The 72,089-nt window shown below is 43.0% G+C and overlaps 1 pseudogene; it reads left to right on the top strand.

The window, feature by feature from the left end:
- The first annotated feature begins 37,555 nt into the window (after positions 1-37,555).
- LOC126209873 (5S ribosomal RNA) lies at positions 37,556-37,673 on the top strand (annotated as a pseudogene).
- Positions 37,674-72,089: the final 34,416 nt, after the last annotated feature.

Genomic DNA, 72,089 nt, shown 5'->3' with positions numbered 1-72,089 from the left:
TCGGTCCCACACAGCTGCAACCATCTGAATGCCTACTTTTGTTCCATCAACTACGAATCGTTAATGACACCGTCAAACACGACGACCGAAAGCACACAGTCGTCTTCTACCTCCCGGTTCAGTGACCTGTTGATGACAAAGCGATTAGATCGCTGCCTTGGCTTTATAAGACACTAACAAAATAATGCTCCCTCTCGGCTGTTGCACAGCTATCCTACCGTTAACAATGACACTCTGTCCTCTCGATTTACTATCAAGGAACTTGTTGGTTAAACAAACAGAATCTACGCAGTACAAACGACTATGGGAGAACATCTGTAAACGAGATCAAAGAAAAGAATGGCACAATGTAGTACGAACAATGGACTGAATCAGGTAGTCGGGCAAGGATTTATTCCTTTGTCCCAAGTAAAACACCTTATATCACTTCAGTTTATAATTCATTTCCTCGCTGGGCATGGGTCATACACCACGTATAGCTCAATCGGAAAGTCAAAGGCCTTCGGCAGAATATGGTCGTGACAATCCAACACTGACACATTACATTTGAAGGGCCGGACTAGACGCTGCTTTCTTAGAGTGGCATCTATATTCAACTACTTTCGTTAATATTGCGTAACGTTATATACACTCTAAAACAAAAATGATAGGGATAATAATAATAACGATGCATCGCGAAGTAATTATCAGAATGGGATGCAAATCGATAGACGTAATGAACGTGCACAGAGAAACAAATAACTACAATTTCAGAAAAACTGAGCAAGTCAACAACGAATTGGTCCACCCTTGGTTCTTATGCAAGTAGTTTTTCGGCTTGTCATGGATTGTTGGTAGAGATGATAAAAGTCATTCATCCTTGGAACCTAGTTGACTGGTGATCGCTCTTTTTTGGGAACCGTTCATTTTTACTCATTCACCGTTCATTTGTGAATGGTATATGTTTCTTATGAAAAATTGGAAGTTAGCAGCATAAGTCACTGGAGATTGAAGGCGCCAACAGGGAGCATTTGCCTCGTCCCTGGAGTACACAGTTTTCGTTCATTACAGAATTCTCACACACTTCAAGTAATTTTCGCGATTCTGCAAAAAACCTCTCTTTTAGCCAAGTGTAGCATTATGTGGCTGATCGCAATTAAACAATATAAAGTGGCGCACGAAAAACCGGCCCCGGAGTACAGACTGCTCGCTAATTACGCATGATTTGTTGACTGCTACGAGCAGAATAGATAAACATGTAATAATTAAGCAGTAAAGAAATAACAAATAAGCCAGTGCAAACAACTACTTCGAAACAATAGATGACGACTGGTGGGCGACAGTGAACAGTTTAGTACTCGTGTGCCACCCTGTACCACTGAAATAATAATGTGGAAGTTACATCCAGACACGAGATTAGTTTCCTTCCGACTTCAGTTCAGAGAACATTATTTAGTTTGTGTTGATAGAACTGTGGTCAACGCACTATAGATAGGCTACACTTGCATTCTACAACTGCTGTAACCAGCGATACCGAAGCTGAACAATATATCTTGTTTATCAAGTTTCATAATGCCACAAATGGTGAACGGTACTAGCCTCACTAACGTCTTACCAACCCCCCCCCCCCCCAAATTAAAAACACAAATGCGTCACGATGCGACCCTGAAAAATCAACCCCCTCCTACCACACATTCAGAACAACACACTACAGCAGTGTGAACGACAACGTGCCAGAGACTGCATCAAGTCCTCCGGACCATGCGGATGGGAAAGTAGGGTTAGAGAATGGGCTATTGCCGTCCAATACCAGAACGCCACATTAGCCACACATCGTCAGAAAATCCAGACACAGCGGCTTCAAGTAGGCGCTATGCGTTGGAGGGGCGTGCGTTCAAGTCAAGAGTGACTCTGTGCCTTAAACACTAGAGATACCGTTCAGAGACTCTTTTGTAACTCTGAAAATTGTGATGGTTACAGCAAACGTATAACTGTAACGTGGCCTGGCGCCATTCCAGAGCACATGCATGAACGCGCACACAGCGTTACAAGGTAGTGGTACCCACACTAACGACTATCCTCTCTGCCCTCAACACACTTATTTAAAACATTGTTTAAAAAGCCTTCTACTGTTAGATTTTATCTCTCTAATATTCATTCCTTTTACTGTTGGATTTTATCTCTCTAATATTCATTGTGTTTTTAAATTTTCATTTTCTTTTTTTTTTTCACCCAATACTGATGTTACCACAAACACCTTATTTTACTACTACTTGACTGCATCATAAATGCTTTATTGTTATAATCAGTACCAAGTGGCTTGGTGGCCCTGTGGGTAAGTTCTGGACTACGGATCCAAGGGTCTAGCGTTGGGGCACGGTCACTTATCACTTTTTTTGTTAATGCGAAACATGCAGAGTTGCACCGCACTTCAGAATTCACGTTCAACTGTAGGCCCGTCTACTACAGCCTGCCTAAGTCAGTTCAAAAATCCAACGGCAACGGCAACGGCATCCCATCTCCAAAAGGACCACGCCTAATAAGGCACATAGACAGTAGGTTAAAGACAGCAATAAATATATTTAAAATGTACAGTTATCGAAATCCAAAACCAGTTGGTTCGTTCCGCATTTGGAACCTGCTTTCAATAATTTGAGATGTACGGCACAGTATAAGTTTAACAAGAACTCAAGTTACCAAGCGGAGTGTCCCAAAGAAACGTGGTAAGACCGTAGACGATGCTGTTTTAAACAAAAAGTAACGCTGCAGTTTGACAAAGCGAATGCAGGTGACACGAGCATTATTGTTTCCCTTTTTGTACTTAGTAGCCGCACTCTTTAAATACCGACAAATTAAATATATCGCGCAAAAAAGGCTATACTATGAGATTACAATACTGGCAATACACTTCTAGAAATCTTCACATCTTTCGAAGTGGAAAACTACGAGGCAACTCAGTATCATTAGTAAGGCAGGCAGGTGGAAGACTCATATTTGTTGGCAGGATTGGAGTAAAGTGCAGTGCACTTTTTTTTTAAGAAAACCGCACACAAAGTATTAGGCTGATTATTGTTGAATACAGCTGTACTGTTTGGGGACCTTGTCAAGTAGGCTCAACAGCGGACATCAAACGCGAATTCTGACATTTTACTACAGTCACAATGTAGTTTACGTTACGAGAATCCGTATGCGGTTGGCGGATGTCGTTTTAGCTACCAGTTGCCGGTGGAGGGCGCTGCGGTCGCATACGATCACGACGCGGTACACGTACCCTGTGAAGACGCCGGATCGCTTCTGAGAGTTCAGTAACATGACGGAGAGCAGACTAGGTCAGAGCGTTGCATGTTCCATCCCACGTCTCCTATGAAGCCAACTTAACGCATGGAAACGTCTTGCGGACACATCTGTCCAGTAGTGGGTGTAGAGAATGAATGACGCTGTGAATTAGTGGGTTGCTGCCGCCATTACTGTAACCGCAGAATTCTGACGTATCCATCACGGAGAACAAACACTGGACGGCGGCAGTAGGTCTGTGAAGCCGTCGCCACACTAGCCGTGGAATTGAACAAGTGATGCGCTGACATCTCCACCGTGCTGTAGAACGCTCCGGCTTGTGCGTACGGTACCTGTGCCTCAACGCCCTACACGCGACCGCAGCGCGCTCCAGCGGCAGTTCGCAGCTACAGGCGGTACGCGCGCGAACTGCTCAGAACACACGACTTCTTGGAATGGACAAGCGTAAATTACTTGCGGCACCTTTAAGCCGTCCTCACACGGGACAAGGCAGCCGACGTCAACGTGGATGCGCATGCTAAAACCAACACGAAACACAGCGACCGCGTCACACTGGACGTGCTGGTCAACGTGATTTGTCCATGTACCTTGGAGATTTGCAACTGCAGCACTCTCCAGCGTATTTATCGGCTGTATCTCGCTCGCAATTCACTCAGTTTCTCTTTCAATCCCTATCGGTTCATTATGGCCAGGGGACATGGGCTGGTACGTACTTTTCAACTCAATAAACTTTATCAACAGCCGTAAACTTAAGCATATTTAATTTTATTTAGAAAGCAACCAATTTCGGCAATTCATTCTGCCATCTTCAGGCCCCTGCATAATAAGAAAGTATACATGTAGTAATATAAGGGTGTACAAATCTAGTTTACAAGTGTATGGTAATCATAATGTCGCTTAAACTTAAAAATGATGAAAGTATTGGCGTTAAATTAAATCAGTGTGTACATCCAGCACAATAGAATAAAACATGTGTGTTTATATTTGTTAGTAGCATTAAACCAAACCTCTATGTATATTCAGCACAACAGACTAAAACATGTGTACACATTTGTTGTCATGAAACTATTTAACATCACAGGTTTACTAGGGAATATCTAAATAGATTAGGAAGATCAGCACTAGACAGCGTACAGTCAAGAGCTCCGTAGAAACCAAGCTTGTCATTTTTTAAACAATAAAATGCTACAAAATTATTGTAGATGAGGTACCGGTTAGTGTATATGAGTACCAATCTTCATTTACAGTAAAATATCACAGTAAGCTATGAATTACAATAATATGGTAAGGTAAGTAGTTGTCACAGCGCCAAAAATAACTTTATGCAAAACCCAACGACAGTCAACGTTATAAGAGAAAATAGCATGCGTAGCGAACACAGAATATTCACAACTATGTTGTGGCCTAGGTTGTACAGTAAATCGGAATAAAAGGTACGATTGGTTTCCTTTATATTACTTAACAGGTCGGCGTTACCACAGTGAAACAAATCAACAAGAAAGTCAAGTTCTACTTAAGCAAAGCGAACCGCCTAAGTTCACAGCCGACAACTTCACACAATTTCACTGGGAGAATAAGGCAATACCTAACACGACCTACCTATAGATACCAAACCATTTAAATACTAAGACATAACAAGTTGTGTCGCGACAGGGAACGTGCGTACGAAAAACAAATAAAGGTAAAGGGAAAAACAATTAAAAGTAAAGGAGTGCGCGAACACCAATATATTGTCGAAGTTGAAGCCCATAAAGCGAGTACCATCATGTATCTCCATGAATACGAAAACTCATCTCTAGTAAGAACATCATAACATACTCCCTAAACCGTAACCGAGCGAGGTGGCGCAGTGGTCAGCACACTGGACTCGCATTCGGGAGGACGACGGTTCAATCCCGCGTCCGGCCATTCTGATTTAGGTTATCCATGATTTCCCTAAATCGCTACAGGCATATGCCTGGATGGTTCCCTTGCAAGGGCACGGCCGACTTCCTTCCCCGTCCTTCCCTAATCCGATGAGACCGATGACCTCGCTGTCTGGTCTCTTCCCCCCAAACAATCCAATCCAATCCTAAACTGTATGGAAATGTAATGACAACACTGACACGCTGATAAACTAACCGGGTCCTAATCATACCCATCAGGTGTAGTCAAGACACACCGATTTCTCACAAGTGAATTGGGGAATATGTCAATGTGGGTCTAGAAAGCAACTGGCATTATAAGGAAGCATAACTTAAGTTTAAGCGGTATTATGATTATCTGTCGCTTGTAAACTTTATTTGTACACCCTTATATTAATACATGTATCTTCTTTCATTATGCAGGGGCCTGAAGATGGCAAAATGAATTGTCGAAACTGGTTGCGTTCGAAATAAAATAAAATATCTTTCAGTGTACGGCTATTAGTGAACTTTATTGAATTGAAAAGCTTGCCTTTGATGTTGTTCTGTTAGAAGTATATGTAAACAGAAACTTCAATATCCATCACCAAGTTATAAAGCAAAAAGGGAAGTTCCATGTCTAGTAAGTAAGGATTACACATTGTGTGAAACAAGTTTAAATTAGTCTTACACGTGAGATAAAAATTATTTCATCATTCTCACTTTTTAGTGAAACTCTAGCGTCGTTCTTACTTGAGCATTATTCTTAGATGTTCAGTCACAGATCTTCGAGGTTGCTTCCGTCTGTAATGAGACTGTGGACAGGCCAGGATGCGTTCCATGTCTTTCACAGCAGCACAGTCGCACTTAACCTCACCCACGTCATCCAAACTCCACCTGATCATGTTTATTTTCACTGGGACCACGCCTGTCCTTATGCGGTTTAGGGTCCTCCACATTTTATACTTTGTTTTGGAGCCGCCAGGTACTAGCTGTTCTGGTGGATAGCAAGATGGTGGTCCAGGCTCGCACAAAGGGCCAAAGAGAGGATGTCGATCATCGATGGTTTCCCTGAGCCTCTATGTGAATTCTTGAGATGTTCTTCTCGAGCTTGGACTCACAAGACTCGACTTCTGTACGAGAAGTTTTGTTGGAGGGGGGGGATCATAACCATGCTGTCAACATGTTGCATTACAGCTTTTGTCGACTTTTTTTCACCTGTGTTGATATGGTCCAAACCGACCAGAGAGGCAGATAGTGCTTACGTGGTGGTTCTCAGGAAAGTAGGTTTTGCTCCTCATTTGCTATTTATGAGTTTCCACAAAATAATATTTCTGGAGGCTATTTTCTCACGGATCATTTTACAGTGGTGACTATATACCAGAGATCTATCCTACTTCACACCGGAAAGATAGGTGTTCCAGTATGGTATTATTCCGGGAAACACAGAGCTTTCACTTTGCTTGTCGAGATCGAAGGTGGAAAGCACTTACTTCAGTCTTCGAAGCATTCGGTTTAAGGGAATTATTTTTATAATATTCCAACGAGTCTCCAACTGCTTTCTGCAGCTTCTGCTCTACATCCTCAAAAGTCCTGTCCTGAGCTGTGATTGTCAGTCATCTGTCTGTAAGAAATGCTTAGTATGATTAGGTGCTATCTGGTCGTTAGTATATAGGTTAAAAGGAGGGGGAAGGAGGGCAGAACGCATTCCCTGAGCCAGTCCATTTTTATGGCTTCTCCAATGGCTCTTGTCCCCATCGAGAAGACTTTCTGAACAGATCTCCACGTCTTGTATGTTACAATCGCCTGGAGGCTTTAATCGCCCATATGTTACTAAGTGGCATTTAGTAATAGCATATCGAACCAAGAACAAAGCATTTTTCATGAATCTTCAATGTGCCTGCTTGAAAAGGGGTACATTCATAACATTCGACTCGTAATACGAAAATTTTTTAACCATCATGACTTTTCCGGTCTTTTATTACAACGAATCCTAACAATAATGGCGCGTATTCGAGAGATCCAGAATGTGCTGGAGGTTTGGAAAGGGAATACAATCACAGGATGTACGTTATAATACAAAAACCACCAAACGTGGGGTCTAATTGGAATTGAATATGTCGTTGCCCAACTCTCTACTAAAAGAGAGATGGTCTTCAAGCGAGCTGCTGATCGCACACGTTTACATGGCACCTCTGTGATAGGTGGAAGTCGGCTGCTCCGGAATGTTCAGACCCTTTGCCAACCAACCTTAGCCACAAAAGAGTATTGCGCGCGTAACATTAAGCAGCGGCTATGAATATAGTGTCGATCCTTATGTGTTGTGACTGTCCATATCATTTACAAAAATGAGCGAAGAGGCTGTAACTGTTTCTTCTTGCGACTCACCATAAACTTTCGTGCCACTTCTACGAGGGTGAAACAAATGAAAACCTTAAATTTGTAATAACAAATCGAAATTTCGCGCCTTATCCTGTAAGTTGGTAAGCGTGCTACAAACAACGTGCATAATGGTCTGTAGGTGGCAGCATAGTGCAGATGCACACATACTGTCGCAGTATCAGTATAAAGATGGCCGCCCCACTTGCGACTTGCACCAGGGAAGAACAGCGTTCTGTTATTTGGTTTTTGTGTAGTGAAGGTGTGAGAACTAGCGAAATTCATCGACGAATGAAGGTCCAGTAAGGTGATGCATGTTTGTCACAGCAGCAAGTCTACGAATGGAGTACGAAGTTCGCAAAGGGTGTGACTTCAGTAGAAGATGCTGCTCGTCCAGGTCAGGCACAACGAGTTGTGACTTCACAGAACACTGCAGCAGTTGAAGCCATAGTGAAGTACAACCGCCGAGTGACACTGAATGACATTGCAGCATGTTTACAGATTAGTTATGGGTCAGCACATCACATTGTGCATGATGTGCTCCAGTTTCACAAAGTGTCTGCAAGACGGGTGTTACGGCAGCTGACTCCTGAAATAAGAGAACGACGTGTTGATGCTTGTGAAGAACTACTTCGGCGCTTTGAACGAGAAGGTGAAGGCTTCCTTGCAAAGAATCGTTACTGGGGACGAAACCTGGGATCACTTCTACCAACCGGAAACAAAGAGTCTTCCCCATCCACGATACTCACCAGACCTTGCCCCAAGTGATTTCCATATGTTTGGACCACTGAAAGACGCACTGGGAGGAAAGAAGTTCCGTTCTGATGAAGAGTCACGCTACGCGGTGCATGAGTGTTTCCATATGTTTGGACCACTGAAAGACGCACTGGGAGGAAAGAAGTTCCGTTCTGATGAAGAGTCACGCTACGCGGTGCATGAGTGGTTGCGCGGACTACCAAAAGAATTTTTTTCTAAAGGAATTTATGCATTTCGTAAGCGCTGGAGGACTTGCATTGAGCGTGGGTGGATTATGTTGAAAAGTGATACAGCATTGTCCCACTTCTGCACAATAAATAATATTTAAAAAATATTTAAGGTTTTCGTTTGACTCACCCTCGTACGATGCCTTAATCCATTACAAGTTCGTCGCTTTTAAACGCCATATTTAAACGCCATAAGCTTTGCTGTATATTGAGCAAGCAGTAAAGGAAACAAAAGAAAAATTCGGAGTAGGTATTAAAATCCACGGAGAAGAAATAAAAACGTTGAGGTTCGGCGATGACATTGTAATTCTGTCAGAGACAGCAAAGGACTTGGAAGAGCAGTTGAACGGAATGGACAGTGTCTTGAAAGGAGGGTATAAGATGAACATCAACAAAAGCAACACGAGGATAATGGAATGTAGTCGAATTAAGTCGGGTGATGCCGAGGGAATTAGATTAGGAAATGAGACACTTGAAGTAGTAGAGGAGTTTTGCTATTTGGGGAGCAAAATAACTGATGGTCGAAGTAGAGAGGATATAAAATGTAGACTAGCAATGACAAGGAAAGCGTTTCTGAAGCAGAGAAATTTGTTAACATCGAGTATAAATTTACGTGTCAGGAAGTCGTTTCTGAAAGTATGTGTATGGAGTGTGGCCATGTATGGAAGTGAAACGTGGACGATAAATAGTTTAGACAAGAAGAGAATAGAAGCTTTCGAAATGTGGTGCTACAGAAGAATGCTGAAGATTAGATGGGTAGATCACATAACTAATGAGGAGGTATTGAATAAAATTAGGAAGGAGTTCGTGGCACAACATGACTAGAAGAAGGGATCAGTTGGTAGGACATGTTCTGAGGCATCAAGTGATCACCAATTTAGTACTGGAGGGCAACGTGGAGGGTAAAAATCGTAGAAGGAGACCAAGAGATGAAAACGCTAAGCAGATTCAGAAGGATGTAGGCTGCACTAGGTACTAGGAGATGAAGATGCTTGCACAGGATAGAGTAGCATGGAGGGCTGCATCAAACCAGTCTCAGGACTGAAGACCACAAGAACAACAACAACAACAACAACGTACGTTATAATACAAACACTACCAAATGTAGGGTATAATTGAAATTGAATATGGCGTTTCTCAACTCTCTACTAAAAGAGAGATTGTCTTCAAGCGAGCTGCTGATCGCACTCTTTTACATGGCACCTCGGTGGTAGGTAGAAGTCGGCTGCTCCGTAATGTTAGGCCCTTTGCCAACCGACCTTAGCTACAAAAGAGTTCAGATGGTTCAAATGGCTCTAAGCATTTGGGACTTACCATCTGAGGTCATCAGTCCCCTAGAACTTACAGCTACTTAAACCTAATTAACCTAAGGACATCACACAGATTAATGCCCGAGGCAGTATTCGAACCTGCGAGCGTAACGGTCGCGCGGTTAAAGACTGAAGCGCCTAGAACCGCTCGGTCACTGCGGCCGGCTACAAAAGGGTATTGCGCACGTAACATTAAGCAGAGGTTATGAATATAGTGTCGATCCGTATGTGTTGTGATTGTCCATATCATTTACAAAAATGAGCGAAGAGGCTGTAACTGTTCCTTCTTGCGACTCACCATAAACTTCCGTGTAACTTCTAAGATGCCTTAATCCTTACACGTTCATCGCTTTTAAACGCGATAAGCTTGCTGCTCTGGGAAAAGGAGACTGCCCTTGTCTCAGCAGCCAATGTGATACGAGCCGATTGCAGGCGTGCATTTCCAGCACCCTCCGCTGGGGAGCCAAGTAAACGTATGTGATCAGTATGTGGTGTTCCTCCATCTATACGGTCTAAGTTCAAAAGCGTGTTCAGAATATCTGACAAGCCTGATATTGCAGTGCAAGTTCGGAAACACTCCGAATGACGTCAGAAACTGCATGCTCAACGCTGACGTTCGAATGCACGGTCTGTGTGACGACGACTTAAGGATTAGTACGGAGCAGTCGCACGAGCGGACTAGTGGACAGACGGGGTCTCGCGACGCGGCTCGGGCTGCCGAAGCGACCAGAAAAACAGGTAGTGGCTCGCATTCCAGTGGCCCTGGAACCAGTCGGCGGCCGGCCGCCGCCATGCAGGGGCCGTGCGGCGACACGCGACACGCCGGCGCGCCGGCTTCTGCCCGCGATCGCGCTTCAGGCTGGCGCAGGCGCTTCACTTTCTCCACACTGTCGGGGAACCGGTCGCCGGTGAAACCGTCGTTTACCGCCACCTTAAGCGCGTATCACTTGTCAGCTGCCCGGAGAACTTCGGCAGCAGGAACCGGTATTTCACCAACACCCCAGTAGCCCGTGGGGCGACTATGGAGATATAATAACATAACTGCCGGTTCAAGTCAGCCAGGTGTGACCTTTATTATACGAGGGTTGGAACTGTAATAGTGGCAACTATTTATTTACAGCTGGTACAAAATAGATGCGTGTTTCAAAGTTTTACTGACCTTCAAAGTAGTCATCAGTGCATAAACCGTTGCCAGCGATGTGGAAGACATAGGATATTCTTAGCAGCGCCAGCTGTGTTGACAGTTCGAGCGGCGCGGTCTATTGCCCGACGAATTTGTAGCAGTTCTGAAGCGAATGCCGTGAAGTGTTTCCTTCAGTTTAGAAATCGAGTTGAACTTACGAGGGCTTAACTCAGGGGAGTGCAGTAGGTGGTATAGCACTTAGCAGCCCCATCAGTCAAACAAATCAGTAACAGAATGAGACTTTCACTCTGCAGCGGAGTGTGCGACCGAGACTCGAACTCGGGACCTTTGCCTTTCGCAGGCAGGTGCTCTACTAACTGAGCTACCCAAGCACGACTCACGCCCCGTCCTCACAGCCTTACTTCTGTCCCCGTCGGGGCGTGAGTCGTGCTTGGGTAGCTCAGTTGGTAGAGCACCTGCCCGCAAAAGGCAAAGGTCCCGAGTTCGAGACTCGGTCCGGCACACAGTTTTAATCTGGCAGGAAGTTTCAAATCAGTAACAGCTTGCACTGTACGTGCTTGAGCACTGTCCAGCAAAATGACGCTCTAGTCCTGCAGAAAGTGTCATCACTTCTGTCTCTATGCTGTTCATTTTTGGAACACAACCTACCGTCAGCTTAGAGACAGAAGTGATGAGACTTTCTGCAGGACCTGACCATCATTTTGCAGGGCAATGCTCTAGCACGTACAGTGCAAGCTGTTATTGATTTGTTTCACTGGGGCTGCTAAGATCTATACCACATATTGCACTCCCCTGACTAACGCCCTCGTGAGTTCAACTCGATTTATAAACTGAAGGAAACATTTCACGGCATTCGCTTCAAAACTGCTACAAATTCGTCGGGAAATAAGAGACCACGCCGCTCGAACTGTCAACACAACTGGCACTGCTAAGATTATCCTACCACTTCCACATCGCTTTCAACGGGTTATACACAATGCTGGTGACTACTTTGAAGGTCAGTAAAACTTTGAAACACGGATCTATTTTGTACGAGCTGTAAATAAATAGTTGGCACTATTAAAGTTTCAACCCTCGTACACTAAATATATAGAAACAATAGTACAAAAACAAGGAATCATAATAAAATTTAGGAAGTTCTTACAATTTGTTTTGAAGCACAGTTGCTCCTCCCACCCTTTCGAAAAGTGTACGATTCAGTATCACAGCGGTGCCTTCTAAAGGAAATACGGTCCTGTGTCTATATGTATAATCCGGAATCTACCTTATGGTGTGGGCAAAGGCTTCTCTTGTGCGTCTCCGTCATACGTTTCTCCTTTGCTGTTGAAGTAGCGAACAGTTCACAGGGAAAACGACTGCTGGTAAGCCCTTGTTAGAGCTCGAATCTCTCTAACGTTACCTTCATGATCTGGGAAGAAGCAATGTGTACAGTGACTTCTCAAGAACGTACGCTCTAGGATTATTAACAGTAAAGCGCGCCATGATACAAAACGCCTCTCTTGTTGCGTCCGCTATTTGAGTTGGCCACGTCTCTTCACGCCGCAGTCCGCGTTTTATTCTTTGTATCTACTTTATTTCTTCCCACAATAATGTCGATTACTGACCTCGAACTAACTAATGATATTAAAACATTACTCCAGCGAGCGTCCTGTAAGCGATCTCCTTTGTAGGTGGAACTCACTTCTTCAGGATTCTTCCAATGAGTATCAATCTGGCATTTGCCTTACGGAGATTAACTTCTTGTAGCATTTCCGCTTTAAGCCGTCCCGTACGCATACTCCTAAATATTTAATCGATGTGACTGCTTTCTAGTTAGTGTTCTACAATTGAGTAATCATACAGTAGCGGGTATTGCGGCCTATGTATATACAAACGTTACCGTTGTTAATGTTGAGGCTCGACTGCCAGACCCTGCAATACAAGTCGATCCGCTGTAGGTCTTCCTCCATTTAGTTACAATTTTCCAGTGTTGCGACTTCCGTGTATATAATAGCAGCATCCGCGAAAAGCCTCATAGAATTTCCGACGTTATCCTCTGATTTACTTATATATACCGTGAAAAGAAATGTTCATATATCACTCCCCTGGGGATACAAATCACTTTTGCGTGTGAAGGTTTCTTTCCGTTAGAACGGCATGAAGTGTTCTGTTTGAACAAACACGCACACCCGTGCCCAAGGGAGGACTCGAACCTCCGCCGGGACCAGCCGAGGACCTCTTCAATCCAACCACGTACGCTCGTGTTTTGTAAATTAGGCGGCAATGCGGAACTGTGCCGAACGTCTTCCGAAAATCAAGCAACACTGCATAAACGTGAACGCTAGTAACCTATTTCTTTCTGTGTCTCGTGGACGAAACCACTGTTTGCGAAATCCATGTCACCAGAAACGTCATAATATGTGAGCATAAAACATGTTCCAAAATTCTACAACATACCGACGTCAGAGATAGTAGTCAATAGTTTTGTGCGTCCGTTCGAGGACCCTTCTAGAGAACGGCAAAGACAATCGCTCGATACGCTTCGCTCCTCCAGCGACCTACGGTACACTGCTTCTAGAAGAGGGGGAATTTCTTTCGCATACTCTGGCTAGTACTGAATTAGTATCACGTCATATACAGTGGCATTCCCTCTGTTAAGTGATTTCTGTGTATTTTCTATTCTGTGGCCATTTATTCTGATATGTCTCATTTTGAGGCACATGCATCTATTTAGCGAAAGAATCACAGTACGACCTTACTCAGTAAAACAGATTTCGTTAAAACTGACAAAATGCGATATAAAAAGATAAAAAGCAACCAGAGATGAACTCGCATTCACCTCTCCCCCCCCCCCCCCCACCAAAAAAAAAAAAATCTCATCCGCACGCACAGTCACACTAGCTTACATCATGGCAGACAGCGTCGTAATTGTTTGGATGTTTCAAAACTTAGGAAAATGTAAGTATGAAAGACGAAAATTAAAATCCATTCACAAGAATGTGTGCCTAGCCGAACATTTACAAAAAACACCCACGAATGAGCCAACCTCACCGGTATTACAATAAAAACGTCACCGTAAAATTTTGGGAAACATGTCAGACAATTCGCAAAACGTTGGAAGTCGTACAATTCACATAAAATCTCTCCGCGGTATACAAGGCCATTCTTTTAGCGTCCGTTCTCTGGAATTTGTTGAGCATTTGCATAACGATTACTAAATGTTTCCGTGGCGAAACGTGCCGCTCTTTGTTTGATCTCTTCTATCGTATTAATCCAATCTTATAAGATTTCCAGATATGTTTTGTCTTGTGTTGTGTGACAGGAATGATTATTTGACACAAAAAAACTGTATGTGGATGGAAGGCCCTATTCAAAATGGCTTCCGAAATAGAGCACATGGGAGCCAGCGCACTTCCCTAGGGAAGGCCATTCCTCTGCATTCAACATTCTTTTTCGTCTTTTCGAGCGACAAAAAATCGTCTGCTCTGCATCAGACACCGAATAAGCTGCGTCAGTCGTTAGTCTTTACACTCTAGATCAGGAATTCGGCGTCTCTGAAAGTGTCGACGGCATTCTTCGATAGCAGCAGGAGCACTACCATCGCAGAAGTCGTAAACATACACAATATATGCATGTTCTTCATTAGTTTAATGCGCGTTCGATGGGATAGTTTAAAAGCATGAGGAAGACACCCAGAGCAAAGAGGTAGAGAGTAACGAGGTAGGTTGAGCTAGAATACGACGTCAAAGAGGTCCGCCGGGTATGACATGCGTGCACGCTACTAGCTCAAAAACCAACGTACATTAAATGAGTTCTATTTCGGAAACATTCGGTATAGGGCAAAGTCTATATGAAGTTTTTTTTGCATCCATTGGGCGTTCCTATCACATCCCAGAATACTGACCATTGCTCTTGGGATACCCTGTACAGAAATCTCGCAATGTCAAATTAGTGTATCATAATGCGAGAAGACCTGCAGAATACAGATCATGCAAGACTCCCTGATGATACTTCGCACAAACAAACGTCACCTATTGCCCATAAATAGATAGGAAGATCAGTCACTGTTCTATTATACCTTTAGCAAACAGTCAATGAAAACAAATCTAGTAGCATGTGCTCGCAGCGACCCAACGCGGAAAGACCACTTAAAAGTACTTGTAGAAATGGCAGGTGCCGAAATGAGATCTATTCAAAGAATAATAAAATGGAGTTCAACTATGATGGAAACACCTTACAAAACCGTCGTCGGACAGGTGCCTGAATATTGATCCTCAATGTGGGACCTTTTCGAAATATGTTTAAGAGAGCAGATCCAAAGAAGAAAGGCACGTCTCGTCTAAGTTCATTTGATGAGCATGAGTCAGTCGGTGGCAAATGTTACATGACAGCCGTTCTGCGTCAAGGGGACATTTCCTGTTGTAAGACCATCAGTGAAAGTTCCAACAATAGGAAACCTACATATTGCTTTCGCTCAGATACATTTTCCGAAGTGACAAAGACGAAAAAATTAGAAAAATTACGGCTCATTTGGAGTCTTACCGACAGTCGTTCATCCCTTGTTCAGAAAGGGGTCTTTAATGACCTTGGTATCGATGGGGCGTTGAGACACCCTTTCTTCCGGCCCCAAGTGCAAATCTGGAAATTGGACCTTGGTGTGGCGCGCTGGGGCTTGCCGGTGCTCATTCCATCCTGGGCAGTTTCCTTTCCCACTCCCGCTCAGATTCCCATGCGACTTGCATTTGCTAGCACTCACTTTTGTTGCGCCACTCTCCGTTCGTTCCAAATCAAAGAACGCTACCTAAAAATGCAAGGTCTCTTCGTCCACGTGAAGGTCGCCAAAAACCCGCTCCCTTTCTTACTCCTGGTCTGACGCAGCGCTCCACAGTGCCAATCTCTTTATGACAGAGTGGCGCTATCATCCAAGGTCCTCAATTATTTGTTATATATATTCCAACCACTGTCTTCCCCACAATTTTTGCTTTCTAAACCCGGCTTCTCAAGCCGAGGTCGCTAAACGTAAGCCTGACCTGCAGCACCCCTCTCGGAGGTAGTCGGTTCGAATCTTGGCGGTGGATAAATTTTCACCACCGATATCTGTCCCACATGACGTAATGTTGCAAGGCGATATGAAAAGGAACGAGCGCGTAAGGAAGGTAGTAGGGATGGCGATTGGTCGACTTCGGTTTATTGGGATAAGTTTACGTAGACCACGTATAGAACACTAGCGTATCCAGTTTTTGAAAACTGCTGGAGTGTTTATGATCACAACCGGGTCGGGTTAAAGGAAGACATCGAAGCAGTTTAAATGCGTGCACTATATTTTTGCCATCGGTAGGTACGATCAACAAATGACTATTACGGAAATACTGGGGGATCCCTGGAGGAATGACGAAGTCTTTTTTGCGAAACACTATTGAGAAAATTTAGAGAACCGGTAGACTGCTGAAAGATTGTGCTGCTGCCAACGTACACTCTTTGACATAAAACTTGACCGGCGGCCGGCCGCTTCAGAGGCTAAGTCCGCGCCGATCGCGACATGGGACAAAAAAACTGGCCAACTCGCTAATTCTCTAAGTCCCGGTTATCTGCACAATCTGGCAACACTGTAGACTGCGGCACTTCTTGGAGGAAAACTTGTCCCATGATAGAGAAACTCTAGGCTGATTACGCCTGTGGTCTAGCGGTAGCGTGCGTTGTTTCTGTTCATAATGTCAGTGGATCGAGAGCAGCTGGCATAAAATATTTTTACAGCCTCTTCTGTCTGAATGCTGAAGACGTGAATGTAATGGTAGCGCAGATTCAATCTATTTCGCTTTGTGACACACCGATATCAAAATTTTATCCAGTAACGATTTTGCGGCAGATTTCCTGCAGACTGTCCTCGTCTGGACGCCGTATGCGGCAAAGCTCCGGGATCCATTTGCTGGCTACTGGCAGCGGCCGTGGCGACAGCAGCGGCGCTGCACTCCCCCGTTCTTTATCGAAAGCGCCTGCTACCGCTCATCGCTTTTGATGATTTAAAACGCTTTATTATTAAATGTTGCTCCACAGAAAATTTCTACAATTTCCATTCACGCTCAAAAGCAACGGAGACAGACGCCCTGATTAGTAGGCGGGTATTATATTACATTAATCGGCAAGAGCTGAGTATGGCCCGAAATTAATTTTATAGACTGGGACGAAATTAAACCACCTCACTACATTCGATGAATTTATAAATGCTTCATACCTCGTTTCTTTTCCTTTCAAACTCAATTATTTGTGCAACTTTTGGTCAATGTTTGGATGTTTTCGTCAAGCCAGAGTGAGCGTCTGTGGTGTAAAGTGTATTACAGTTCTTGTTTCATTCCTTATGGTAAGTCTATGCGATAAACTGTGTGAATACCTTGCAATGCATGCTCTGTAGCAGTGCAGGAACACTGCACATTTGGAGTTCCATGTATGGGTTCATGAAGTATTTATTGTTGATCGGAAGTGATAGTTAAGGTCATCAGATTTAAACCAGAAAAATTTGTCGTTTTGAAGGTTTCAGAGAACGGAAAGGAATTGCTAACGCCGGTGTTAGAAAACGTCTACAGTTAAATGCTATTGCAAAAATTTAGAAGAAGGGAACTACATTAATGAACATGTGCACTTCATAAACAACCTTCTGACATGTTAGACCTATATGACGAACAAAGCTCAAATTTATATCGTTGACAGTCGGTTTGAATCTTTTCAGGGTCTATTTTACAGTGAAGCACCTTGGAATTTGCAAAGCAGAAATCCATGATATTAACTTAAGTCGAAATCGGACGAAGATTAATGTTTAAAGGCATTCTTCAGATTTCGCATAAGAAATTTTTACTAGCAGTTTGCAACTCCATTAATTAAAATGGAAAATAAAAGGTTGTAGTCAGCGGCTTCTACCGTGATTCGAACTGCTATGTCTTATAGTACAAGCACTGCAACGCACAAGGGAACCTCTGAGCTAACGACACACTGGCGGTTAGAGGCGGAATATAGTCACTGCGATGTTGCCTGAGCCTCAAAACGCAACCTTAAACACACGAACAGAGGAGGTGGAGATTACTGTTTTAACGTCCCGTCGACAACGATGTCATTAGAGACGGAGCACAAGCTCGGATGAGGGAAGGATGGGGAAGGAAATCGGCCGTGCCCTTCCTAAGGAACCATCCCGGCATTTGCCTGAAGCGATTTAGGGAAATCATTGAAAACCTAAATCAGGATGGCCGGGCGCGGGATTGCACCGTCGTCCTCCCGAATGCACACACAAACAGGTGTTACTTATGTGAAGAACGCCGTTCTTGGAGTCCAGGAATTAAATATACTTTCTAATTGTGTCATCTTGCAGTGGATTATATCGTACGAGTCTTCGATGTGGAATACGAATGTCAAGTGAATTTAGCGAGGTAACGCCGACCTACACCCGGAAGTAAATGCACTATCAGAGTGTTGACAAATACTTGCTACGACGCTGCCATTTCTAGGCTCTCTGACGAGGCAGCTCTTCAGCGAAATGCTTGCCGTGATTCTCCGATACGGTTCTTCAGAGTGCAGACACGCGCGCACGTTTGGTTTTTATGCGGCGTTCTCCCCTGATGGTTTCTGACATCGCCTTGTGGGCTATGTATACATATGAGACATTCAATTATCATTAATCCAGAATGATACAAGTTTCAGCTTCCGGCGTGGAAAAAGGCTGTTGACGCCGACATTATATCATTTCAACGTAGGGAAAGCAAAACGGATAATTCAATGTTTCTCATTCAACATAAAGCATGTGAGATAATTTTCCGTAACGTTCATAATCATCTAAAAATACAAACGAAGTAAAAATACACCGGAAGCTTATTCGAATTGAATATAACGCTTTGCACCTCGATGTCGAATTTGTCCACTTGCAATCTTTTGCAGCATACACATAGAATGTCATGATTACCACGAGAATGAAGAAATATGTTGGTAAGGATGGAAGCAAGAATAGACGCAGTCAACAAATATTCTATTCCTCATGGCATTCATTTCATTTGACACGTAAGAAGAGGTAAAGCGGGAATTTACTTTCGTTAACACGAAAGATATGCCGCACATATTGATAACGAGGAAGTCTGCGTCTTCATACGTTTCCTCCTTGAAATCTGTATGCTCTATTATATACTAAGTAGCCCGATCACTGTTTCAGTAATGTTACCCTCTTGTTTGACTCCGTAACGATGAACAGATTCCAAATGCATGTCTCCCTTCCTAGGTTGTTTTTTGTGTTTTATTGCTTGGAATTCCTGAAGCAGACCACTGTGCCTTCCCCCCTCGTGGGTTAGGTCTCAAAACTAAACCGCTTTGTATCCAATGGCATAATTTATTCAGACAGCATCAGCATAAGACTATCAAACAAAGCCTTCAATTTACAGTTCCAGCACTCTAACCAGCACTGACCAAAGTGTAATCCACGGTCATGGTCCTAAATTATCAGCTGTCTGCTACTGTGGCAAAGTCCGTACTACACTTTCGATTCCGCAGCACCATTTTATCTGGTAACACTGTGTAGTTGCACAGTTGTGCTACCAGGTCTGTCCTCACACTGTCACCTTTATGTATCTCACTTCTCCTGTAGCGTAGATCACGAGGAGCCGAAGTAAATGAGTGTATTCCGCATGACGTAACATTCAGTATTCCCTTCTTTCATAGCCACTCTTCATGTGCATCGATACCAAATAGGAATGCGAAAACTCTTGCGAGTGAGAGAATGACAATAACAATCGTAACAAGAGCAAGCAATTAATGAATGATGTTTATTCCAACGCAGAACGAGAATGGCTTTAAATATAGAAATCTGTATCTATATCTATATCCATATCTATTGATCTTTGAGTTGGCACAATGCAAATATATTCTTAGGATTTAGTTACTGAATTTAGTTCTGGATGTTTGCAGAGAAAAGGAAAAGTCGGTACTTCTCGCTAGTGTAATATAATGTGAACCAGCAACTACCCTTTCCTTAGAACACGACTCAAGCAGGTCCTCAAGTAGGTAGCAAGGCACTGCTGCATTCTGTTAACTGACATTGCTCTGATGACGGTTAATGCAGATAGTTCCTATTATGAAATACAAAACGTATTGCAGGTTAGTTCCTAGGATAGTAACATTAAATTTGCGTTGTAGACGGCACATGAACGTGACGACTATCCATATTACTCATCAATATAAAAAGACAATATTTTGGGAATTTAGCAGGATTACTCAAAATGAATTCTGAAATTGGGTGACTGACTGCACAGGTGCTAAACGTCGTCAAGAGTATACGATGTCCTAATCGCATTAGGAATATGAAGATCGTCTTCGACAGCTCGCAACTTTCACATTGCTATCTCCACCCTACTCCAGACAGCCCTCGGTGGAGTTGCACTACGTTGCCGATGTTAAGGAAGGCCTTCAAACCGACAACAGACCACATATTGAAAAATACAAGCGAATTCTCTTGCAGCGTAAGGTTATTGTAACTAATCTAAAAATTATTGGAGAGGAACATTGTCCTATTCAAAAAAAGTAAAATGTTACACACTGTTGACGTCAAACGGACATTATCTATGTCCTGTCTTGTGTCCTACTCATCTATAATATCAAGTGTACTATGAAAATGATTATATATAATGGATGATAGGGTAATGCATTGATACCAGATGGTGGGGGCCGGCCGGTGTGGCCGTACGGTTCTAGGCGCTTCAGTGTGGAACCGCGTGACCGCTACGGTCGCAGGTTCGAATCCTGCCTCGGGCATGGATGTGAGTGATGTCCTTAGGTTAGTTAAGTTTAAGTAGTTCTAAGTTCTAGGGGACTGATGACCTTAGAAGTTAAGTCCCATAGTGCTCAGAGCCATTTGAACCATTTGAACTATTTAACACAAAATGACATTAAAAATTAAAGTTATTCACGAGCAGCTAGTTGAGAATATGTATGAACATTAAATGACACGACGAACTGAAATAATATGACGAAGGGTTCAGCGCTCACTGGGAATAGAGCCCCACACATATCGTTGTTGACTACACACAAATAGACGTCAGCTACCGAATTTTTCTCCACCAGCTGCTCAGAATAGCATCTTGAACTTACAGTCATCTCGCAAATAGTTCTGTGTCTCACTGGGAGTTAAAAACGTCAGATATCGTTAGTGTTGACAACGAATGAAAATACATTAAAAATCAAAATTATTACCCACCAGCAGATAGGTGTTCTCATGATAGAGCTTGATAATACATAATTAAATCTTTAGTGCCGGGCCAGGATTCGATCCCATTCACGCGTAATATGTGAAGGTGTTGAGGAATCTGCAGTTTTGAACAAACAACAAATTGTAGCCGAGCTGTATTGCCACGAAGGGATCAAATTCCGCGTTAAGGGCGGTCTGAGTTGCATTCCCAGTTTAGAACCAATTTTATCGACATACAGAAGCTCAAATAAAAGATGGAATAAGTGTCCTGTGACCATACATAGCGTTTGTGTCGTCACTTGAAATAAATAACTAGTATAAGAAAGGTTACTGGTGATAGAGTTTCTACATGTCGCCACTCCAGACTTTATTGTGGTTCACCCTACCGTCTACTTGGTAAAGAAGGAATATCATCTTTAATGTGAATTTTCAGACCACGCAGCCATTATATCTCCTTCACTTGGTGTAGCCAGGAGAGAATGGAATCTGTCTCTCCCTATCTAAAATCATTGACGGAAGTGGGAATCGAACCCAGACCATAGGTATAACAACCTACCATCCGTCCAACAGACCACGAAATCCTCTTCTCTGCGAGTCATTTTTCTATCGTAACGCAGTTGCGCCACACTGGATGAGAATTCTGACACACAGGCTCCCTGTAGTAATTTGCAGCATGTTCAGTAAATTCATTTACTTGGTTGACCGAATCACCATGAACTAGCTGCCTCGGCTACCCAGTGCATACATTCGACTATTTTGTAATCACAGAAATAAAATCACGTAACTGCTACCTACACACAACTGCCAACAGTGTAGGATGCAGAAGTTTAAATAGGAAGTGTTCCTTTCCACTTGAGCTATTCTATTGCGCTATCTGTTACTAGAAAACGTCGTTCAGTCCAAAAGAAAAGCTGTAACTGTTTGTCTCTCAGAAGTCAAGACCTGGCCATATGCATAATCTCACAGTGCTGTGGAATCCAAAAGTTCTGGAGGAATAGTTGCCGAGCTCTGGAGCTGCTGTAGCTACGTGTCAGCTTGTAGCATAGATAAGATGTCGCGAGTTCGAATACATTCAGTGCTACATTTTTTAAAACGCAATTCTGCTCTCTGCTGAAGGTATCAATCTAATGGAACTTTGAACATATTTCCCTTCACTTCTCAACCCAAAGTAGTCGCATGTGGAAAAAGGGCTAACTACTGTGACATTTTGTTCTATTCAGGTTTAATAGACAGCAGGCAGCAGATGCATCTCGAAGATGTGCAGGGAGAGCGCATCGTGCCATAATATGTCAGAAAAGTATTTTCTACATTAGCCGTCGTGTGGTAGTGATATTTTATTCTTCTTCAAACTTTGTTTGACAGCTTTAACTCAGAAAAAGTTTTCTACATGCATGTAATCAATAAACTGCATGTGCATTGTCAGACTGTCATAGGTAACATCAGAGAATTCGCATATATCGTTGATGATTAATTTCTCTCTCATGTTTACTATTGTTTTAACAACACTAAAGGAAACCTTACGAAAATTGTGCACTGTATTATAAGAAATGAAAGAAAACTAACCATGATAACCTTACGACGAAAGTATCTGTACACAAGCATGCCTCTATCGACACGAATTAGTAAAATACTACTCACTTAGATTTTGATTGGGTCTGTGTTTAATTGGTATGCTGTGTCATACTCAAGAGGTATGCAAATGTGGCATTTCATAAATATAGTTACGTATTCCTAGAAACCCAAAATTCGCTTGTCAGCAGCGGAAAGAGGCCTTACCTGTTGTGCAGCATTGTAAGTTTTTCAACATTGCACTATGAGCTGAAAGCATTTTCTTGCGATTTCCTTATTGATGTTTGATCTGACTGCTTGTAGCTCTTTCACAGAAGGGATAAAAACGTTACAGTCAGTGAGACTGGAACTGCGAACCGTAACAGACGCTTTTTCACAGGTCATCACGTTACCACAGAGCTGGCGAGGAGGTATGGGTCTTAGCTTCCTATTACGAGGGCAATAGTAACTAGAACTCGTAAACCGCTATTTGAAGGTCGAGATTAGTTGCGGTTTCCACCTGCAACGACTTTCCTGGGCTGAAAACCGTAAATTTTCAATCTTTTGTTACCCTTCAAGCGATAATAACTCAGATTATTCAATGGAAATGACAGGTAAAATCAAGTGAACTTTGAGGCTTAATTCCGTGCACACCAGGAAGTAACTCGTCGATCACAGAGTTGCCAAACATACGTTGCCTTGTTGCCAAATCTCAGTTACAGTACCAGCAGGAAGAAGACAAACCGATGTGATCCTACAGCGGTCTGGGAAGTGACCATAGCTGGTGTCTCCAAGTCGCGGCTGCTACGGCCTGGAATACGTAATGCGTCTGATTCGCTTTCTGTAACTAGGTTTAGGGACTGGAGCGTAGTTACTAATAATACTCAGAACTGACTGCAAACTGAGCATCATAAATCAGTAACTCTCATTGTTGTTTTTATATTTCTTTCGTAAGTGTACTCAAAACTAAGAAAGTCATTCACAGGCGTTTTCGTGCCTCGCCGATAGTCGAGCACAACATACAAATAAAAATAAAAAAGAATGTGTGTGTGTGTGTGTGTGTGTGTGTGTGTGTGTGTGTGTGAGAGAGAGAGAGAGAGAGAGAGAGAGAGAGAGAGAGAGAGATAAATAAAAAGCAATGAGAGAGAGTGTAAAAAATTGTTGTAAAGAAATTGAATCATGGTATTTAAAGAAATCTTTCATTAAAATGACACGTTCCACATCATTACGAAATGTCGTATTCATGATCTATGGAACAAGAGTTAATCTAATGTAATCTAATCTAATCTAATCACATCATATTGATGATTAGCCATGAAGAGTCATGAATTACCGAAATTTTGGCCAATACCAGTAACCAAATCTAAACTTGAAAATAAAAGACGACAATTTTTGTAATAAACCGTGACTCCTATCAAGACCCTTTCGTCCCTGTTATCTAACCACGAAAGATGTCTGATATACCTCCATTCTGAAGTAACAAAGTGTGCATGCATTTAAAGATGAAGTGCATGATGTGAAGTTCTGTGACGGAGATACGAACCCAACACGTAATCCGATTGTTAACTAAGAAAAATCAAATGTTACGTATCGGTTTTTCTTACGAGCCGCTAGGTGTCTGAATCTAAAATAAGGATACAAACTTTTGTGCCTAAGCGACAATCGAACTGCACACCTACCGTGCATCCACGAATATAGCTTAAGTATCAGTTGCTTACTCATGAACAGTAAGATGTGTGCGTGTTTGACCAGAAATAACGACACCTGTTGCGATTGTTGGAAACACATGAACAGACATTGAAATTGCGCGTTAATTTTCACTAGCAGGTGGGTGTGCACTTGATACAGCTAGAAATGAAATTATGAATATTTTTGTACTGGATCAGGTTTCAGACCCACATACTTACCTTTGGAGGAGACCTAGAGAAGATTGCAGTCTTGGGAAAAGGAACGAAATGACTGAACTATACTGTTCCGAGAGATTCAGATCCTCGAAGGAGGAGATACGAATTCGAATCACAGTCCAGCACAAAATTTTTAAACGTCTCTAGTTCAATCAAGTACAAGTAAAATAAGAGCCCTGTCCCTTTAAATGGCTATCGGTTCATCAAATAAAATAAAATTTTCTAATGTAAGTAAGCTTACTGGCGACTGTATTTCTGTTTACCATGACTTCCGCTGTGTCATTTCCCAACGTAAACCGGCTCTGCCCAGTTGGTAATGAAGGAACGCGGTGTTTAATGCGGATTCTGGATTATAACGTCTTTCTCTTGAGGTTACCAGAGGTAAAATAAATCTGTTTGTGCCTCTTAAAAGTAAATGCCTGAACCCACGCATTGCACCTGTGATAGCTCGTTCCACCATACCATTGTGGCCACATTACCCAGCCCCAAGAGTGTGCTGTAACGGATGATGTGCTTAGCTTACAAAATTAGTCACGGTGGAAAAAATGCGAGTCTATTAAATGGTCAAGTAGAAGCAAGCTTCTGACGCAGAGATTATGCTATTCTCATGTCAGCAGGATGTAAAGACTCTTCTAGGCATCACAGGCTGGATGTGAAGCCATTTTGATTTTTCACAAATTCAGCAAATTTCTTAGTTCGAGAAAATCCACTGTGAAGTGTGAAGTTGCCGGATAATTCGATTATTACTGTTATTATTAATATCATTTTATTCATACCGCTGCTGTAACACAAGTGCTTGAACATCATTTAATGCCTTTTGGTCACTATAGATGTAGTTTCCCATTAACAGGTTCTTTCCCTGTCTACGGAATCCTTTTCATGTTAATATCAAACTCGTAGATTACTTTAAAACTAAAGTAAATGACGAAGACGTTACTTGGTAACAAAAACGCACTGCCTTTCTTCATTTACATTCGCCTAGAATTGGCTATCGAGTACTGACAAACCAAAAGGCAAGAGATCTTACTGCCTTCCGATATACGTTGCTGTTAGTTCTTCCACATGATTTGGTCGACATGACCTGTTTCAAGTTGTGCATGACAGACAGTGTTTTAGAAAATCTATTGTTTCCCTTTGAAATAAACAGAAGTATTTTCATTCTAAGCTGTCCAAGTACAAAATTTTCGCAATATTAGTTCAAATTTAATATTCGCTTCTATAATGTAGGAAAGTATTTCACAGTCGCAACACTCGCATCCGAAACGTTGACCTTACACTTAGTCGCTGACCATAAATTCTAGCTCAGAGTGACACCAGTTTAAATAACCAAATGTAGCGAAGACTTTTTGCCAGTGCTCTTTCTCACCGGAAAATACGCAATTCACTCATTTGGCTCCATAAGTACACTGTAACAGTAATTTCTGTGTGAAATTTGTCAGTAAGCTTTTGCCTTCCAACCGGCAAAATATGGCAGAGTACGGCCGGTAAACAATTCACAAACCACGATTTAGTCTGAGTTCATCCACAAACTGAGGCGTATTTATAATATTGGAGCTAGACTGTGTATCCTTGTCTTTCTTGAGTGGTCATTGGAAGGCGTTTACACACACGTATACAATACTATGAATACTTCGAACGCTATGGTTAACGTTGCTCTCATAAACTACTTTTTTTTTAAATTCTTCTGGGTCTTCAGCGTGCAATATGTGTTGTAGATACAGTCACAGACCAAAAAATTGACCGCCGAGTCGTTCACGTAAGGTGGACAATACAGTCGTGCTCCTCTCAGAATTCTATGTCTGGCAATATGCTCGATCTAGCAACATGTAGACTGCGGCACTTCCCAGAGGAAGTCTTGACTCCAGTCTTAGTACATTACTCTTGACTACGACCGTAGTCTTGAGGTAAAACGCGAGACCAGCTAATATGATATTGTAGATTCGCTTGAATTACACTCATAGCTTCAGCACCGAGAGGAAAGGGGCGATAAAAATTTTGTCGATATGTGCTTTCGGTCGCCAGACGTCATATTAGCTGGCTTCGCGTTTTACCTGAAGACTACGGTCGTGTTCCAGCAGCGGTATGAATAAAATGATAGTAATAATAACAGTAATAATCGAATTATCCGGCAACTTCACACTTCACAGTGGATTTTCTCGAACTAAGAAATTTGCTGAATTTGTGAAAAATCAAAATGGCTTCACATCCAGCCTGTGATGCCTAGAAGAGTCTTTACATCCTGCTGACATGAGAATAGCATAATCTCTGCGTCAGAAGCTTGCTTCTACTTGACCATTTAATAGACTCGCATTTTTTCCACCGTGACTAATTTTGTAAGCTAAGCACATCATCCGTTACAGCACACTCTTGGGGCTGGGTAATGTGGCCACAATGGTATGGTGGAACGAGCTATCACAGGTGCAATGCGTGGGTTCAGGCATTTACTTTTAAGAGGCACAAACAGATTTATTTTACCTCTGGTAACCTCAAGAGAAAGACGTTATAATCCAGAATCCGCATTAAACATCACGTTCCTTCATTACCAACTGAGCAGAGCCGGTTTACGTTGGGAAATGACACAGCGGAAGTCATGGTAAACAGAAATACAGTCGCCAGTAAGCTTACTTACATTAGAAAATTTTATTTTATTTGATGAACCGATAGCCATTTAAAGGGACAGGGCTCTTATTTTACTTGTACTTGATTGAACTAGAGACGTTTAAAAATTTTGTGCTGGACTGTGATTCGAATTCGTATCTCCTCTTTCGAGGATCTGAATCTCTCGGAACAGTATAGTTCAGTCATTTCGTTCCTTTTCCCAAGACTGCAATCTTCTCTAGGTCTCCTCCAAAGGTAAGTATGTGGGTCTGAAACCTGATCCAGTACAAAAATATTCATAATTTCATTTCTAGCTGTATCAAGTGCACACCCACCTGCTAGTGAAAATTAACGCGCAATTTCAATGTCTGTTCATGTGTTTCCAACAATCGCAACAGGTGTCGTTATTTCTGGTCAAACACGCACACATCTTACTGTTCATGAGTAAGCAACTGATACTTAAGCTATATTCGTGGATGCACGGTAGGTGTGCAGTTCGATTGTCGCTTAGGCACAAGAAAAACCGATACGTAACATTTGATTTTTCTTAGTTAACAATCGGATTACGTGTTGGGTTCGTATCTCCGTCACAGAACTTCACATCATGCACTTCATCTTTAAATGCATGCACACTTTGTTACTTCAGAATGGAGGTATATCAGACATCTTTCGTGGTTAGATAACAGGGACGAAAGGGTCTTGATAGGAGTCACGGTTTATTACAAAAATTGTCGTCTTTTATTTTCAAGTTTAGATTTGGTTACTGGTATTGGCCAAAATTTCGGTAATTCATGACTCTTCATGGCTAATCATCAATATGATGTGATTAGATTAGATTAGATTACATTAGATTAACTCTTGTTCCATAGATCATGAATACGACATTTCGTAATGATGTGGAACGTGTCATTTTAATGAAAGATTTCTTTAAATACCATGATTCAATTTCTTTACAACAATTTTTTACACTCTCTCTCATTGCTTTTTATTTATCTCTCTCTCTCTCTCTCTCACACACACACACACACACACACACACACACACATTCTTTTTTATTTTTATTTGTATGTTGTGCTCGACTATCGGCGAGGCACGAAAACGCCTGTGAATGACTTTCTTAGTTTTGAGTACACTTACGAAAGAAATATAAAAACAACAATGAGAGTTACTGATTTATGATGCTCAGTTTGCAGTCAGTTCTGAGTATTATTAGTAACTACGCTCCAGTCCCTAAACCTAGTTACAGAAAGCGAATCAGACGCATTACGTATTCCAGGCCGTAGCAGCCGCGACTTGGAGACACCAGCTATGGTCACTTCCCAGACCGCTGTAGGATCACATCGGTTTGTCTTCTTCCTGCTGGTACTGTAACTGAGATTTGGCAACAAGGCAACGTATGTTTGGCAACTCTGTGATCGACGAGTTACTTCCTGGTGTGCACGGAATTAAGCCTCAAAGTTCACTTGATTTTACCTGTCATTTCCATTGAATAATCTGAGTTATTATCGCTTGAAGGGTAACAAAAGATTGAAAATTTACGGTTTTCAGCCCAGGAAAGTCGTTGCAGGTGGAAACCGCAACTAATCTCGACCTTCAAATAGCGGTTTACGAGTTCTAGTTACTATTGCCCTCGTAATAGGAAGCTAAGACCCATACCTCCTCGCCAGCTCTGTGGTAACGTGATGACCTGTGAAAAAGCGTCTGTTACGGTTCGCAGTTCCAGTCTCACTGACTGTAACGTTTTTATCCCTTCTGTGAAAGAGCTACAAGCAGTCAGATCAAACATCAATAAGGAAATCGCAAGAAAATGCTTTCAGCTCATAGTGCAATGTTGAAAAACTTACAATGCTGCACAACAGGTAAGGCCTCTTTCCGCTGCTGACAAGCGAATTTTGGGTTTCTAGGAATACGTAACTATATTTATGAAATGCCACATTTGCATACCTCTTGAGTATGACACAGCATACCAATTAAACACAGACCCAATCAAAATCTAAGTGAGTAGTATTTTACTAATTCGTGTCGATAGAGGCATGCTTGTGTACAGATACTTTCGTCGTAAGGTTATCATGGTTAGTTTTCTTTCATTTCTTATAATACAGTGCACAATTTTCGTAAGGTTTCCTTTAGTGTTGTTAAAACAATAGTAAACATGAGAGAGAAATTAATCATCAACGATATATGCGAATTCTCTGATGTTACCTATGACAGTCTGACAATGCACATGCAGTTTATTGATTACATGCATGTAGAAAACTTTTTCTGAGTTAAAGCTGTCAAACAAAGTTTGAAGAAGAATAAAATATCACTACCACACGACGGCTAATGTAGAAAATACTTTTCTGACATATTATGGCACGATGCGCTCTCCCTGCACATCTTCGAGATGCATCTGCTGCCTGCTGTCTATTAAACCTGAATAGAACAAAATGTCACAGTAGTTAGCCCTTTTTCCACATGCGACTACTTTGGGTTGAGAAGTGAAGGGAAATATGTTCAAAGTTCCATTAGATTGATACCTTCAGCAGAGAGCAGAATTGCGTTTTAAAAAATGTAGCACTGAATGTATTCGAACTCGCGACATCTTATCTATGCTACAAGCTGACACGTAGCTACAGCAGCTCCAGAGCTCGGCAACTATTCCTCCAGAACTTTTGGATTCCACAGCACTGTGAGATTATGCATATGGCCAGGTCTTGACTTCTGAGAGACAAACAGTTACAGCTTTTCTTTTGGACTGAACGACGTTTTCTAGTAACAGATAGCGCAATAGAATAGCTCAAGTGGAAAGGAACACTTCCTATTTAAACTTCTGCATCCTACACTGTTGGCAGTTGTGTGTAGGTGGCAGTTACGTGATTTTATTTCTGTGATTACAAAATAGTCGAATGTATGCACTGGGTAGCCGAGGCAGCTAGTTCATGGTGATTCGGTCAACCAAGTAAATGAATTTACTGAACATGCTGCAAATTACTACAGGGAGCCTGTGTGTCAGAATTCTCATCCAGTGTGGCGCAACTGCGTTACGATAGAAAAATGACTCGCAGAGAAGAGGATTTCGTGGTCTGTTGGACGGATGGTAGGTTGTTATACCTATGGTCTGGGTTCGATTCCCACTTCCGTCAATGATTTTAGATAGGGAGAGACAGATTCCATTCTCTCCTGGCTACACCAAGTGAAGGAGATATAATGGCTGCGTGGTCTGAAAATTCACATTAAAGATGATATTCCTTCTTTACCAAGTAGACGGTAGGTTGAACCACAATAAAGTCTGGAGTGGCGACATGTAGAAACTCTATCACCAGTAACCTTTCTTATACTAGTTATTTATTTCAAGTGACGACACAAACGCTATGTATGGTCACAGGACACTTATTCCATCTTTTATTTGAGCTTCTGTATGTCGATAAAATTGGTTCTAAACTGGGAATGCAACTCAGACCGCCCTTAACGCGGAATTTGATCCCTTCGTGGCAATACAGCTCGGCTACAATTTGTTGTTTGTTCAAAACTGCAGATTCCTCAACACCTTCACATATTACGCGTGAATGGGATCGAATCCTGGCCCGGCACTAAAGATTTAATTATGTATTATCAAGCTCTATCATGAGAACACCTATCTGCTGGTGGGTAATAATTTTGATTTTTAATGTATTTTCATTCGTTGTCAACACTAACGATATCTGACGTTTTTAACTCCCAGTGAGACACAGAACTATTTGCGAGATGACTGTAAGTTCAAGATGCTATTCTGAGCAGCTGGTGGAGAAAAATTCGGTAGCTGACGTCTATTTGTGTGTAGTCAACAACGATATGTGTGGGGCTCTATTCCCAGTGAGCGCTGAACCCTTCGTCATATTATTTCAGTTCGTCGTGTCATTTAATGTTCATACATATTCTCAACTAGCTGCTCGTGAATAACTTTAATTTTTAATGTCATTTTGTGTTAAATAGTTCAAATGGTTCAAATGGCTCAGAGCACTATGGGACTTAACTTCTAAGGTCATCAGTCCCCTAGAACTTAGAACTACTTAAACCTAACTAACCTAAGGACATCACTCACATCCATGCCCGGGACACAAGACAGGACATAGATAATGTCCGTTTGACGTCAACAGTGTGTAACATTTTACTTTTTTTGAATAGGACAATGTTCCTCTCCAATAATTTTTAGATTAGTTACAATAAGCTTACGCTGCAAGAGATTTCGCTTGTATTTTTCAATATGTGGTCTGTTGTCGGTTTGAAGGCCTTCCATAACATCGGCAACGTAGTGCAACTCCACCGAGGGCTGTCTGGAGTAGGGTGGAGATAGCAATGTGAAAGTTGCGAGCTGTCGAAGACGATCTTCATATTCCTAATGCGATTAGGACATCGTATATTCTTGACGACGTTTAGCACCTGTGCAGTCAGTCACCCAATTTCAGAATTCATTTTGAGTAATCCTGCTAAATTCCCAAAATATTGTCTTTTTATATTGATGAGTAATATGGATAGTCGTCACGTTCATGTGCCGTCTACAACGCAAATTTAATGTTACTATCCTAGGAACTAACCTGCAATACGTTTTGTATTTCATAATCGGAACTATCTGCATCAACCGTCATCAGAGCAATGTCAGGGAACAGAATGCAGCAGTGCCTTGCTACCTACTTGAGGACCTGCTTGAGTCGTGTTCTAAGGAAAGGGTAGTTGCTGGTTCACATTATATTACACTAGCGAGAAGTACCGACTTTTCCTTTTCTCTGCAAACATCCAGAACTAAATTCAGTAACTAAATCCTAAGAATATATTTGCATTGTGCCAACTCAAAGATCAATAGATATGGATATAGATATAGATACAGATTTCTATATTTAAAGCCATTCTCGTTCTGCGTTGGAATAAACATCATTCATTATTTGCTTGTTCTTGTTACGATTGTTATTGTCATTCTCTCACTCGCAAGAGTTTTCGCATTCCTATTTGGTATCGATGCACATGAAGAGTGGCTATGAAAGAAGGGAATACTGAATGTTACGTCATGCAGAATACACTCTTTTACTTCGGCTCCTCGTGATCTACGCTACAGGAGAAGTGAGATACATAAAGTTGACAGTGTGAGGACAGACCTGGTAGCCCAAATGTGCAACTACACAGTGTTACCAGATAAAATGGTGCTGCGGAATCGACAGTGTAGTACGGACTTTGCCACAGTAGCAGACAGCTGGTAATTTAGGACCATGACCGTGGATTACACTTTGGTCAGTGCTGGTTAGAGTGCTGGAACTGTAAATTGAAGGCTTTGTTTGATAGTCTTATGCTGATGCTGTCTGAATAAATTATGCCATTGGATACAAAGCGGTTTAGTTTTGAGACCTAACCCACGAGGGGGGAAGGCACAGTGGTCTGCTTCAGGAATTCCAAGCAATAAAACACAAAAAACAACCCAGGAAGGGAGACATGCATTTGGAATCTGTTCATCGTTACGGGGTCAAACAAGAGGGTAACATTACTGAAACAATGATCGGGCTACTTAGTATATAATAGAGCATACAGATTTCAAGGAGGAAACGTATGAAGACGCAGACTTCCTCGTTATCAATATGTGCGGCATATCTTTCGTGTTAACGAAAGTAAATTCCCGCTTTACCTCTTCTTACGTGTCAAATGAAATGAATGCCATGAGGAATAGAATATTTGTTGACTGCGTCTCTTCTTGCTTCCATCCTTACCAACATATTTCTTCATTCTCGTGGTAATCATGACATTCTATGTGTATGCTGCAAAAGATTGCAAGTGGACAAATTCGACATCGAGGTGCAAAGCGTTATATTCAATTCGAATAAGCTTCCGGTGTATTTTTACTTCGTTTGTATTTTTAGATGATTATGAACGTTACGGAAAATTATCTCACATGCTTTATGTTGAATGAGAAACATTGAATTATCCGTTTTGCTTTCCCTACGTTGAAATGATATAATGTCGGCGTCAACAGCCTTTTTCCACGCCGGAAGCTGAAACCTGTATCATTCTGGATTAATGATAATTGAATGTCTCATATGTATACATAGCCCACAAGGCGACGTCAGAAACCATCAGGGGAGAACGCCGCATAAAAACCAAACGTGCGCGCGTGTCTGCACTCTGAAGAACCGTATCGGAGAATCACGGCAAGCATTTCGCTGAAGAGCTGCCTCGTCAGAGAGCCTAGAAATGGCAGCGTCGTAGCAAGTATTTGTCAACACTCTGATAGTGCATTTACTTCCGGGTGTAGGTCGGCGTTACCTCGCTAAATTCACTTGACATTCGTATTCCACATCGAAGACTCGTACGATATAATCCACTGCAAGATGACACAATTAGAAAGTATATTTAATTTCTGGACTCCAAGAACGGCGTTCTTCACATAAGTAACACCTGTTTGTGTGTGCATTCGGGAGGACGACGGTGCAATCCCGCGCCCGGCCATCCTGATTTAGGTTTTCAATGTTTTCCCTAAATCGCTTCAGGCAAATGGTTCAAATGGCTCTGAGCACTATGGGACTCAACTGCTGTGGTCATAAGTCCCCTAGAACTTAGAACTACTTAAACCTAACTAACCTAAGGACAGCACACAACACCCAGCCATCAGAGGCAGAGAAAATCCCTGACCCCGCCGGGAATCGAACCCGGGAACCCGGGCGTGGGAAGCGAGAACGCTACCGCACGACCACGAGATGCGGGTTCAGGCAAATGCCGGGATGGTTCCTTAGGAAGGGCACGGCCGATTTCCTTCCCCATCCTTCCCTAATCCGAGCTTGTGCTCCGTCTCTAATGACATCGTTGTCGACGGGACGTTAAAACAGTAATCTCCACCTCCTCTGTTCGTGTGTTTAAGGTTGCGTTTTGAGGTTCAGGCAACATCGCAGTGACTATATTCCGCCTCTGGCCGCCAGTGTGTCGTTAGCTCAGAGGTTCCCTTGTGCGTTGCAGTGCTTGTACTATAAGACATAGCAGTTCGAATCACGGTAGAAGCCGCTGACTACAGCCTTTTATTTTCCATTTTAATTAATGGAGTTGCAAACTGTTAGTAAAAATTTCTTATGCGAAATCTGAAGAATGCCTTTAAACATTAATCTTCGTCCGATTTCGACTTAAGTTAATATCATGGATTTCTGCTTTGCAAATTCCAAGGTGCTTCACTGTAAAATAGACCCTGAAAAGATTCAAACCGACTGTCAACGATATAAATTTGAGCTTTGTTCGTCATATAGGTCTAACATGTCAGAAGGTTGTTTATGAAGTGCACATGTTCATTAATGTAGTTCCCTTCTTCTAAATTTTTGCAATAGCATTTAACTGTAGACGTTTTCTAACACCGGCGTTAGCAATTCCTTTCCGTTCTCTGAAACCTTCAAAACGACAAATTTTTCTGGTTTAAATCTGATGACCTTAACTATCACTTCCGATCAACAATAAATACTTCATGAACCCATACATGGAACTCCAAATGTGCAGTGTTCCTGCACTGCTACAGAGCATGCATTGCAAGGTATTCACACAGTTTATCGCATAGACTTACCATAAGGAATGAAACAAGAACTGTAATACACTTTACACCACAGACGCTCACTCTGGCTTGACGAAAACATCCAAACATTGACCAAAAGTTGCACAAATAATTGAGTTTGAAAGGAAAAGAAACGAGGTATGAAGCATTTATAAATTCATCGAATGTAGTGAGGTGGTTTAATTTCGTCCCAGTCTATAAAATTAATTTCGGGCCATACTCAGCTCTTGCCGATTAATGTAATATAATACCCGCCTACTAATCAGGGCGTCTGTCTCCGTTGCTTTTGAGCGTGAATGGAAATTGTAGAAATTTTCTGTGGAGCAACATTTAATAATAAAGCGTTTTAAATCATCAAAAGCGATGAGCGGTAGCAGGCGCTTTCGATAAAGAACGGGGGAGTGCAGCGCCGCTGCTGTCGCCACGGCCGCTGCCAGTAGCCAGCAAATGGATCCCGGAGCTTTGCCGCATACGGCGTCCAGACGAGGACAGTCTGCAGGAAATCTGCCGCAAAATCGTTACTGGATAAAATTTTGATATCGGTGTGTCACAAAGCGAAATAGATTGAATCTGCGCTACCATTACATTCACGTCTTCAGCATTCAGACAGAAGAGGCTGTAAAAATATTTTATGCCAGCTGCTCTCGATCCACTGACATTATGAACAGAAAAAACGCACGCTACCGCTAGACCACAGGCGTAATCAGCCTAGAGTTTCTCTATCATGGGACAAGTTTTCCTCCAGGAAGTGCCGCAGTCTACAGTGTTGCCAGATTGTGCAGATAACCGGATTTAGAGAATTAGCGAGTTGGCCAGTTTTTTTGTCCCATGTCGCGATCGGCGCGGACTTAGCCTCTGAAGCGGCCGGCCGCCGGTCAAGTTTTATGTCAAAGAGTGTACATTTCGCGTAAGGATCACGAAGATAAGATACGAGAAATTAGAGTTCGTACTTAAGCACACAAATAGTCGCTTCCCCGTCCTATTTGCAAGTGGAACACGAAAGGAAATGACTAGCAGTGGTACAAGGTATTCCCCGCCATGCACCATACGGTGGCTTGCGGGCAGTTAATGAAAACGAGGCTGATGGAGAAAAGTAAGTAAACTGTTTATTATTTCCGAAGTGAACCCCACAACTGTTGACACACTTACCTCACTGTGAGACTATACACACAGTCAATGCCTTCAAGGAAATATGTTTACCGTTGCCTGCAGAACCATGATGTATCCAGGTGCGCATCTATACGTATGGAGGAAATCGGCGTCCACGATTGTCGTTCTTCAGGGCTCCAAAAATATGTAAAACGCTTGGGGAGTCATCGGGATTGTATGGAAGATGTGTATGGGCTTCCCTGTGAAACTTCTAGAAGCTAGGTCGTAGTCGAAACAACATTCGAAGTATGTGGGTGGGGGGTTGGGGATGGGAAGCATTATCCTGCAATACTGTCCATCAACATGGATATCCAACAACACGGACTTGACGGCGCGCTTTCATTTTTTGCAAAGAATTCACGTACTATTGTGCGTTAACTGTGGCCCCGTGTTCCAGAAAGTATATGAACAGTGAGGTCTCGCAGTCAAAGGACAATATCACCATGACTGTCCCGGAGCTAGCGTGTCTGTTGTTTCGACTATCCCGCAGAAGTCCTTACACAACCTCCATACAGTCCCGATGTCTCACCATGAGATTCCCAATTTTTGGAGCCCTAACGAAAAAGACGTTCGAGGCCGCCGATTTGCGTCTGAAGAAAACGTACACGCCTGGGTACAATCGTGGTTCCGTAGACAACTGCAAGTAGTTTTCCATGATGGCACTGACCGTCTGGACTCTCAGTGGGATCTGTCTCGTTTTCATTTATCTGTCCCTTATATGTAGATATTGGAAAGAGCTGGCGGCGTAATGTTCTTGAATACCGGGCTTGGCGGCAGTGCCTTGGATTAAACTCCAAGCCACTCTGAAATGTACAGGGGGTCCCACAAAGGACTTACACTGTTTTAACTTTAATACTCAAACGAAAATAATAAAAACTATGAATTTTCGAGTCGCATAGATAGTCACGACATTACTGATGACGTTTTGCTGTTGTTCTCCATCCGCAGGAATACAGCGTCTACAACGTGCGGAACAGAGCGACACACGTGTTACGGTTGCCATGGGAATGGATTCATAGGCAGTCTCATTCGCCTCTCTCATGTCGTCTAGCGTACGCGGCTTTGTCGCGTGGATGGAGTGTTTTCCATATCCCCTAAGAAAGGGGTCTGACGATGACAGGTCGGGAGATATGATGGGAAGCCAACACTTCGTCGTCGGCCAATCCATCTCCCAACACATGTTTCATCCAGCTATTGCGTACGTCACGATGGTACATACGCGGTGCACCATCTTGTTGGAAAAAAGATCTCCACCTTCTCTTGGTGAACAGCTGGTACAATTCGTTCCTGTAACATCGTAAGGTACTTTACACCTGCCACTGTTCCTTCAAGAAAGAATGGTCCAACAAGTCCTTTGACAGGCATACCACACCAAGCTGATAAACCAGGTAGGTTAAGAGCTCGTTCAAACGTTAACATGAGGATTATCTCTTGCTCAGTATACACAGTTATTGCCATTGATGGCTTAATTCAATTTACATATCGCCTCAACGAAGCAAACAATATCATTGCCTATCCGGATCTAATCATTCATCGCGTGAATCTACCTGAGAATGTAGGTTTTCCATTTTTCTTGCTTTAAAATGCGGCAAACACTTGATTTGCTTACACCTCGCGCAGCATGCCGTAAGGACTTCTTTAGGAACGGCGTAAAAGCTTGTGCCAACGGCCTTGCCGCAGTGGTACCACCGGTTCCCGTCAGATCACCGAAGTTAAGCGCTGTCGGGCTGGGCTAGCACTTGGATGGGTGACCATCCGGTCTGCCGGGCGCTGTTGGCAAGCGGGGTGCACTCAGCCCTTGTGAGGCAAACTGAGGAGCTACTTGATTGAGAAGTAGAGGCTCCGGTCTCGTAAACTGACATACGGCCGCGAGAGCGGTGCAATGCTGACCACATGTCCCTCCTTATCCGCATCAAGTGACGGCTGTGGGGTGCGGATGACGCGGCGGCCGATCGGTACCGTTGGGCCCGCATGGCCTGTTCGGGAGGAGTGTAGTTTTAGTTTGTGAAAGCTTGTACCACTGCGTCCACCCCTCTTTTGCCCGTTACTGGTTTCTTCCTGCGACACCGCCCCTTCTTCGGATAGCGCACATTTCCTTGCCTCTCAACTTCGTCGCGTGATTTCGTTATTGTTGCACGTGACGGTAACGCCTACCATCGTCTCTGCACTCCGACTACGTTTTCAAAGTTCCAGTAACTCTTTAAAATCCAAGGACAAGTTTCCAGCCGTTTTGTTTTTTAAATGGCTGCTGAAAATAAACAAAAGAAAAACGAATGTCTATAGACACAAATTACGAGAGCACCATACAGTCACAACTCACAACCGGGTTAGGTTATCTTTATTATCGCCTTAGTTATTTAAATTCGAACAGTGTATGCCCCTTTGTGGGACACCCTTCATATTGCAGTGAGGGCATGTGACACTGTTGACGCTGACCCTTTGGTGCTATTCGAGAGCTGTAGACTATGGACGAGGACCGAGTTTTCCCATGTTCCTTCTCTGATCATCAGGAAAGACAGTAATTACACTTCACTGAACACACATCCAACGAAGTCATCTAACTCATCGGATACACCTAAGACAGACCTCCCATACATCGCGACGAAAGGGAGTCACTGTGCGCGGATGGATGAAGGTAGCAGTCCCTTCCGGCTGAACATCTCGTCGGAGACTCTCAGCCAACAACAACGCCACGCGACTCACCATCTAGCAGCAGAGAGAGAGAGAGAGAGAGAGAGAGAGAGAGAGAGGCTACAAAAGGTTCAGTGCAGACGCATTCCAGCGACGCCGGACGCTCGCGAAGTAGGGGCGCGGGCGCGGCGTGCAGCGGTTACGTAAAGGCAGGGCGTGGGCACGCCGTTCCATCAGGCCGAGGCGTGGCGGCAGGCCAGCAGGCCGGGGGCGTGCAGTGCCATTGTCGTCGCGCTTTCTCTCTCTGCACACATACACACACACGCGCTGGGCGCTGGCCGCAGTCCCTTTGTCTCCCGCGTCGCCCTAGTAGCGCGGCAATGCAATCGCACATCGACAGAACCGGACACTGTTCCATCGGCCGAAGGCTACCAAACCCATATTCCAGTATCCCCCTGTATACGGTACCGTCCTCAGCTTTATTTTAAAAAAAATTCACGGTACGAAAAATCATTTTATTGCAATGTATTTTAATACCCTGCTATCTGCGATTCCTAGCAAGACAGCAATGTACACTTTCTCTCTCTCTCTCATCGAGCAACTGTCTTTCTCTCCGCGAAGGCGCCGACATTATCAAAATATCAATTGAATCTATATGGTTCCGGAGAACTTTTCGCAAGTCCCTGTTATCTGTGACGTACTGTATATACGCATGAAAATTTGTACAAATGCCGCTCACCAGGCAGATAAGCAACTACGCCACCCTGGCACAATTGCACGGACTACCCTAGCATCCCAATCCAAATTCCTGTCCACGCCTCAGCCCACTCAAACAGCACTGCACAGGCCCTCCATCTGTTTAGGGATAGTACCTCAGCATCAAAGGAAACGGGGCATTGTGCCTGAAACCCAACCACAGACGCTTTAATCAAATGAAACTACCTTGTTCCAGAGGCCTTTTCAAGTCTCAAACATCTATGATGTATCAGAGAGAAGTTCTGGATAATCAATCGTAGCAGATTCGCACTTCTTGTAATAAGCTAAGCCGCCATTTTGTGGAAACATAATATGATTAATTACTACTGCGGCTTCTAACGTATTTGGCGCATAAAAATTGCATATATCAGTTCATGTTGGCATTCGCCAATTCATAGTCCTAAAAAGAAAAATAAGGAAGCTTTCTCTCATTCAACTGTCGCTACTAACCCCCTCAAATATCCAAGTTCGCAGATAAAGCTGCCGGACATAACGAGGTTAAGGAGAAAACAAACTGTTCAAAAAAAAAATGTTTCAAATGGCTCTGAGCACTATGTGACTTAACATCTGAGGTCATCAGTCCCCTAGAACTTAGAACCACTTAAACCTAACGAACCTAAGGACATCACACACATCCATGCCCGAGGCAGGTTTCGAACCTGCGATCTTAGCGGTCGCGCGGTTCCAAGGTTGCAGACTGAAACGCCTAGAACCGCTCGACCACTCCGGCTGGCACAAACTGTTCTCATACCTCTTTACTTCAACAGTCACGGTCATACTAATAACGTCAAAGGACTTTAAATTTAAAATAATATTTATTTATTAAATCACTAACGTTTTATCCAAAGAGATACGACATTTGCCCGTGAGAAGATACATGGACTGAAATTTCGTACTTGTGTGAGTGTATTTTCAGTACAGAAAAACACCGTTCCTAACAGAATGGTCCTTGGGCAAGATGTCTAATGTGACTGGAACTTTTCAGGTGGAGATCGCGACACAACGTCCTAGAGGACGTTTGCATCAGTTTTGGGATTTTGGGAGACACCTAATCATTGTTATGCGGGATATGGGAGATTAATAGCAAGAAAACGCACAGACAGTTGGCTGTTGTGCAGAGAGCGCACAATGAGCGGGGATGTGATGGACCCAGGGCAACAGTGTGGCAAGAAGAGGAACTGCACGTCCTTCCAGAAGGACTGTACCACGACAAAATGGTACAACTGTTCGACTGCCTCTGACGAATAGAAGGATGGTAACGGATGAATCCGAGCGGTGGTTACACACACATAGTCACAATTAAACGTCCACGAAACTAGGTCGAAATCTGGAGTAGCCATGCGCCGTTTACTGCTGACAATGACGATTTCCATGAGTTAGCTATGATACTCTGTCGTGTTCAGCAGTCACTCACTCTTCTGCTTGTGACTGTCAGATCAGCTCCACCGTCTTTTTAGGCGACCTGCTTGACTCCAATAATCGTATATGCGGAGCTAATACACACGACAACAGAACTCGTTCGATTACTATTGAAGGAAGGCTGAATGCTCTAGAGAATGTGGCAACCGTTGTACACCCAGTTTACATCAGTACCAGTGAGCGAATACCCAGTAATGTTACTCCTTCGAGGGGAATTTTAAATTTTGACTGTGATCGTGTTCTCATGGAAATAAACCTGGCTGCGCTTCGTTACCTGAAAGATTATATTTTGGAAGCGGGCAGTAGTTATTCTAGCGGGAATCGAACCTACGTTGTTATGATTCAATAGTAAAACTATGTAAATTAAATACGATCGACAGCCTGTTTGAGTTGTGTGGTAGTGACTATAGTTGATACGGGACTGTCTGTAAACGTCTCCTAGTTTATTGCCCTATCAGTACGTCATGCAAGTGGCCTCGTGCGACGAATCATGGCCAGGAGCGTGCGGATTCCACCCACGGACGCGTGTGGTATTTTGTACGGCGCAAAGGCGTCTTCGAGAACGTTAAAAGGAGCATTTTAGCGGGTACGGTACGGTAATGATTCTTACAAAGTATCTTTTCCCATTCAGTAGGGGTAGGTTACAGGGGGGAGTAACTGAATAGAAGCTTAGGTACATTCAACTTCTGCGACATCTATCAGCCTAGTTTTCATAAACAAAATAGCGCCTGAAATATTCCCTAGACAATCACATAGCCACAATGCTGACATTACTACGTTACAGTAAAAACAACTTATACCATCAACTTGAACAAACTGCTGACAAAAATGTCTGTGCTAAAATTTTCGGATGTGCACTGGTGTGGTTTGAAAAGTATCTGAGAAATAGACAAACGCGTCTTGTCCGACGGATTGGAAAGTCGTCCTCGAAGCAGGTTCGCTTAGGTGTGACACAGGGTTCTACACTGCCCTACAGCTGTTCTCCCTGCTGGATAATGATGATCTTTACGCACATGAATCATATAGTGTCCGCGTAAGTGAAGAAGATAAAAGTTTCCAGAATGAGATTTTCACTCGGCAGCGTAGTGTGCGCTGATCTGAAACTTCCTGGCTGATTAAAACTGTGTGCCGAACCGAGACTTGAACTCGGGACCTTTGCCTTTCGCGGGCAAGTGCTCTACCAACTGAGCTACCCAAGCAAGACTCACGCCCCGCCCTCACAGCTTTATTTCCGCCAGTACCTCATCTCCTACTTTCCAAACTTCACAGAAGCTCTCGTGCGAACCTTGCAGAACTAGCACTCCTGGAAGAAACGATATTGCGGAGACATGGTTTAGCCACAGCCTGGGGGATGTTTCCAGAATATTTTCCCTCTGCAGCGGAGTGTGCGCTGATATGAAACTCGTTCTCTGATATGAAACACTTCTATGTTAATAAAACATTAATTAGATGATGATATTTTTATGGTATAACGTCACGTTAAGTTGCGAAGAGTGTAGAATTAAATAAATAATTTAATTCTCAGAATAAATATTAGCTTCACCGAAGACTGCATATTACGCTCTCTCGAATTATAAAAATAAAAAAATGTGACTTGGCGAAGCTGCATGTTTCGTAAGAACGTACCTTTCTGGATGACCACTTCTTTGGTAGGTGGCGGACAGCCACAAAAAAAAGAAAGACATATAATGTAATCTTGAACAGTCAAATCGGATACAAATCAGTGAATGCATTTAGGTATTATCTATCCAATTACACAGAATGATGTTTCACATTGGTCTTTTACCATTCTTCTCGGAATGTAGTGTTTTATACAATCAGTTCCTTTACGTTACTGCCTTTACTCCCGACCTAACCATATAGCGATTCTGATTAGATTCTTGTACAATTAAACACACTGATAGAGAAATAGCAGAATCCTCCCAGTTCACTCAGATGTCAACCAAAGAAGAAGGTCCAAAAATTGAAGGAGGAACGAAAGTATTACAGTGATTACATAAAAATCTTTCACATGTCGTCTATCTCTGAAACTGAGTCTCTGAACAAAGAAAACGTTTAACTAATTTTAGTGCCGATGTTACGAGGACAACCTCTCAGTGCGCAGATGGGCGCAAACTTGTGCCTAAGACTAAATACGTGTCAGTCCAAAGCTATTTTAATGTATTAGTCCTGAAGATATTCCTTCGTGGTAATTTTGCGAGTCGTCTTCAGCTCTGCGGCTCTTTAAATCTTGTAATTACCCTATGACTACAGCGCTGAGCTACTAATCTCTTCACACTGGTGACAACAAAGTGTACTGCTGCTCTGCAGCGTTAAACACAAAAGTGAGCACAAAACAATCGAGGATGGTATGTGAAAACAATGATGATGTAGCCAAACGTGACAAAAACCGAAATGGTAATAATGAAGCACAAGAAAACAGCTCAAGACAAACAATTGGGACTGAAGAGTTGAAAACCCTATGGAAATAGGCAGTAACAGATTGGAAAGTACTTAGCTATTACGCCGCGCGGGAGTAGCCGAGCGGTCTAGGGCGCTGCAGTCATGGACTGTGCGGCTGCTCCCGGCGGAGGTTCGAGTCCTCCCACGGGCATGGGTGTGCTTGTTTGTCCTTAGGATAATTTAGGTTAAGTAGTGTGGATGCTTAGGGACTGGTGACCTTAGCAGTTAAGTCCCATAAGGTTTCACACGCATTTGAACATTTGAACTTAGCTGTTACACCTTTCGAGCCCGTGTTTCGTCAACCACGGAGCACCGAAACCATAGCAAAGGCCGAGGAAAAATTAGCCTCGCTAAGTTGTTAAAATCTGGTTCAAAAGAAGCCGACTATACACACACCATCACTAAGTTCGTTCCCCATCCCTCAAAATACGGATCATCGTGGATTTGTGCCACACAAGCGGCAAGAATCGTAGCCAGTGATAGATGGAACCTTTGAGTGGCGGCGGGACTGTTCTCACAAAAGAAGAAAAGGATGGTGTACGAACTAACAATATTATTAAACCCAATACGAACAGTTACTATCATAATTAGCCCGCTAACATTCAACCAAAGACGCCACTATTGCAAATCAGAATTCCGGAGTACCACCAACACAGTTATAGGTATCGTATGTCTGTGAGCTTCGCAGCTCTAGCAACCGAAAGAAACAGGCATAGAGCGAGCGACGTTCAACATGGACACCTACAGGTAAGCCCGCATCTCGTGGTCGTGCGGTAGCGTTCTCGCTTCCCACGCCCGGGTTCCCGGGTTCGATTCCCGGCGGGGTCAGGGATTTTCTCTGCCTCGTGATGGCTGGGTGTTGTGTGCTGTCCTTAGGTTAGTTAGGTTTAAGTAGTTCTAAGTTCTAGGGGACTTATGACCACAGCAGTTGAGTCCCATAGTGCTCAGAGCCATTTGAACCATTTGAACCTACAGGTAAACAGTATGAACTAAAAATAGTATCAAATATACGCTGCCTGTTTTCGTGGTTTGTGCTCAGATACCAGGGCAGAAATATCACCAACTCGTAAACAAACAAAAAATAACCAATGATGACAACAGCTACCCGAGAAACAATAAGCAGATAACGAAAAAATAATACTACTGCTAACTCTCTAAGGCTATAAAAGGGTACAACAACCCTACCACTACATCAGCCACCTGTTCCAGCAGCATGTCGTATCAAAAGAAGCGAAGGATCATCGGTTCATTGTGGTCAATTAGCTGAACACTTCTATCCGTTCTGCTAGTCGGGTTCGACTAATGGCAGGTGCATTCGGCCCTGTGTACAAAGTTTCTTCAAATGAAGCCTTATTTCATGATAATTCTCTCAGTATAATGGATGGCCTTAAGCGGAACATATAATGAGGGGAAAACATCACAACACAGAAAAATAACTAACGTAGAGTAATGAAATATCGGGAATGTATTTGTCTAGGTAACATATTCAAGTGATTAACATTGCAAGATGACAGGTTAATGCAAGCGCGAGATAAGCCATTTGCAAATGTGAAATGCTGGTACATTAACAATCGGCGCAACAGTTAGAATGTTGAAAGCAAGCCTGCCACACTGATGCATTGTGTTGAACAAGTGCCGGACGTCAGCGTGTGGGATGGAGTTCCAAGCGTTTCACTTGTTCCGTCAATACACAGCCAGTTAATGCTGGTTGTGGTTGTCCGATGATGCCCCATACATGTTCGATTCGAGACAGATCTGGTGATCGAGCAGGCCAAGGGAACATATCGACACTCTGTAGAGCATGTTTGGTTAAAAACCGGTATATAGACGAGTGTTATTCTGTTGGAATACACCCTCTTGAATGCTGTTCATGAATGGCGGCACAACAGTTCGAATCACCAGACTGACGTACAAATTTGTAGTCAGGGTGCGTGGGATAACTGCGAGAGTGCTCTTGCTACCGTACGAAATCGCACCCTAGACCATAACTCCACACATGTAGGTCAAGCGTGTCTTAGCACGCACACATGTTGGTTGCAGGCTCCCAGCTGACCACCTCCTAACCAACGCACGGCCATCACTGGCTCCAAGACAGAACCAGCTTTCATCAGAAAACACACCGGACCCGCACCCTGACCAACCAAAAAAAAAATTTGCGGTGGTTTGCGGTCAGTGAAATGCACGCTACAGGGCGTCTGGCTTGTAGCCGTCCTTGAAGCAACCGATTTCTAACAGTTCGTTGTGTCACTGTGATGTCAACTGCTACTGAAATTGTTGCCGCAGATACAGTACGATGCGCCACAGTTTTACACCGAACACTCCCTCTCGGTAGAGCAATGTAGCCGTCCGGAGCCCGGCCTTCTTACGACCGTACGTTCTGATGACCAATGCTTCCAGCAATCATGTACAGTGGCTACATTACTGCCAAGTCTTTCTGGCATATCGCAGAAGAAACATCCAGCTACTCGCTGCCGTATTATTTGGCCCCGTTCAATCTCGGCGACGTGTTGATAATGGCATCTCTGTCATCTTAAAGCCATTCTTGACTAACATCAACTCACCACGCCCAATCTAAAAGGTAACTAACACTCAAGACCGTTACAGCGTGCATTTAAAGCAAACCTGATTAGCATCCTCATAGAACCACTCCTAAGCGATTGGCGCGATATTTGGACAGACATCATCTTTCAAAAGAAACACGCCTACCAACTTTCGTTTTTGTCGCACGATTCCTTCTTGGTACTGCGATTATTTTTCCGTCAGTGTTTGTGAACCTGGTCAGTAACGAAGCGTGTATCAGTTTTCCTGTTCGTTACAGGAGCAACGACGAACTACCTGATAATAAACTCTAGTGCAACCAGCGGCAAATCCGTAACTACAGGCTACGTTGAAATCTCTATCCGTAATTTGGCACGCCCAAAACTGCCAATGACTTTATTAATGGAAAAATAAAACTTGCTGTCTAAACATAGCGTTAGAAAAGACCACAGTGGCTACAGAACAAAAGCGTTGCAAATATGACTTTGCAGTTATCACAAATTTGCTTGTCGCGTTTTAATGATCAAGCAGTGACTCGACATGTCGTACCATCAAGCGAATATTCTGAGCAGAAGGAATAGTCTCGTCAAGGAGACATACCGTGCATTTGAGATCATAATTAAAACAGAATGATAAAGCGCTTTTATTCACAAAACATCACCGAATAATTACTTCACAGCTAAAGAGATGGTCGTGGAACCAGAGAAGATCAGTGTATACATTTTCTGCCTAGCTTTTTCTGAGCAGGTAACTAAACATTTTACAGACGCTAAGAAAGGTAAATAATCGTCAGCTACGAGAAATAAATATTCATCACTAGCCTTTTTTTTTTCAGGTAATGTAGAGAACACACAGCACATTTTCCTTTGTGTTAGGACAGTACACATGTTGGTAATAGCTGACAGGTAAATTTTTGACCCTTGTAAGGTAAAAGTCCGGAGGAACTCCACAATCACGAATTTTCAGTGGAGAGTGAAGTGATGGGCCCATAGATGCTCACTCATCAGAAACATCTGCAAATCTACTGGATCGATGTACGACTACTGTATTTAACATCACGAAAGCACATGACGAAAGGCCATGGGATAAATACAGCAGCTTATTTTATTCCTTCACTTTTCGATTCCCATTCAGCACCTTTGATTATGGCTCAAACGATGTAAATCCACCTCTAGCAGACTTCGCGGAGCACAATGTGCTTTATGATAGTGCGATATCAACTCCTACAGCTTACTGTACTGTACAGCTAATTTTTTCATCCGCTAGATGCCGAACACTTTAGGTACGGTAACATCGCTCGACAGTTGTCCGTCACACTCGTTCTTGAACGTCTGTTCAGTCACAGCTTCATCCTCTCCTCCATCCGGTCCAGCGACAACTTTTGTATCAAACTTAGGGAATGCGTGCCTTCCACCACACTTCCCCCAACACAGTCATACGCTACGTGCTGCAACTGCTCTTTCTCGTGCCTCGTACCAACAGCCAACGTTGGAGCGTGTTCCACGAGAGATCTCATTCCCTCTTGCTACTGGTTACCTACTACAGCTTATGTGTAAACGGAAATTATAGCTTGTGTTTGTACGAGTAATGCTTGCCAAGTTTTCTTTATAATGTACAGTCTCACGACTCAACTTCTGGAACCAAATGACGACTCATGCACGCATACTCCAACGGCCTACGTTAAGCAGAAAATTATGATATTCCTAAATCCTTCTCTAAGTGAACTTTTGAGGTTAATGTGGCCTTCAATCAGAGGACTATCCACGCTAGTCTACCCTACGCAAACCTCTTCACCTGTGCATTGCTACAGCAACTTGCATCCAGCTGATTCTGCATGGTCTCCCTCTCCAATTTTAACCGCACACTTCCCTCCATTACGAAACTGACGATTTCTTGACGTCGCAAGATGTGTCCCATCAAACGAACGCTTCTTTTAGTCGAGTTGTGCAACAAATACCTTTGGTACATCTCTAGCAACCCCAACAACATCAAGACGTAGAATATCTACTCTTCTTTCCCCTCCGTCTTCGAGAGTAGTTTGTTATACAATTTTAACCAAGAAACAGTGAGTGCTTGATAAAGGGAAAAATGGGATACTGATGAGTATATGTTACAAAAATGCCTTCTCCTAAACCACGGGACCGGTTTTAACAAAACTTGGTACACAAAACACTTACTGACTGGAAATCGTGATTGTGGGGGTAAGAACCACCTGCCTGTTCAAGCGGTTGGGGCTGGGCTTAAAAAGCAATCACGTCCACGACGCGCAAATACCCATACTTCACTCACTCAGTATTTCAGAATGGGAGTACTTAAGAGACTTGCAACAAATCTTACACATAATTTCAAACCTTTACGAAACTTTTTCTCGCTGGCGACCCCCATAAAATGTCGAAATCAAAAAAAAGTTCACCGCTTACTAAATTTTCGCTGTTCATGCATCAGAACTGCCGTATGAAGCATGACGTTTTAATTTATTACTTCTTTACTACTAACTATATTCGCGACATGTTTTGCAGACATTACTGACGTATGCCACTGAATGTGTCAAAAAATTACACCATTTTACGACGTATATTTCAGGATACATGACGTCATGAACAGTGAGATTCGTGGAAACGTGTCACACCACACAAGACCTTGAAATTTATTACTTCGTTGCTATTAACTCTATTCGCAACACTCTTCACCGATAGTATCCAAATATTCCAGTGAATGTACCAGCGAGATTATGTTATAGTACAGGACTTTATTCAGGGGATATGATGTCATAAAACTGAGCTGCGTAAAACGAAACTTCAGGAACAAATTCGCTAGAGATACAGATAAAATATCTGTACAAATACGTGTGAAATATGTTAAATATGTGTGACATGCACGTACTCCGGCAAAGGCATGAGAAAAAAATGCCATCGTAAAACCCTGGAAAGATTTCAATTACATCTGGTACACGTATTAGTTATAATCTGTAACCAATACTGTGGTGGTAAAAACCACCAGCCTCCTGTTGGGGTAAGCGTGATAACGTTGAGAGAGAAGGGAGGAGGTGGAGACGGAGAAACAGTGAGGGGGAAGGAGGAGATGGGCAGAGAGAGGGGGGAAGAAGAAGAAGAGGAGGAGGAGGAGGAGGAGAAGAAGATGGACTGGCAGTGGGGCATGAGGATATGGACACAGAGTGTGGTGTGGTGAAGGTGGTAGACAATGGGGTGAAGGAGGAGATGGACTAATACAAGACTGGAATAAATAGGGACCCAGGCAATGTCAGCTACTAGTAATAATAAAAACTAGAGCTAACATTTAAACTTTGATTTCTTGTAAATATGAATAGATCTCAAATGCTAATACACGAAGGGGGGAAAAACTCCCCAACCTACAGGCTGAAAAAATTGTCTTAATGCCGCTACTGTTTTCGCAGTGTTCTATTCCACAACGGGAACATTTGTTCGATAATGATTTTTGTTCTTTGCAGCTGTTTGCTTTACTAAAGCCTATCACAAATGAACAACAACAACAAAATTTTTTTGGTAAAAAATGTTGTACGTGAGAGTCGGTAGCTCAGGGGTGAAGTGTCAGACTATGGATCCGAACGTCTCGGCCTCGATTCCCAGTCAGTCCTAGAAATTTTATGTTTTGAGATATCGCTTCTTTCACCTCTGGCAATGTTAGTTGAAGTGAAAATGCAGCGTTACACTGTGGTTTGGAGTCCACGTAAAACTATATCTCGCCCTGTAACTGTGTGGGTAAGACAATTCGAAAGTAGAAGGGAAACAAGAACATGCGGCTTTCAACATAACCACGGCTAGTGAAGCACTCTACGGTATTCAAACCAATCTTGAGGCTCATGGCAGCATTGCCTTTTAGCTCCCGGGCCACCAGCCCCAACAAGCGGCTGTGCCGCGCTTAGCCTCTGCTGGCAGCGTGCCCGCACGACCGCGCTGCCCCCTGTCGGCCCGCATTACATGGTAATGGGCTGCGGCCGCGGTCGCGACTTAATTCAAGGTGAAGGAGCACCGCTGGCAACACCTCCAATACCTCTCTGCTACACCGCGTCGTCACCTTACCCAGTGTGCTATCACAGCAGAGGGTCCTCGCATGCCAGCACGTGCTACTAACCTCTCGTCTCAGATCATGATCACTAGGAATTTGTCCAACGAAGAGATTTGCAAAATGCTTTAATTGGAGTGTCGCCACATACACTATCCGTCCAAAAAGTTCCGACATTGATTTTACTCCTGGAGTAGAAGCAATTTCAGCGCAGTAGCTACGGCGGCAGCTTAACTAACAATTGTAAACAACAGACATGCATTTATGTACACTACTGGCCATTCAAACTGCTGCACCACGAAGATGACGTGCTACAGACGCGAAATTTGTCCGACAGGAAGAAGATGCTGTGATATGCAAATGATTAGCTTTTCAGAGCATTCACACAAGGTTGGCGCCGGTGGCGACACCTACAGCGTTCTGACATGAGCAAAGTTTCCAACGGATTTCTCAAACACAAACAGCAGTTGACCGGCGTTGTCTGGTGAAAGGTTGTTGTGATGCCTCGTGTAAGGAGGAGAAATCCGTACCATAACGTTTCCGACTTTCATAAACGTCGGATTGTAGCCTATCGCGATTGCGGTGTATCGTATCGCGACAATGCTGCTCGCGTTGGTCGAGAACCAACGACTGTTAGCAGAATATGGAATCGGTGGGTTCAGGAGGGAAATACGGAACGCCGTGCTGGAACCCAACGGCCTCGTATCACTAGCAGTCGAGATGACAGGCATCTTATCCGCATGGCTGTAACGGATCGTGCAGCCACGTCTCGATCCCTGAGTCAACAGATGGGGACGTTTGCAAGACAACAAACATCTGCACGAACAGTTCGACGACGTTTGCAGCAGCATGGACTATCAGCTCGGAGACTATGGCTGCGGTTACCCTTGACGCTGCACCATAGACAGGAGCGCCTGCGATGGTGTACTCAACGACAAACCTGGGTGCACGAATGCAAAAACGTCATTTTTTCGGATGAATCCAGGTTCTGTTTACAGCATCATCATGGTCGCGTCCGTGTTTCGCCAAACATCGCGGTGAACGCACATTGGAAGAGTGTATTCGTCATCGCCATACTGGCATATCATCCGTCGTGATGGTATGGGGTGCCATGGGTTACACGTCTCTGTCACCTCTTGTTCGCATTGACGGCGCTTTGAACAGTGGACGTTACATTTCATATGTGTTACGACCAATGGCTCTACCCTCTATTCGATCCCTGCGAAACCCTACATTTCAGCAGGATAATGCACGTCCGCATGTTGCAGGTCCTGTACGGGCCTTTCTGGATACAGAAAATGTTCGACTGCTGCCCTGGCCAGCACATTCTCCAGATCTCTCACCAATTGAAAACGTCTGGTCAATAGTGGCCGAGCAACTGGCTCGTCACAATACGCCAGTCACTACTCTTGATGAACTGTGGTATCGTGTTGAAGCCGCATGCCCGCTGTACCTGTACATGCCATCCAAGCTCTGATTGACTCAATGCACAGGCGTATCATGGCCGTTATTACGGCCAGAGGTGGTTGTTCTGGGTACTGATTTCTCGGGATCTATGCGCGCAAATTGCGCGAAAATGTAATCACATGTCAGTTCTAGTATAATATATTTGTCCAATGAATATTCGTCCGTTTATCATCTCCGTTTCTTCTTGGTGTAGCAATTTTAATGGCCAGTAGTGTAACAAATAAACACAACTGGATCACGACCTTTTATTAACAGCCAACCGGCTGCATCTGCGATGAAGATCATCTTCAGGTCTAGGTTGGAAGAAAATGACAGTAACAATAATGATTTTACCGAAGCGTGAAATTACGAACATAGTAGTAATAACAACAAAATATTTCACATTTACATGGCGGCGCAAAGTGCAGTTTGTCAATGTTGTGCGAAACTAACATGAAACCAAGGATGTGATGGGGAAATAATGCTTCGAATAGTCACGTGACATGTGGTTAAGTCGTGAGTACATTAAAAAAGTGTCGAACTATTTTTCCATATACAATTAAATTGAAAAATAATAAAAACTTAGACTTAAGAAACACGTTAATGGAGTTTACTTCAGCACGAATGACGTGGTACACAGTAGCGGATAAAAAGCAAATGTTATAAAAGCACTGACAGGGCGCTGTGCATCATACACGTACGATACTCAGTGTGTTTCGAAGACTTGGTTTTCCCCTTACTGTGTAACGCATCATACACGCTGATATTTACAACATAATTGCCGTTACTGTTATTTCGCAACTAGACTCCTTTTCTTCCGCCTGCTCCCTTTTCTCGTTATAGTATGAGTCGTCAGTGTATTTATATTCTTTCTCATTAAAATGAAGTCTCAGATGTGTTCTGTAATTATGAACTGTTTTCTAAAATTTATAATAGAAGACGAAAATATAGCATGCGCAGTTGTCGTCGGTACGTTTATACCATCATTCATACTGAAATGTACAATGTTAAGCTGTACTTCACGTCTGAATTTTTACTTAATTATAGATAGAAAAATAGTGTTATACTGTTTTAATGTATTCATCCACGGTTTACGGACTCGTCACGTGACTATACGAAACCTTTTCTCTCCACCACATCCTTAATTGTCATTTTTATGTCACATAACATTGACAAACTGCACTTAGCGGGGCAAGGAATGTGTGAGTTGATAGTAGTTTGCTCTGATTTTTACTATCCATGAGACACACGTTCATAATATCACACTTCTGCAAAATCATTATTGTTATTGGCTTTTTGTTCCAAACTAGACCTGAAGATGATCTGATGCGCAGATTGCAATAGGCTGTCGGTAAATAAAAGGTCGTGATCTAGATGTGTGTGTTTGTTATAACGAAATGGTCACGGCTCCTAAGCCATTGCGCCAGTTATGAAGATATGCATTGAACCAGTCAGTTGCGAGCAAGCAGTGTTGCGTAGTTTTCAGTCCGATCGTAATGTGTCGTCATTGTTGTTGCACAAATAGTAATGGAGCAACATCTCTAAATCAGCTGATTAACACATTCCCCAGAAAGGTTTCAAGAGGAGAAAAGCACACCTTCACTTCCGAACAAAAACGTCTGCCGCGATTTAATTGAAATGCAAAACGCGGACAATTCTTGCTCTGAAAAAAATAATTACAGATGACGAGACTTGGTGTTATCAAACTCGAATCTTGCAGAAATTCACTTGAAGGGTCAACGCTTAGACGACATAATACACACTGAAGCCAATGCGACACCCGAGTTGAATAACATACGAAAGAAAAGTCTTTCTGACAGTTTCACATTAGTGTATGAACCTTCTGTGCGTTGAACTCATATGAGCGCTGATTATGCTGAACACTAGAAGCATTAAAAACCACAATTTAACTATTTCTATCTATTAATCTAGACCTGAAGTTCTGGGCTGACCGTGAAAAACGTTTAACACGAAACTGAGAGGGACAAATATTTTTTTTCTTATTGAAAGACTGTCGTGTTAAAAAAGGCATACAAATAATGTATTTTCAATCTACACAAATTTTATCGTAGTACAACAGTTTGTTTTTCTGCTAACACTCACTCTTGTAGCTATATACTGTACACAGACAAAGTCTCTCAAACCAGAACGAAAAGCACAATTTTTAAGAGATTCGAATAAATCATTACACACAACAGGCAACCAATGTTTATTGGTTACAGGGATAACAGTTAACAGAATGCACTACAGACAAATATTCACGGAAGGTGTTAGGCAAATGTACATGATTAATCTTAAAGTTTGTTTTCATAAATTATACCTCCGACTTGAATGCACGTTCGAATTATCTTGACGACACTACTTTTAGCATCTCTTCTTGGCGCTATTTTATGAGGGCACTAATATTCGTAATATGAATGATTATGTCGTCTCTTGTGTGTTTTCTTTGTAGTTATAATCTTCCAACCATCTGCACAGGCATACACCTAAAGAAGTAACGTCAAGGGTCCTCTGGCCAACGAACGTAACCATTCTTTTTGCCCATTTCTCGGAAATGTTAAATTTAGAATAAGTCTCAACCGATGACTAATGTTTTCTTCATAAGAATAAACTTGATGTAAACATCACACCATGTACTCTTCCGCGCTTGCTGGAATCTCACTGGATTTCGTTTCACTGGAGCCGAAGCAAAGTTAGCTCAAATGCAGTGAAATACGATACTAGGGACACACTTTATGCTGTGCGTTACGTGCACTTCACTGAGCGGAAATAAGGGACAACAGCTTTACCGGCGCACTTGTACTACATACAGTTATTCGTTTGGTTATCTCCGAGTTCCTTCCATATCCGGAATCGAGAAATACATGTCAGTATTGGAAGTTTCATATGCTACGTTCGTTACGAGTCGGTCAACAACAGAATCCACGGAACCATCCAACCGCCACATTTTCTCCTCTTCTTTCATGACGTGCCGTTCTATATCCCGCCAGCGTTCAGCACCGATATGTGACAAAGCTTCGTGCAATAGTTGCAGTGCGCCTGGCAGCTTAAATGTCTTGTTTTTTCTCGCCACAAATCGCTTAATTTGACTCCAGAGCAGTTAGATTTAATCTGATCTAGTGGTACGGTGGCAACTGTAGAGATGCAGATTTGTGTGGCGAGCTCTATGCCATGAAAATTATTGTTTCCCATGTTACTATGATCATTCTGGCTCGTAAAAGAGCACATCCGTGGTATAAATCAAAGCGCACAGTCCAAATAAAGAGTATTTGATTTTTCATTTTTGTCCTAAAAATTTAACATTTTACGATTTCTTAATCTGAACAACCTTTAGTAACAATCTTTTATAAATAATTAAGAATTTGTATTTGCAATAGAAACTGAAATATTGTGTGCAACATGTAATTAGAAACAAGAAGACGTGCACTTTTCTCAAAAAATGGTGAGTAGATGTATGTTGATTGGCACATATTTGATGAGTTTTATATTTAAAAGACATAAATATTCCAAAGCCAACGAAAAAGAAAGAGCGAAGTGAGATTCGAACCAGCAGTCCGTCGACATCGGATGACGATTCTAAAACGCTACCAATTCAGCTATGAATTCCATTTACGAAAATATCTTTATTTATTAATGTTCTCGTAAAACTGTTTCTCGCCACTTTTTATCAGTGTTTCACGCGCGTTTTTCACTAAGGAGCAGGAAGCAGCGTCAGCCATTTTCACACTATGTTTTAACAGTGCGACACCAGTACAGAGAATTGACTGTTCACGATCTTTTGAAATAAAAACTTCATAGCAAAAGTATGATTGAGGAGAACGTTGATGGCTGTTAACACATTACAATATCTTAAACGTTCATTTACCGCAACACTAACACGAATTTAATACACAAGTTGGACCTATTTCCAAGAGCGTAACAACACCAATGTACGTGTGCTACGGCTGCTGACCAATCATCGAGTCTGTGTTAGCTTACATCAAGTTTATTCTTATGATGAACAAAGCACAGAGCGAGCAGGGCCTCCGTCATGCTGGAAGATAGTACCCACCCTTGTAGCCAAAGAAATCTCTTCCTCCAACGCTGGAAGCTCTTTTCGAAGAGAGGTTGGATAACGGGGCGCTGCAAGACGATGCAGTAGAACAACAAGCACAAAAAACCGATTGTCATAGTACACCACATATTTAGAGAGAAGCGTCCGTGAAAATGTGTATCTTCAAAGGCATGTTGCGTTTCGTCGGACTACTCACGTGAGTTAACGAGTATTATCGATACCATCACAAGTAAAAGTGCTGATGATTTAACCTTAGCCAACAACAACTTCCCAATCTCCTTCCTCTGTCTCCTTCCCGAAGGTGTTGAATCCACTGTAAATGGTAAGGGTAGAGATAGAGCATACCTAATGTTCGCCTTATTCTTGTATGCGCAGTACCGATAAGTGTAGAAATTACGCGTACAGTTTTTGAAGGACTACTTCCTGAAAACTAAATATTGTCTTCTACGACGACCACACACTATTCATTTGGACGTTTAGATGAAGCAATACTGCTAGGCCTGCACCAATCTCACGCAGTTTGGTGAAAACATGAGTAAACACGTTTCATTCTTGTGCTCTGCGGTTAGGAAATCCTATACCGTATTCCTACAGCAGCGTTTTCATTACAAAACTAGTTCACAAATGCCGTGTCGTTTGCTCCCGGCCTCAGCACACCAATCAAGCCGGAGATCTCACCTGCTTACAGTTTGAGGACGGAGTGGTGTCGTTTCGGTCCCAAGGCTTCTGCTCATTCGCTTGACCGGATGAGGCTCCTACTACCACCAGCTGAGGGAAACTTTGGAGGCAACCACCTCCTAGATGGTTCGATTAGTCTTTCGACCCTACACCCAGCTCCGAAGATCGATTTCCACGTCAGAACCGCTACGTACCTCCTCAGGGTTTCCCCTCAATTCGCAGTGGCCAGGCAGAGTTCACCACCTTTCGGGACGCGAAGTGTCTTTATAACACTACTACAACAGCGTATTTACGTAGCTTATTCAATGAAATACCAAGTTTGGTTTAGTACATACGATGCCACAACAGAACAATCAGTCCTGTCACGGCAAAGCCACGTATAACACTCCTAACTGCTGTTACTACTGCACCATAACCTCAATGCTAGAAACAGGTTGTGACATAAAACTCTTTTGTAAAAGCAATTATAGTGCAAATCAACAGAGCAGTGTTACCCTCTGAGAGGAATTTTGTTATGTTGACCGTAGTGTCCCTAACGGAAGTGGCTTATCGGAAATAAAAGTCAGAATTACGTAAATATTTGAACAGTAACAAACGAAATTTTGATTACCTGCACTGTTTAATGAATAACGAAACCGGTCGCCAGCCTAACTAGGCATGAGAATGATTAACATTCTCGTTCAAGAAAATAGTTATTAGTAATTATAACGGACAAACACAACCTAGACTTGGCCACACGCGAGTGCAATGAACTCTGACACACCTATGTTTTAAGATTGAAACTAACAGTTGGAACAGTACAAACTATTTGCAAAATTATAACAGCTACTGAAACACACTATTACTTTCAGGGCTTACACAAAGTGAGTAGTCTTTATACTGTTAATATGCACACAAGAAAGACAAACACTTAGTAATCATGAACATATAATTTCCTACTATGCAATTTTCCACTTTTACTACCATGAGACATAAAATGAACATTTATGTAAGATACTAGCTCACTTTCTGCGATTAACAACAGGTAGTAATGTGATCATTTACTAAGCAAAACTTTATAAACCTCAGTCTTGAGAAATTTTAATTTGAATTTGTCAACAACACATTAATAATCAGTTTTACTAGGAAAATTATTTCAGCAAGCATCATTAACTCTAACTCACTCTCTTGCCACATTAACTTTAACTTTACTCTGTCCAATAGGTATTAATTAGCAAACTGAGTTTTAACGTACTTTCAGTAAGGACACTCGGTAATCACTTTACTTCAATCGGAGAGGACCCTGAGAGGTGTTATGATGAGGAGAAAATCAAGGTAGGTACATAAATTCAGATACACATTACCTTATATTTCAGCACAATAACACATCCATTAAGCTGATCCTTCACTGTACATCCTTATAATATTACGTTGCAATGACTGCGCAATGTGGTGGCAACTGCATGTTGGTAGGTGGAATTGCGAGCAGAATTGCTGGACTCTGTCATTTCTTGGTGGCGAAGATAGATACGAATTCCAGAATAGCCCAGCTATTTATCCACCCATCCGAGGCATTGGAAAATAACAGAAAAGCCTCTCTCGAAACCAGCACTATGCAACTTTTTCACGGCAGCGCACGGACTCGTAGCTCATCTCAGACTGCTGGCTCGTCCCCGACTGACTATCAGTTCCACCTTTTCCACCTATGCCAACCACATTTTGCGCGCGTTGCGCTGTTCCGTTCCCGAGGGGAACCCCTACACCTTTTACATACAGAATAACTAAGAGCCCTAAGTGAAGGTCAGCAGTTTACATAACAGCAAACAATCGTTTTAAACAAAACAGAACATTTGCACATATAGACATTTCTACAAAAAAATTATTCACACAGAAATTACAAATATATATATTAAGTTTTGTTCCCTCCAAATGGGACAAAGAATATAAATGACAGTTATGCTACACAGCATACAATCAAACCATGACATCAAAGTTTGTACAAAGAAAGCAGTATACAATTTTATGTTATCGATTCAAACACATTTACAGACGATCAACAATGTAACATTAAATAAAGCAAAAAAAAAATAAATAAATCCATACAGCATAAGAGCTGTAGTGTTACATCTTCTCCGCCGTAATATATTCTGCATGGTTGCACCATCTCTTCATGCATCAGTGGCAAATGGGTTTTTTGTATTTAAACAGGAATTTTTTGGCCTTAATTCCCTCTGATTTTCGTCCGTCAGAGTCGGAAGGCACTTCATTTCGTGAGATTCTGACCATTTTTATTTCCGTAGTATCGATATCGAAGTATTGTATTGGAGGATGGTGCCACGTGTATGCACCTGCGTTAGCTGCAGTTTAATGTCTGTAATGATCATCTATTCGTCCAATACCTAGGTAGACAAACAGTCAGAAAACTTGTGATCATGACAGCCCTCCACGTAACAGAATTCCGCGGAAAGCTGGAATAACGTGATGATTTCGTCGATCACGCGCTCATACGCGGCAGCTATAGGGCTGAAACTACAAGGGTAGTCACAGAGACATACCATAGCTACCAGGGCTCTTAATTAAGTTGCAAAGGCCAAACGGTCTGCGGTGCGGACGAGCAAAAGACCGGGAAGCCAGCGCTTCGATGTCGATCGTTCATCGCATACTGGCCGCAGCGTTCGTTACGGAGCGGCAAGCGAAGCTCAGTCGTGTTGTGCATGGCTGTCGAGACGGGCCTCGCACTTCAAAAGTTAGTGCCCCGTCATTTGCAATTACTTTGACACGAAAAAAGAGTAACACAAAACTGTGTGCAGTCAACATTCTGATGTCTCTACAGTGTTTTTTTCTGGAAAATGATATAGTAAACTGAATATCACACACACACACACACACACACACACACACACACACACACACACACACAGAGAGAGAGAGAGAGAGAGAGAGAGAGAGAGAGAGAGAGAGAGAGAGAGTCAATCTATGATCGAAAACGAGGTTTTCTGTACGAGAAGGCTCTCACTGTTAGGGCTGAAAAGACGGTAGCCAAACTACAGGATCACGTGAAGCGTGCAGGTTACGGCTTCGTCCATGTCCCCGCACCTGGGGTAGGGAGCAGTGAATTCGCCGTTAACTACGCACCGCTACAGGCCGGAAGAGCAATAAATGGTAGCAGTACTTTAAGAGTTACCTTCTGATGGCTTCCTGAATTGCTGCCAGTGGAGCCAATCAAAAATTATCGGAATTACTGCAGCCCGTCGAGAACAAATGATCGTGGCAGCGTCCATGTGCGAGCGTCACAGCCCACGGCAGTCTGCACTGTATGTATTTTATGTTCGTCACAGCAGTATAAACTTCCCGTGTGAGGGGCGCTTCCGAAAGAATCCTCTGAAATCTGCTGCTCATGGGTTTCTTTGATCATTCATACAAAGAAATCTGCTTAACCATATTATCTAATTAACTTGGTCTACATATTTAGCAACCTATATAAGTAAATGGAAATGCTGTTACAATTTGGGACGCTTTGTAATCCCAATTCTGTTTTTTCATTATTCTTCAAGAGGACAGGTAATAAACCCATCTCACGCGTGCTGGCCGGCCGCATACAGTTGTGACTCCTCCAATGTTGGAACGTGCGCGCCCTCTCATTCGAGGTGATCGATGGATCACAGTCAAACACTTCGCTGCTCAAATGGACGACTCTGTTGGTAGTGCTGCCACACTCGTCCGGCAGTTGGGTCACTCAAAGACGTGTACCCGTTGGATTCCTCGCCGCCTGACAGAACACCTTTGAGCAATGAAGGACAATGTCTGTGGAACTGCTCGCGCATTACGAGGCTAATCGTGACTATTTTTTGTCGAACATCGTCACAGGCGATGTAACAAGAGTTCATCACTTCGAACCGGAAACAAAACGGCCATGCATGGAGTGGCGCCACACCCACCACCTCTCCTCCGAATTTAAGTTCTAAGCTGCAGCCTCAGCCGGTAAAGTCGTCATGACGGTCTTCTGGGACTCTGAAGGGGTTATTCTGTTTGACGACCTCCCTCATGCATCAACTCTGAAGAGTATTACGCCACCATCAAGAGATCGAAGAAACTAATTCGCCTTGCTAGTAGCCACAAAAATAGAAACAGTTTCTCCATCATAACGCAAGTCTTCCTCAAGTCTGCTCACCTGAGAGTAGCTCACAAAAGTTAATCGGACTGCTCTGCCCCTCCACCGTACAGCCTGGATTTTTCAGCTTCTGTATGTTTGGCCTAATGACGGTTGCATTCTGCAGGAAGCAGTACTCGCTGATGAGTTTATTAATGCAGTAAGACGTCGGCTCCAATGTCGACCAGTATAGAGGCGCAAGGCTATTGTGTTAAACAGAGCGGGGAAAAGTATGGTGTATTGGAATCCTGGATAAAACGAACCTGCTTTCAGAAGAAAATGTGTTGCATTGATTATTGGACGCCCATCGTAGCATGTATCCGGAGCGACAGAAAGGGCAACGAACACGTAATTGTACCCATGGGTAAAAAGATTCCAGATGCAAAATTATTGAAAGAAACTTAATAATACAGTGCACGCACGAAAGCTGCGCTTACGAAAGCTTGATTTAACCTATTCTTGAATACTGTTCGTCGGTGTGGCTTGTTCGACGAGATGGATTGTTTCAAAAGGTGGAGCAGAGTGCAAAAGAAATTGTGCTTCGTCATTGATTCGTACATTTAGATTCTCAATAAATTAAGGTCTCAGTGTCGCGGTGAGTTAGTCATAAATCAAACTTCCGAGACCCCCTAGTCTAATAACAGGTCTTACAAACATATTATTTCCTTTAACACATACCTCGAGTAATGACCAGTACTTTAAGCTCGGATTTATATGGAGAGGCAATAAAAATATTTCTTCTCCGTGAACGGAATAGGAAGGGGGAAAATCTATGCCCGTCCAACGTCGTATGATGGCTTGCGAAGTATACAGAAGGTCTCAGAAGGAATGGTAAATAACCAACGATATGTCAGCAACGATTACTGGAAGCAAAAAGTCTCGTGAGCATGGGCTCTAAAATGCATGCCTTACGAGGTATGAGCAGTTTCCCATTTTCGCAACAGTAAAGCATGTCTTCCTTTGAACATGTTCCCATATCACTTAAGGGAAGCATTTTAGCACCCACTTTTACTAGACGTTTTCGCTCCCACTGACTGTTCTACTCACATCCCCAAATACGATCGTCCCACCTGGGACACCCTGTATATGAAGCATTTTCGTCCCCTGCTCTACACTTCAGAGACGTAAGAGTTCTAAGAGACTGATAAAGCACAGAGTAACTAGAAAGTAAAAAAATATATAAAAACAAAAACTACGTAAAAAATTATAATACAATGAACACGAAGCACTTGGATCCTACGGATGAATATGTAAACCTGTTTTGTATTTCTTAACAATAGTAGCAATTTAAATTCGTAAAAAGATCAAGATAATTACTATAATGCAACTTATGATTGCTTTGGCTTGTATACAATATACTACGAAGTTTTACTTATTGTGCATACACAGACTAAAAGAATAGGAAGAACAGATGATTAAATCTTTACCTCATATGGGAGGGTACAGCGTGCGAAATTTAGCACACGGCGCTGACACTTGTCGCCGCGACAACCACACTGGCCACGGTTTCTAACTGAGCTTGGACGACAGATAAGGGGAGGTCGTTCCACACTCCTGAAACTCCGACACAGAGTTCATCAATCTTAGCAGCCAGTTAGTGGTACTATTCCAGCCTCTCGGAGACGCATGACGAGGTGTTTCCAAAGGATGAGACGTCTGGAGAACGTGCTGGCCAGGGCAAGAGTTGACCATCCTACGTATCGATGTAGGCCAGGGCAGGACCGGTAACATGCGGACTTGCATTTTGTTGTTGAAATATAAACTGCTCTGAGATCTCTACGTTCAGACACAGGCCCTCGTCAGGAATGTGGTGTCTGTTGCCCAAATTAGGCGTTATGTGAACCAGCTGTGGTAAGTGTTGTGTCCCCAAAAGGACCCCACATCATCACACCAGGTTTTGGACCCGTTTCACGATGCAATTTGACAACGTTCTTTCACGAATGAGCCTCCATGTACGGATATGTTCATCATGATGTTGTATGGCGAACCTGGAGTCCTATGAAACCATGACTTGATAGCACTGTGTCGAGTGTTGTCGCTTGGCGCATCACTAACGCCGTGCCTCCCTGCTGCCTCGTTGAGAGTCCGCGATGTTCAAGATATCGTCGCAATGTCAGTGCGCATATTCATCGTGTTGCAAACAAGTTCACTTCCTGAAGCAAGGAACGTGACGTGACTGTATTATCATGCACGGACGAGCGAACAATATACCTGTCGTCTTGGACGCTAGATGCATGGGATCATTGAGATCCTGCATGGCGTTGATATGGATTTCGTGAAAACATGGATTCCATATCACAACCAACGCGAGCAGCGATATCACGGAAGGATAAACAGTCTACACGTGCCACGATTCCGCCCTGTACAATTCAGACACGTGGTGGTACTCTACTTCTTACAAGCCCTTCTCACAAACAAACAACATTCAACTGCAGTCTGCATTTTATAATCTCTCCCAAGAGGACTGTACAATATAAGAAACTACTTACAGCTACAGATACTGGTTACTTAAGCAAAGTGAGACTGATTTCACGAAAAAACAACCATGATACTGAGAGGATTCCTTTCACAATTATTTCAACGCGTTTCTCGCGCTACCTACATCGGATTCTCTGGTCACACTCGATCTTCTGTACATGGTGGCAGTCAGTGAAGGAACATTTCAGGGAATTTGTTTAAAAAAACGTTTATTTATTTTCTCCCAGGGCAACTTCCGCTGTGCCTACGTGACGAAAGTTGCCTGCTTTCACAACGGAGGCAGTTCTGTTCAGTTAAAGCTACTGAAAAAGGCGGCCTCAGCCATCTACTGAAACAGTTAGCGAATTCACGCCATTGGTTTTAGCCAATAGCGAGCGTGGGATACGGGTCATGAGTGTAGACGCTGGAGAGTTCTACAGAGCAGAACACAGTTGCTTCGCTCTCTTGTGATCCAGACCCGGAGCAGAATACACGTCTTTTTAGAAGACAGAGCCGCTGGCTCTGCGTTTCATGACCGGCCACCGAAATCAATTAACATGAAACGCCTCCCCATCCGTTGCCCACTTGTTTAGTAGTTCGTCCTGGACTGGCCTAAATTTCCGACCCTAGGCGCGCCCAATTACAGCAGACTATCCCCCACCTACCCTGGATGAGATAAAAACCAGAATCAGACACCTTAAACAGAATAAGAGTCCAGGTGAAGATGGAATATAGGCTGAAATGAAGCTGGCAGGAGAGAAACTTGCAGAAAAAATACACCGACTGATACAGGCAATATGGACCAAAGAAGAACTACGAGGAGAATGGAAAACAGCTCTGATTTGTCCAATACGTAAGAAGGGCGACAAACGGAAATGTGACAACTACCGAGGAATCGCCCTGCTTAACGTCTGCTCTAAGATCCTGTCCAATTGCCTCATACATAGAATTCAGCCAGTGGCAGAATCTGTGATTGGGGAGTACCAGGGAGGTTTCCGGCCAGGACGGTCAACAGTAGATCACATCTTCAATCTCCGGCAGCTCACTGAGAAACTGGGTGAATATGGTAAAGATTTGCATATTTTATTCGTTGATTTTAAGAAGGCCTATGATTGCATACATCGCAAGAGCCTGCTCAACTGTTTAAGGGATTTTGGCATAGCAGAGAAACTCACCAATCTAATAAAGATCTGTCTGAACGAAACACGTGCAAAGGTGAAGAGGGGAAATCGCGTAACTGAGGGGTTTGAAATTCTGACAGGACTCAGGCAAGGACATGGGTTGTCCCCTATCTTGTTCAACTTTGCCCTCGAGAAGATCGTACGCGAGACCTTCCAAGAGAACGAAGGGATTGAAATCGAAGGAAAGAGACTGGCATACTTAGCCTATGTACACGACATCTGTTTACTCTCTAGGTCGGAAGAGGAGTTGCAGAAAATGACCAAAGCACTAAAGGAGGCTGCCAGCAAATTTGGACTAAACATAAACGAAGCCAAGACAGAGTACCTCGTTATGACGCGTGGTCATTGTCAGACTGCTGATCATCTACAATCACTGCAGGTTGGGGACCATTCCTACAAGAGAGTGCAAGAATTCAAATACGTAGCGGCACTTTTCACTGAGAACTCGTGATGCGATCAATGCCAGAATGCAAGCAGGAAACCGATTTTACCACAGCCTAGCACAACTGCTTCGGTCCAAATCTCTCTCCAGACAGTTCAAGATTCGACTGTACAAAACCCTGACCCAGCCTGTTGTTCTATATGGCTGTGAGACATGGAGTATCCGGAAGCAGGACTTCCATAAGCTCCTTGTTTTTGAGAGAAAAGTGCTTCGGAAGATCTTCGGTCCGGTTCTGGATGCAGATACAGGGGAATGGGGGATCAGATACAACCAAGAGCTTGAGGAACTATACCAGAAGCCCAACGTAGCAAGAATTGTCAAAGCCAAACGAATGCAGTGGACCGGCCATGTGGCCCGGATGGAGGATCACAGATGGCCTCGGAAGCTCCTGGATTTCACACCTGCCGGCCGAAGTGGCCGTGCGGTTCTAGGCGCTGCAGTCTGGAACCGCGAGACCGCTACGGTCGCAGGTTCGAATCCTGCCTCGGTCATGGATGTGTGTGATGTCCTTAGGTTAGTTAGGTTTAAGTAGTTCTAAGTTCTAGGGGACTGATGACCTCAGAAGTTGAGTCCCATAGTGCTCAGAGCCATTTGAACCATTTCACACATACAGGAAAGAGATCGCCAGGGAGGCCCAAGAAGCGCTGGAGGGATGGACTCCAAGAAAATTTAAACCAAGTGTCAATAGATGTGAACGGATGGCGGATAGCAGCAGTGGACAGAATACAGTGGAGGAGGAAACTTGTAGATGCGTGCGGTCCACTGGGCCTGATCACGTAGAAGTAGTAGGCGCGTCGTTTCCACATAGAAATATATTGTTTTTATTTTTACCTAATTTTCTGTTCAGTCATTTAACGGCAGCCCTGGATTCCCAATTACAAGTCCTGACCGCTCGACCTCCTGTACATTGTTGCCGTAAGCAGAATCCAACAACCTTTTACCCCCTTCCCTGCTCACATACACTTCAACAAGGATTGTAGGGGCGCAGTGCTAAATTTACAGCAGCGACGTAAATTAGGTGTTCAATAAAGCTTAACTGCAGCAAAACGCACTGGCGAGCCACGCACGCTAGGCCCTTGGTCCACAGCCAGTCAGATATCCAGCCAGACAATTGCCGGCTATTGTCGCCAGCGGGCGGTGGGCAGCTGGAACAATGGCTGCGTCACGAGGACACGCCTCGCGCAGGCACGCCGCGCTGCGCCGGCGTCGTCGCTGCACTTCTCAAATGGCCGCGTTCCGATGCAATCCTCTGCACTCACACCTTCCATCCATGTACTGCACCTTCTCCAGCAAACGCCAACACTCACTGCTTACAACATTCAAATGTCGATAGCAAGGGCGCATCCATTACTTCCGTGAGGGTCTTCTTTAAAATTTGGACCCCTTCCCTCACCCGCATTTGAGAGATTTTATAAGATGTGGTCGCACCACCCCCTCCCCCCCCTCCCCCATGTGAGGCTTACCCCGTTGTCGGGTAAAATACGCAAAAATGAATTTTTAAAATTATTTTATACGTGATTAAAACTTTAATAAAACCATATCGATTTGTACAGTGTTTTAAACACTTCATTAACAATATTTCATTTTAAAAACGCCAACCTTCAGTAGTATTCAGATCGACAGAACAGAGGCAAATGGAAAAAAAAGGAGCTTCACAGAAATTGTATTCACTATTTTGACGGATCTCTAAAAACAAATTTAATCGGTATATTAGGCACACTAATGTCACTGAACCTACTGTATATTATTTCGTATATAAAAAAAGGACAACATTTTCTGTACCTTCCTTCGAACCGCGTGATTACGCATCTCTTGATGAACACGATCGCTAAGAGAATTTTTGTCACTGAAATTCAACTTAGCTTCCTTCCACAGACAACTTCTTGCTCGCATGCCTGCTTCGAGTAGTCTGTATGCCATTTAACAAACGCACTCTACAAATTTTGCTATAGATTCGTGACGGACACGGCAACAGCTTTGTATGCGGTGCAGAATTCCAAGAATGACTCAATGACATGCGTGATTTCGACCGTTCCCTAAATGAAATCTTGTTTCACACAGGGGAATCTTGCACACGTGTAAAGAGTTCAGTTCAGTTCGGAAAGGATGTAGCGATTGGTGAGCACTTCGATATTCTCTAAGCTCGGGATTAATTACACAAAAAACAAAAGTTCTGAATTTAAAAAAACTGACGTGAGATTTCCATTGCCGCCTCTTTTTAACAAGATTTGGTGAGATTCTGCGAGTGATTTCCCCCCCCCCCCCTTTCTCTTTTGAGCTCACGTAATTAATGGACTCCTCCAAGCGATCGACTGCTTCTGAGCAAAACCTCTTTGGTTCTGTAAGTTTAACTTTCACGTACTGATTTCTTAGAACATATAATTCACGGAGTAATCACACAGTTTTAACTAAACCTCGAGAAAATGAAGCTGTGTGTATGTTGACTGTGTTAGCCCTTCTCTAAGTATTCATCCTAGAATACGACAAATTTTCCGCAACGATGGATAACTTGACAGAGACGTTGGCTGTAGAAACCGGAACTTTCGCTATTCAGGAAACGGCCAGCAACGAAAATCGCCACCTCGTCATTCTGGAAAAGCCTGAAACGCAAGGTAGCGTTAGAGTAGAAGGGATGTCGAAGGCTGCGTTTCACCCGCCGTTCCATTTCGAGACATTCTGTGTGGTATTAAGATCGAATGATTAAGCGAGTCAAATACGTGTGCTATAGGGCGCCTAAGTATCCGGTAGATGAGGAATGAATCTCTGCAGCCCTGTAAACAGGAGAAACAAAGCTGGTTTTCTACGGATCGGAGTTGGCTCTGAGCACTATGGGACTTAACATCTGTGGTCATCAGTCCCATAGAACTTAGAACTACTTAAACCTAACTAACCTAAGGACATCACACACATCCATGCCCGAGGCAGGATTCGAACCTGCGACCGTAGCAGTCGCGCGGTTCCGGACTGCGCGCCTGGAACCGCTAGACCACCGCGGCCAGCACGGATCGGAGTGTGGAATGCCAGATCCCTCACCTCGGCAGGTAGGTTAGACAATTTAAAAACGGAAATGGAGATGTTAAAATTAGACAGAATGAGAGTTAGTGCAGTTCGGTGGCACGAGCAACAGGATTTATGGTCAAGTCGTCAGACACCGGTAATGCAGGAGCAGGTTTAAAAACGAATGAAAAAATAGGAACGCTGATAATCTGCTATGAACAGCACAGTGAACGGATTATTGTACCTAAGGTAGACACGAAGCCCACACAGACCAAAGTAGTGCACGTTTATAAGCCAACTAGCTCCGTACATGATGAAGAGAGTGAAGAAATGTATCTGACTCATTACATGATGGTACGAGAGAAATTACAGAACCAGATTTTAAACTGTAAGTCATGTTCAGGGCAGATGTGGACTCTGACCACAATTTATTGGTAATAAACTGCTGATTAAAACCGAAAAAAACCAGCAAAAAGGTATGCATTTAAGGAGATGGGGCCTGGATAAACTGACAGAACCAGAGGCTGTAGAGTGTTTCAGAGAAAGCACTACGGAACGGTTGATTAGAACACGGGAAATAATACAGAAGAAGAAAATGGGCAGCTTTAATAGATGAAATAGTGAAGGCAGCAGAGGATCAAATAGATAAACGACAAGGCTTAGTATAAATCCTTGGGTAACGCAGGGGATGCTGAATTCACTTGATGAAAGGAGAAAATATAAAAATGCAATAAATGAAGCAGACGAAAGTGAATACAAACGTCTAATATATGAGATTCACAGGAAATGCTAAATGGCTAAGCAGAAATGGCTAGAGGACAAATGTAAGGTTCTAGAAACATATATCACTAGGACAGAGATAAACCCTATCTACAGGAAAATTAAAGAGACTTTTGGAGAAAAGAGAATCACCTGTTTTAATATCAAGACCACAAATGGAAAACCAGTCCTAAGCAAAGAAGCGAACATTCAGTTAGAACTAATGATAACCTTGGGAGAGCCAGCCATGGGAAAACTCTTTTATCTGGTGAGCAAGGTGTATGAAACACACGAAATACCCTGAGACTTCAAGAAGAATATAATAATTCCAAAGAAAGCAGATGATGACAGGTGGGAAAATTATCGAACTATAAGTTTAGTAAGTCACGGCTGGTAACACCAACACGAAATGTAGCTGCACGCGAGGCATTAATGGCCCCAAGACAGGTTAAGGAAAGGCAAACCTACGCTTATAGCAGTTGTAGACTTATAGAAAGCATTTGACAATGTTGACTGGAATATTCTCTTTCAAATTCTGACGGTACCAGAGGCAAAATCCAGGGAGCGAAAGGCTATTTACAACTTGTACAGAAACCAGACGTCAGTTGTAAGAGTCGATGGACATGAAAGGAGAAAGGTTGCTGAGAAGAAAGTGAGACAGGGTTGTACTCTATCGCCGATGTTATTCAATCTGTATATTGAGCAAGCAGTAAAGGAAACAAATGAAAAATTTGGAGTAGGAACTAAAAACCAAGGAGAAGAAATAAAAACTTTGAGGTTCGCCGATGACATTATAATTCTGTCAGAGACAGCAAAGGACCTGGAAGAGCAGTTGATGGAATGGACAGTGTTTTGACAGGAGGATATAAGATGAACATCAACAAAAGCAAAACGAGGATAATGGAATGTAGTCAAATCAGGTGGTGGATGAGGGTATTAGATTACGAAATTAGACACTTAAAATAGTAGATGAGTTCTGCTATTTGGGCAGCAAAATGAGTGTTGAGGATATAAAATGTAGACTGGCAATGGCACGAAAAGCGTTTCTGAAGAAGAGAAATTCGTTTACATAAAGTATAGATTTAAGGGTCAGGAAGTCGTTTCTGAAAGTATTTATATGGGTTGTAGCCATGTATGGAACTGAAACATAGACGATAGACAATTCATACAAGAAGAGAACAGAAGTTTTCGAAATGAAGTGCTTCAAAATAATGTTGAAAATTAGATGGGTAGGCCGCCTAACAAATGACTGAACAGAATTGGGAGAAAAGAAATTTTTGGCACAACCTGACTAGAAGAAGGGATCAGTTGGTAGTACACATTTTGAGCCATCAAGGAATCACCAACTTCGTATTGGAGGGAAGCATGGATGATAAAAATCGTAGAGGGAGACCAAGAAATGCATACAGTTAGCAGATTCAGAAGGATGTAGGTTGCAGCTGTCACTCGGAGATGAAGGGGGTTGCTCAGGATAGAGTAGTATGGAGACGTCCATCAAACCAGTCTTCGAACTGAAGACCACAACGACAACATTATGATCAATGTTCACATTAGCCATTAGTCAAGAAATGTTTTTTTTTTTTCACCTGTCGTAAGTCGAGGAACCAACCTGGCACGTATTTTTTTACATCTCAAATGACAACTAACAATTTGAAAAGGAAAAAAAAATGATCGTGAAATTTTAAGAAAGCACAGTCTTTGTCCATCAGTAGTGAAACGTCTAGACTGTTGAATTTTTTCCTCAGTCCTTGATTGGAGTTCGTCAGTCACATCTGCAGGTTGATCTGATCGCTAGTGATCACAGTTACTCGTTTCATTTGTCAGCCATTAAACACGATGCCCCAATTATGAACTGAAGCTTCATAATACCAGACTTTAACGATTCCAAACACGGCTGTAATCGTGCTCATGAACAGCGAATCCATTAGATGGGAATGCGCGCTATGTACACAGTTGTGTGTACAGACGGGTATCGACTGATCTATAAATGGCAATAATACCGTACCGTCAATGCGAACAGCTCTGCCAGCACGCCGTTACTGTCACACAAGCAAGCGTGCGGCGTGATTAACGGCAGCCAACAGAGAAATATTGGTAGACAAACCAAGTACCTGGGAAACAGCAGTGCAGCGAAAGAACAGCGCGCGATTAAAAACGTACAGGCCACGGGAATCGCTCACGATGTAATCTCACAGAACAAACTACGGGAATTTCAAACTGAATTCCACTAAAAGAACAGGGGCGGCGTAAGAAGAAAGGAAGGAGGAAGATCAGTTGAACGTCCTGTCGACAGTCAGGCCATCGGAGACGGAACTTTGTGAAGAATGCCAGAGACGAAACGTAGGCGAGAGGCATTTTGTAGACGTAAGACAAGATGTACTCTTAAGAAATCGGTGTCGGTCTTTCCATATACACCGCGTCGAAACCTAACTGCGTTACAGGGAAATGAAACTGAGGTTAACGGTCGTAGGAAATTTGCCGTAATGTTGTGTGCAACCCTGACGTTCTACTACTGGTTCAAATGGCATTTCTGGCTGGAAACTGCACTCTGCATCAAGACGCAGAAACAGTACCGCTCTAGCAATCTATTTCTCCCTTTCCCCTTTCTTTTCAATTTGATGATATCAACAGTTTTGTCCGAGATGCTGAGCTACGTCTGACGTACGAATTGAGATAATCTCTATCGGTTCTAATGTAACATACTTTCTGCTACGCCTTCCACATTAGCAAAGACCTATATTATATCTACCATTTATATGGTCCTAGCTTTCTCGAAGTACGTGCTTCCCACGCTAAAAAACTAGAGTGGTCGACCGCATTATTATTATTATGGAGTAATGAGATATTAAGTTACTTCTTTTCGGAGTGACGAATGGGATATCAAAAGACAATTTTCCCGTTTCTTTGACCGTATTAAATAAGTCTTTATTCTATACATATTCATATACACCAGCTGTCAGAAATAAAACGTGAGCAAACATTCGTTTATAACGATTGCTCACCTTTCTCTACACATTGTAATGCTGCTATTTGTAAAGACAAGGAATATTCATTGTTTCTGATAGACGCATCATTCAAAGATAACCGAAAGCAAGGCATTAGATTATTGATGTAATTATGGTTCTATGATACGGGAAGACTGCGGATAGGTTACCAACGGCTAAGTTTATGTGGTACTCAAGTTGTTTTATTGTTCATTCCATTATCATACAGAATTCTTGAAGTCTATCATTAGTCGGTTAAAGTTTAGTTATAAGCATAACTCATGGCTGATGCTAACGCTCTGGAACCTGCAGTGGAAACTACCTAAATAAAATAAATTGAAAACAAAAAAGAAACTGTTTTTATGCACCTCAAAAATATGTAGGGTTCAAATGGTTCAAATGGCTCTGAGCACTATGCGACTTAACTGCTGAGGTCATCAGTCGCCTAGAACTTAGAACTAATTAAACCTAAATAACCTAAGGACATCATACACATCTATGCCCGAGGCAGGATTCGAACCTGCGACCGTAGCGGTCACGCGGTTCCAGACTGAAGCGCCTAGAACCGCTTGGCCACACCGGCCGGCAATATGTAGGGCTGTAACGCTGAATTGTGGTGCTGAATCACTAGACATCGTGATATTCACATCGGATACTACAATCATAATTGTAAAAATGACACAATGTTAACAACGTAAGCAGCTGTTCAATGTATAATATACTGTGCGACCAGTTTCGATCGAAGTTCATTATCCAGCACCGATTGTTATTAGCAGCACAACTACACAAAAAATATCACGTCAAAAACATAATACGAGGTGCATTCAAGTTCTAAGGCCTCCGATTTTTTTCTAATTAACTACTCACCCGAAATCGATGAAACTGGCGTTACTTCTAGACGTAATCGCCCTGCAGACGTACACATTTTTCACAACGCTGACGCCATGAATCCATGGCAGCGGCGAAGGCTTCTTTAGGAGACTGTTTTGACCACTGGAAAATCGCTGAGGCAATAGCAGCAAGACTGGTGAATGTGCGGCCACGGAGAATGTCTTTCATTGTTGGAAAAAGCCAAAAGTCACTAGGAGCCAGGTCAGGTTAGTAGGGAGCATGAGGAATCACTTCAAAGTTGTTATCACGAAGAAACTGTTGCGTAACGTTAGCTCGATGTGCGGGTGCGTTGTCTTGGTGAAACAGCACACGCGCAGCCCTTCCCGGACGTTTTTGTTGCAGTGCAG

This window comes from Schistocerca nitens, chromosome 1 (genome assembly GCF_023898315.1).
Source record: "Schistocerca nitens isolate TAMUIC-IGC-003100 chromosome 1, iqSchNite1.1, whole genome shotgun sequence".
NCBI classification, from domain to species: domain Eukaryota; kingdom Metazoa; phylum Arthropoda; class Insecta; order Orthoptera; family Acrididae; genus Schistocerca; species Schistocerca nitens.
This window is presented reverse-complemented; position numbering and strand designations above follow the sequence as displayed.